Genomic DNA, 72,089 nt, shown 5'->3' with positions numbered 1-72,089 from the left:
GTGGATGGTGTGAGATGGAAGCTGGAGGATGGAGGATAGATGGATAGATTGGAAGATGGAGTTGGATGTCAAGAGATGACCAAAAGCATGAGGGTGATAGGCTAAGCTGGGGATGGCAGGATTACGCATGACGCTTGTTTGCCAAGTTTTCATCATGGTACTTGTCCAAGGCACTTGAATTGCCAAGTTTTCACCAGTGGACGCTTTATTTCTCTTTTCTTTTTTGACTTTTTGACTTTGGACTTAGCTGGAATGATTTTGGCTTTCTTCAGCTATTTTGGCTTTTTTGGGATTTTTCACTAGCTGTTGGAATGTTCAATTTTGTTGCTAGCTGTTGGTACACCGGATGTGTGATTTATGCAATAGATTGGATTAAATGGGATTGATGGTAGGAGATGGAGGGATGAAAAGGTTGGAAAGGAGCATGATATGGGGATGCTTGCAAGAGCAACATTGGCACATGTTGGAACGGGTGTGAAAAGAGCATATGGGGGATAGATGGTAGATGCGGGCGTGATGGAGGATTTTTGGAAGCGTGCTTGGGGATATAGGCACCCAAGATGGAGTTAGGAGATGGGGGACATGAGTCACTAGATGGGGGATTAGCAATGGTGGATGCCATTATGCATTGGGTTTCAACTTTTTTCTTGGGGATCCACATGGTTTTGGATTTTCTTTTCATAGGCTTTTGCATTGTTTTGCATTCTTTGATTGGATTTTTCCTTTTTGGAGTATGTCTTTTAGAATAGACATATGATTGCCTAGGATGTGGATTTTTAGCTTTATGCAGTTTGAAGTTGGCATTCACATTGCTATGGTAAGCTTTGGGAAGATGGTTAGGATAAGATTTGTGAGATCGAGAGGATATGAAAGAGCATGTAGGGGGATGATGATGGATGATGTGCCCTGATATGTGCCTTTGTTGATCTTGCATAGAAATGGATGGAATAGGATTTTTATGATGGCTGATAGGAGGATGGAGGATGGTAGATTTTGGGACATAGGGACCCAAAATGGATTTAGCGGATGAAGGGGGGATATGGTACGTTGTTTTGGGTTGCAAAGATGGTGGAGGGGGGATGACATAAGATTTCTTGAAGGAGTGATGGGAGGTTGGCATGGTGGGCTTGGAGATAGGCTTGGTTTGGGGGTGTGGTCTACCAACACCTTTAGATGGTGAGCCTTTGGATACATATCCAAGACCATGAAATCCTAGATTTTTTTGTGCAATAATAGGCTCTCTGATTCCTTTCTCTTGTGGTCCTAAACCTTGACCTTGATAATGCCATTGATTGAGCATTTGAACAAGCTAAGGAAACTTTTTGCTTGCAAAAAATGGTAGAAGTGATTTATTAGGTGTATTGCAATGGGGAGATATTGTTCTTAATTCTTATGCTGAGAGAGGGCCACCGTGGATGAATGTAAGTGAACCAAGAGGGTAGATTATAGATGGTGGAATAGCTTGGATAGGTGGTAAGATGGAAGCATGGAGCTGGGGAGATGGAAGGATAGGATCTTGATGTAGCTGGTGGGATGACAAGATATCTTGTAGTGGAGGAGATATGGCTTGAGGTTTTGGAGATGGAAGAGATGGTGACTGCACTATGGATGGAAGACATGGTACGATGATATATTCATTTATGCTTTGGGGGATGTCAACATGCTTTTGGGTAGGATCTTGATAGGATTGGTTTGGAGTGGATGGTGCGATAGGAGGTGAAGGGATGGATTCTTCAAAGGCAGCAGATGGATAGATGGGAGATTCAATAGTGGAGATGGGTGAGTAGAAGATGGATGCATAAGGGTCATTACGAGAGATTTAGGAAATGATTGGAGGTGATGTGGATAGGATTTGGAGGGATTTGATAGGTGGTGGGATTTTGATGCTTGCGGGAAGTGGAAGGATTTTAAGCAATTTGATGGATGGTATGGGGATGATAGCTATGGGAGATGGAGGTGATATTATAGATGGGGAAGCTTCATCACTGACTACTTCACATGGTTGGATTAGATGACATGGCTTATCGACTGTTGGAGGCAACTTTTCTTGTATTTCCTCTAGGAGATTCCTTGGAGACACGTGTGTTGAAGGTGGAGGTGGATTGACAGGAATAGCTAGTGTGATGGGGGTGGAAGATTGGAAGCTTGGTTGATGGGGTAATGGAGGGAAAGCTAGAATATCAGATGGCATGACTAGATAGTTTGGAATAACTCTTGGATTTTGGGGGATGCTTGGGGGAATGTTTCTAAGGCTTTCAATATACCCGTCATAGTCAACAAAATTTTCATCATCATTGGAATAGGAGGTGGCGAGAGCAAGGACAATGCGACCAAACACGTCATGATAGGATTGGTACTTCATACTTTGATGATGAGTTTGATGGGGATGGGGTCTTGCATATGGATGAACACAGAAGCTCATGGTTGGATTTGGATTAAGCACCGATTTTGGATTGGCTAATGAAAGATTTCCTAGGGAGAGTCAAAGCTGCATGAAAGACCTAAGGAGGATTGGCTGGAGATTTTTGGCTTTTCTGTGGATGGAAGACTTCAAGGGTATGCTATCAAAAGGTGAGAGTTTTTCTTTCCTATGCGCTGGATTTGGTGGTGGCTGTGTCAACTTGAGGATAGAAAAATGATCCTATGGGCATGACATGAGATTGACCACTTGTGGATCCCAACCTTTAGCTCAAGGTGATGAGGGATGCAAGTGACAAAGCTAGATTACCCTAGACAATGCTTTGTTAGAGGGATAACCTTGGTGAGATTGGTGGATTGGTCGGATTGATTGGATAGCAAATTCTAGCAGAATGACAACAACTCTGTAAAGGCTTGGGTGTGATTTTGGATTGGGTTGCTAGCTAGCTAGGGGGATGATTTGGATGGACTTTGGATTTGGGATTGTTCTAAGGCAAAGAACTAGATAGATTCGGTTGCATCGGGGGAGCTTGGATGATTTTCTGATAAGGCAGTGACTACGCTAAGTATGCCTTGAGTTGGAAGATTTCTGCTTTTCTGGGATTTTGACCAAAATTGGCAAACATTCATTCAAAAGCTATGAACAAACAAGCAGACAAAATTTTTCAGCAAGCACGTCAAACACACCAACATCCTAGAAAGCTTTCTACAAGGATGAAATTTGGTTTAGCTAGGGAGTCCTCGATATACGCAAGGTATGTGAGGCCCAAATTTGTAGATGAAACCAAAAAGATGTCACACAGCCGAGAGGAGCGGTAACCCACTTCTCCTCTTTCACTTCTCAAGGGTATAAAGTTCCTTGAGGCTTAGCCTGAGTGACAAAATTTTGATCCCAAGAGAGGTGTCTTTGGATTCACCTCCTGATCTTTATACTCCGCTGGAACGCTGGAGTTGAGGTCATCCCAAGGGGTGATGAAATCCCCAAGCAAGCCTCCTAAAAAGCTAAGACAAGATTTTGGATCCTAATCTTATGCACCCAATATGGCCTCGAAAGACGAAAAGGGGAGAGAAGACTTGGATGATCTTGGGCTAAAAAACACGCTTGTTCTTTTACCAACTAACGCTTAAGTTTTCTGATCTAGACTTTGCAAGCACTCATGTTTAAGATACAATTTTTATTCCAACTTTGAAGCGTCGACAAAAATAAAATTGATCAAAGAATGCAAACAAGAAGAAGAGTTAGGGTCAACAAGAAGGTAAACCTGTGCGCCCGGAGGCCCTCCACGTCAAGTATCGATTGATTTTTCTTTAAGGCATTCAAGATTGAGTGTGAGTTTATTTTAAGCCCAAAAAAAAGGTGTGTGAGATTCGATTTCAAGCGTGCGCCCGGAGGCCCTCCACGTCAAGATTTGTCCAATTTTTATACCCAAATGAAGTGTGAGCGAGATTAATGCGCATTCAAAAAAATTTCTAACTTAGAAAAACTACTAAAGACCCAAGTGAGTGGAGTTTGATCTTTGTGGACCACTTAACACCCTCTTAGGTAGACCCATCCCCATAGATGGCGCTGAGATTGCAACCAATGGTTAAGTTGATGGGTGATTAAAGAGGGTGAGTCCAACTACAAACTTACTCAAAGCATCTTTATTAGTTTTTATAACTTAGAAGATTTCAAAAATGTGGATTCTTTTTATGCCCCAAAAGATGATTATTTGATCTATGACATTCAAGATTGGATTTGTTGTTTTAATCATGCATTCATAAAAAAAAAAAAAAACTTGATTTTAATCCATGGCACTCAAGAGTGATTTTAGCAACATGCATTCAAAGACAAGTGATTAAACATTCAAGTTTTTTCCTTTGAGCATTCAAGATTAAGATTTTGTGTGTTGTTTTAAGAACTTTGAAGTGCTTTGTTTTAAACCTTAGATCATTCAAGATTGTTTTGGACTCAAAAGTGAAAATGAATCTTTGGACTTTGGTTTTCATTCAAGATTTTGTGTTCTAGTTTGCATATTTTAAGCCCAAAAATGATATTCCTAAATTGTTTTGATGCATGAAAAACCTAAGAAACATTCAAGATTTTGCAACAAGACATTTGTTTGGAACAAATAACAAAGCTTTTAGAACAATTTTTGGCAACCATTTAGGAATCTTAGTTTTCATGATATTTTTAAAAGAACTTTAAAATATTTGCAAATGAGGTTCATTTTATCCTTGATTGATGCTTTGAGTTTGATTTAGATTTTAATGTGCACTTAGTTTTGATTTTGAACCTTTTGAAATGGAAACTTGAAGTTCTTTTTAAATTTCCAAAAATGAAGTGTTCCTAACTTTGCATGAATGCATCTAAAACCTTGATGTTGCAAGGATGCAAATGATTAGATTGGTTTAGTTTTACTTGTTAAAAGATTTTTTTTTTTTGCAAATTTTTAATTTTTTAATGGATTTAAGTATGATTTGGGGGTTCATTTTAAGCACTAAAAATAAGTGTGTATGATTTTGCTTCCTTAAAAAAAAAATGGCCAAGATCTCCCACAAGAAGAAGAAGAAGAAGTAGATGGAATAAGAAGAATATAAACAAGAAGAGGAAGAAGAATTCCAAGTGCTTTGTCCACCTATAAGCTTGAAAAATCTGCAAATACTATGAGATAGACTATGAGTTCCTTTGTCTTCTTCATGCTCATGTGAACCTACAAAACCAATTTATACAATCCTACCAATCACAAAAACAAGCAAAATTAGCCAAAATCAGCAAATGACATACAAAACTTGACTAAAAAAGCTAATGAAGATGACCCATGCGGGGTCCCACTAGGTGTGCCAAAATGTATATGAGCAATGTTAGTATGCTAATAGAAACCAAATTTAAATAAAGCTTCTACAAACTAAACAAAATTCATAAACTTCAAGATAGACTAAGATGAGCTCTCAATTGAGAATATGAGCCATTAATGGGCTCTCTCAATGAGAAGCTCTCTTGTTGAGTAGCTTTGTCTAAATAGATAGGATGTATGCTCAAGCTTTATGCTTCAAATGGAGTTGGAATTTGGGTGTGAGTGTATGGTTTTGATATAAAATGGCTTCTCAAAATGACATTATGACTTTACTTCATGGATTGTGTTATTTTGCAAAGGGGAAGGATCCAATTTATAGGCAAGAGGCTTGAGGGATTGAGGGCTAAGATGCAAGGATGGGAAAAAGCTCATGGAGGGCTTAGATTGCATGAGAGGAGAGCACATGGATTGTGCTTCCTTATAGCCAATCAAAGAGTGACACATGTCACATGGTGAGAGGATGGAGGAAAGGGGAAGGATGAGTCAACAAAAGAGGCTCAAGGGATAAAATCTTCATAAAGACCCTCATAATGACTTGTAAGAGCAATAAAAGGGCTTGGAAGAGTCATTTATGGCCTAGTGGGCTTCATAAAGTTTTATGGTTGAGATATTTTGAGGGTGATGAGAGCAATTTCGACTTGGACTTGATTAGGAAGGTTTTAAGCTTGTTTAGGCTTGTGCAAATGATTAGAGGATGGATTAGGATGGTTTAGGATTAGCTTAGGGATAGGCAAGTGGATGGCATTTAATGAGGGTGGGTGAAGGAGGAGATATTTGTTAACTTTGGCTTGGGTTAGTAATTCTTAACCCATGTTTAGGGAATGTGACAAGGTTAGGAGGGGATTAGGATTAGGGTTAAAGACATCTTCTAGAAGAGTCTAGGCTTTGGATGAGGATAAAGACTTTCTAGAATAGTCTAGAATTTTCTAGGATGAGGATGAAGACTTTCTAGAAGAGTCTAGAACTTCTTAGGATGAGGATAAATTAAATTTTTAGGAAATAAATAAAGTTTAATTTATTTCAAGGGTTTGGGTTGAGGAGATATTTATTAAAACTTTTTTAATAAACATGAGGATTAATATTTAATCTTAATTAAATATTTTGAGTTGGGATTAGGGGTAGGAAATGATGAGATTAGCCTTTAATCGAAATTAAAGAAGGATTAGAAGATTTTGGAAGAGGTTATTGGTTTTAAGGAAATTGGCCAACTTTTGGGAAAAAAATAAATTAATTATTTATTTTGGAATTTTTGGTCAATTTATTAATTAAATAATTAATAAATAAGGAAATAATGTTTAAATAAGATTTAAACATTTTTGGGAGGGATTCCTTAATTAAATATTTTTAATTAAGATAAAGGGATTTAATGGCATAAAAATAAATTAATTAATTAAATAATTAATTAATTAATAAATGATGATGTCATCAAAAAATTTTTAGAAAATAAAAATACTTTATTTTCTAAAGGTTTTTTAGGTGTCTACACCTGATACCTGTAAAATTGATTTTAAAAAAAAAACTTGAGGGCTATTCTCACATTGCATTTTTTGTGTATTTGAGAGCTCCCTCTATTCTAGTATTTGATCTTAGAATGGGTATACGATATCAGTAAGTATTTTCTTAATTTTTAATTTTTTTTGAATGAATCTTATTATAAATTAATTATTTTTAATTGAATTCATTAAAAATTAGGTTGTTTTAATAGAAATTGTTGAAATTTAGGTTGTTTTTAATAAAAATTATGTTTTAAAAATTAATAGGTGGGTAAAAGTACAAAGATGTGTCACCTTTCAGGCTGACTTATCAGAATGACAGAATTTGAGTATTTCTATCCAAAAATCAATTTTGTTAAAACATATGATTTAGATAAATTTATTCTAGCTAATTTATATATGGTCCCACACTTTTGGAATTAGAAATGGCTATTAAATGCATGTTTTATACTAGTTTGTATCCAATTAATAAATAAACAAAATTATTTTAGAAAAGTGGTGTTTCAATAAATCATACTATTTTTTATGATATTTTTTAAAAATACATATAAACACCATTTTATAGAGCTTAGAGTCAAGAATATTCTTATATAGAGTTTATAGTATTTTAATTAGATATAGTATATTGTAATTAAAAAATTCTACAAGCATGTTTTTTAACACTCGAAAAGATGTTAGTTTTGAGAAAGGAAAAATATTAAATCATATCAAAAAAATCTAAAAATTGTATGATGTTCTAGAGGAGAGAGTCTCTTCTAGAATATATAATTTTTCTCTTGGTTAGAATATATTTGTTTTGAAAAATATGGTGGGATATGAAAACTATTGATTTCATGTGAGTTGAAATTTGAATCATTATAAACGAGAAAATATAGGTCTAAGGCTGATTTTATTTTTGATTGTTCTAGCTATATATGTTATCTATAACATAGTCTGAGATCAAAAGGAAATAAATTTATTTCTCTATAGTTTTGTGGTAGGAACTAGACCCCCAATTTTTAACATTTTTCCACAGCTAAAAAATTGTCTTTAAAAATTAAGAAAATATATCAATTCTTATTGCAAATAAATATTAAAAATTATAATCCTAAACTTCATTTATTTTTACAAATTTTATTAGTTTACTTCATTTTCAAAATCAAAATAATAATACCAATTTTATGTCATTGAAGGTGAATAGTTGTACTTTTGTTAGTCTTTTCCTTTACAAAAGGGTGACACATGTTTGTGCTTTCACATAGGTATGGCTGACCGAAATGGTGATAATGAGGCAAGAAATAATATTCTTCATAACCCTCCACCAAATTATCTAGTGCCCCCTCAAAAAAATCCAGCAAATGATCCCCTACCACCTCGAAACCTTCATTGAATCAAAGATTTGATATTTGAAAATCTCACTGAATTAAGAGTTTTTCAAATCACATATAATACTATACCTACATTGATTCCTATTTTATCCACATTAAACACCATAGTTGATAATATTAAAACACTTAACAATGAACAAAATGTTTCTCTTTGTTGGCATGACCAAATGCATGCCACGTTTGATGACGGGTTGGACTATGATGAGGTTACAGCCCTAAATATAAGTAAAGATGATTTGGTTGGTCTTTTTGAGGACCCAAAAATTGGTAAACAAGTTGAACACACAAAGACCAAACTATCAATTAAATAGTGCACAAATGAGGCTATGTGTGCAAATTTTTTGGATCGTTGGTGTATGATTTTTGACATCCCTTCACACAACAATTTAGAGGTGCCATTTTATTTCCTTAAAAAATTGTATGTAGAATTTGTGTTGGGCCTCAAGGTAAACTATTGGAGCATGAAGGCCAACATGGGTGTAGGAGGAACTCCTCAGGATAAACGCTTTTCCCAATAGACGAAAGCTTGCACTTTTTTCGCCCCTACTGATGTCTCCCCCCCTCCTTGAGTGTAGCATCTTGATATCATTGTAGAGATAGCTCTCAAACTATTAGAGCCATCCATAGACTGAGTAGCCTATTGATATCCTAGGCTAGGTTAGTGTTTCCTCTTTGTGTTGATAATGTTGGTGTGAGTTCATCATCAATGAGCTCATTACATGTTTGTGTTCCCCATACTTGCATAATGTGCAAGAATATTTGTCTGGGTCCCATAGGTGATCTTTTTGAGTGTCAGTTTATATTTGATGAGGATATATAGATGCATGTACAGAGGCTACACACCCTAATGTGAGAGAGGATGGGCATGTAGAGGCATGGACTCCTTCTATGTTAGCATGTGTATAACTTTTTTTGTTACAACATATGTGATTTAAAGTTAATCTTTATAATAGAGTAGTTTTAGTTTTTAAAATACTAACTTATACATATATGTGATCTCCATTCATGTTTAGTTAATGACTAAGGAGAAGCTCAGATAGGTTGATAATGTCACACTCTTAGCTATTTCATTTGGCCTTGAGACATCTATAATACATTATGTTGTGTTCTCATTGTTTTTTTCTTTTTGATATTGTAGCATATATGGTTTCTAATCTTTATTTTCTCTTGTAGGTATCACCTATCAATGGGGGACAGAGTGCAGGGGATGAGGTAGGACCCATTTACAAGAGAAAGATAACTAGGTGCTTTCTATTTGATTAATTATTGATGCATTCTTGTAAAAAAAATTTTGGTAATGAAATTTAATTACATTATTTATTATATAGGGCGTGGCTACTAGTGATGAGTCTATGCAGATTCCATGTCATAGATGCTCTAGCATTTCCATTCACACTGAGAGCCCCATCATATGTATAAGTATCATTTCTTTTTTATTTTTCTTATTTTCATAAATAAATTCAAAACTGATTTCTATGATATTAACAATTAGTATTTTGTATCTCATAGGAAACACCTAGTGCATAGGAGGTTGGACAACATAGTTTTGTATCTTTGTTGACATAACCATTATATCCTAAGGAGGAGTCAACATAGGTAAGTTGTAGTTTGAATTCTTGATTATATGTTACAAATTAATCATGCTATGAATTATAATGTTATAGCTTAAGTTGTAGATTCATCTCATAAACATACTTCAACATACATAGGCTACAATCAGTGAGGTTCAATCATTGTTGAGGACATATGAGAGGACTCATGACTGACATAGGAGGTTGATGAGAGAGGTATTTATGATGAAAGTTTAATACTATAAATCTTCATTAAAAAAAAGATCATTATGCATTTGAGTAATTCAATGTTAGATACATAGAATCATATAAATTTAGTAGCCTAACTTTGGGTTTTCCTTTTTTATTTATGTAGGAGGCATCCAATCTACCTAGTGTAGTGAAGATGTTGCACTTTGATCATCCACCAATAGCCTAGGACAATATAGTTTTCATAGAATATGTCATGAAAATTTTTGAGATGGCATATGCCACATTGTTTACAGAAACATTGATATTATACACATTATGGTATGATCAACCACATTTTATATATGGATCTATGTATTTTGATATATATTTGTGTAATTTATCTATGGATACATGTATTTTGATTTTTTTTTGCCATTTATGTGCACAATGATATACATATTAATTTAGTATAGTATTGTTCAATTTATCGTGGATCATGTGTATTGTTCATGTTTATGGAATATCATTCATTTTGATCATGTTTGTTATATTTGATTCAAATGCAATAATTTGTGAATAACATTTTAATAACCTTTATTATCAAATTTTGATGCAATTTTTAATTTGAAATGTTATCATATATGTTTAATTTGAAATAATCTCTTCAATCCACCTCCTTCACCTTGGTACATCAACTTTACAAAGAAAAATGAGAACAAGTGCTATTATGAGACTTTACTACACATTCAGCTTGCTAAACCCACATGACATTTTGGAAATGAAAGAAAAATTCAAGGCTTCCACCAACATTGTGACATTGATATGTATGAGTTTGGATCAACCAATAGCTCTACAATAACTAAAAATGAATATCTCAAACAAATTTCAACTAGATATTATTGTTAGCACATTAAAATCACAGTCATAGCAAGTTCATTTCACACTTGATATAAGTGTTTCCAACCTTGTATGGTCATGTTCAAACCGTTAACTCTTTGTACTCATTTTCAACTTTGCAAGAAAAAGTTGCAAAAGTTGCAAAGTTGCAATTTTGAGCAATTTTTACTATAACTTAAAATTCTTAATTAGATGAGTTCACCAAACTTGGTAAGGGATCTTATTAGGTTTATTTAGACATTCCAAGATGGTTTTTTACCCTAGGTCAACTTTTCTACCACTTTGATCAGCCTAACCCCTATTGAGCAACTTATAGGCATAACAACAACCTAGGAGCAAAAACCCACTTAGCAAATAAGTTAACCTTACCTAAGGACCTAAAGGTCTTATTAAACCACTAGTAATGTGGTTAGCATAACTACAAGAAAAAGTAACAAGAAAGAAGCACTAGGTACAAACTAGACTACCTAGGTGCTCTTGCACAAGGGTGGTTGTGGATGATGGAGGCTCTCCATGGCCAAAACAAGGGTGTCAGTAGGGTTCACGTACCCATCCAAAGCTAATGAAACTAATGATTCAATGCCAAGATCAGTAGTATCAAAGTTACACTGTGATGCACCTATGAACTGAGACACATTTTGAGTTTTGGCATCAAGCAAGATCATTGTGCCGAATCCAAATAGAATGTGATCTTTTGAAAATGAGATAAGTTATTTTAGACCTTTCCATGACTATCTTGTAGCATTTGATGTTTCATTGATAGCCCCCACAAGCTTCGAGTTACGACCCTCAAAATATCGACCTCGACATACACTTAGAGCACCTTGGAGACTCTTTGGTATAGGGTGGCCATGAACGATGGAGGATCTTTGTAGCCAAAAAAAGGATGTCACTAGGGTTCACCTACCCATCTAAAGCTAATGAAACTGATGATTCAATACCAAGATGAGCGGTTTCAAAGTTATGCTATGATGCACCTATCAATTGAGGCACATTGCAAGTTTAGGCATCAAGCGAGATCACTGTGTCAAATCCAATTGGAATGTGATATCTTAAAAATGAGATAGGTTATTTTAGGCCTCAACATGAATATCATTTAGCATTTGATGTTTCATTGATAGCCCTCACAAGCTCTGAGTTACGAACCTTGAAAGATTGACCTCAATGTGCACTTAGAGCACCTTGGAGACTCTTCGGTATGGGGTGGCTATGGACGATGGAGTCTCTTTGTGGCTAGAACAAGTGTGTCAATAGTGTTCACCGATCCATTTGGAGCTAATGGAGCCAGTGATTCGATGCCAAGATTAGTAGTTTCAAAGTTACATTGTCATGCACCTATAAATTGAGGCACGCTACAAATTTTAGCATTTAGCAAGATCGCTATGCCAAATTCAAATGGAATGTGATCTCTCAAAAATGAGATAGTTTATTTTAGGCCTTGCTATGACTATCATTTAGCATTCAAAATTTCATTGAAAGTACTCACGAGTTCCCAGTTACAACCCTTGGAAGATCAACCTCAATACACACTTAGAGCACCTTGGAGACTCTTTGGTATGGGGTGGTCGTGGATAATGGAGGCTCGCTGTGGCTAGAAAAAGGGTGTTACTATGATTTACCCATCTATCTAGAGCTAATGGCACTAATGATTCGATGCCAAGATCAGTGATTTCAAAGTTATACTGTGATACACATATGTACTGAGTGTTAGATTATGGTAACTAATCAAGAAAGTATTGTACATACTTCATAATTAGTGGTGTTTGGGGCATTGCCCTAATTTTATTTTATTTTTGGTACTATTCGTAGATTCACCATTCATAGATTTGCCACTAAAGTTATGGCTAATTTATGGCCGACATGTTATAACCCTAAAGTAATTTAATACTTGTATAAAAGGGCTTAGGGTTAGGGATTGTTTCATTATGTTGTGATGCAAAATTGGTTCTTGTGATGATATTGAGCTGTAAAGGATTATAGATTGTAATTAGGTCATAATCACTAGATTGTAATAAGATTGGACTTGCTATTTAGTGGACATGGCCCATGGATTGGGTGAACCACATTAAATCTTGGTGTCTTGTGTTCATTTATGTGTGATCTATTATTTTTTGTTATTGGTTATATTTGCATGTAGTTTTTATTTCTGTCCATGGTTTTATCCTAACACTGAGGCACACTACGAGTTTTAGCATCAAGAGAGATTTTTGTGCCAAATCAAAATAGAATGTGATCTCTCAAAAATGAGATAGGTTATTTCAGGCCTCAACATGATAATCACATAGTATTTGACATTTTATTGATAGCCCTCATGAGCGCTAAGATACGACCCTCAGAAGATCAAGCTTGACACACACTTAGAGCACCTTACAAACTCTTTGGTACGGGGTGGTTGTAGATGATATAGGCTCTCCATGACTAGAAAAAGGGTGTCACTAGGGTTCACCCACCCATTCAGAGCTAATGGCCCTGATGATTAGATGCCAAGATTAGTGGTTTCAAAGTTACGCTATGATTGACCTATGAACTAAAACACACTAGGAGTTTTGGCATTGAGTGAGATCTCTGTGTCGAATCCAAATGGAATGTGATCTCTCAAAAATGAGATAGGTTATTTTAGGTCTCAACATGACCTTATGTATAATTTTATGTTTCATTGATAGCCCTCACAAGCTTTGAGTTATGACCCTCAGAAGATTGACTTTGACAAGAACTTAGAGCACCTTGGAGACTCTTTGGTATAGGGTGGCTACGAACAATGAAGGCTCTCCATGGCTAGAATAAAGGTGTCAATAGGGTTCACCCACCAATTTGGAGCTAATGGCACTAATGATTCAATGCTAAGATTAGTGGTTTCAAAGTTATACTATGATGCACCTATGAACTAAGGCACACTATGAGTTTTGGCATCGAGGGAGATCATTGTGCCGAATCTGAATAGAATATAATCTCTAAAAAATAAGATAGTTTATTTTATCCTTGGCATGAATCTCATGTAGTATTCAACATTTCATTGATAGCCCTCACAAGCTTTGAGTTACAAGCCTCAAAATATCAACCTCGACACACACTTAGAGCACCTTGGAGACTCTTCAGTATGGGGTGGCCATGAATGATGGAGGCTCTCTACAGATAGAAAAATGGTGTCACCAAGGTTCACCTACCCATCCAAATCTAATGGTGCTGATAATTTGATGCCAACATCAGCAGTTTCAAAGTTACGTTGTGATGCACCTATGAACTGAAGCATACTACAAGTTTTGGCATCGAGCGAGATCATTGTGCCAAATCCAAATGGAATGTGATCTCTTAAAAATGATATAGGTTATTTTAGGCCTCACCATGACCATCTTGTCACATTTGACATTTCATTGATAGCTCCCATGAGCTCCAAGTTAACACCCTCAGAAGATTAACCTCGACATACACTTAGAGCACTTTGGAGACTCTTCGGTACAGGGTGGCTACGGATGATGGAGGCTCTTCATGTCTAGAAAATGGGTGTGACTAGGGTTAGTATTAAGTAAAAATATTATTTTTTTACCTCTCTCAAGTTTTTGGCATTGGGCACAGTGCAATTTTGGTGTTAGTGTGTATTAAAATCATCATTTTTTAGGTCCCTCCACATAAATTGCATTAAGTAAAATCATTTGTGTTTCTTACATTAAATCAACAAGTTTACATTTACAATATCTCAAGTGTTTCATAATTATTACATCAATACACAACTATCAAAAATTGTAGTGTTAATAAAAGTATTGTCAAAAGTTGTACTATCAAAAATAGAATAGATTTTTCTTCATCCTGTTCTTTATTTAGCTTTTTATTTTCATGCATGGCTACTCTTCTTGATGTACCTACATTCCAATATCATAAAAAATGTTAGTAACTTATTGTATTAAACAAGATAATCATTGGTTCACCAAATCATTATGAACAAAATAACATAAGAAGTAAATATACCTAGTTGAGTGTTCCAGTAGGGTCCTCTCTCTATTTTAGGGTCTCTAATAGGGCTTCATGATCAACATTAATAATAGTAAAATTTTTTTTTACTTTTGGTCTTCGTTGATGCTTAAACAACATTACATTTGTTGCTATAATATGATAATAATATATGAGAATTGTTTTATGCTTTTGATAGTCTTTGAATGCAGGAATTCTATTCCTTATAAGCACATATGTCTACAACCATGTTCTAGCAACAACCACTGAACCAATAGGATATGTGAATCCATCACCATCTGTGATCAGTTGTGCAAGATTTTGTTTACCTCTTACACAATGTACTAACCAATAATCTAATTTTTCATAATTTCCCTACGGTGCAACCAATGCAAAGACATGTCCTGGTTGAAGAAGATTTGATAGATGGTTATGATTAAGTGAACTTTCCATGTCATCATTTCTAATAGAGGGTATGATAGACAATGGAGTAAGATAATGTGGAGCCCATGTGTCCACCCACTCACTCAACTCATAGTGATCCCAATCACATTGAAAAAAAACTAGGATAAAAGCAAGTTAGTTGTCATGCCTAAATGGTCCATGTACTAGAATCAAAGCTATGAAATTAATGCATTTTTGATGAGTCTCTCACTGTAACACAATCTGATTTATCACCTATGGACCCTTTTTCAACCAACCAAAAGAAATTTCATACTACTAAATCAAGAGTCCCCTATGTGATAATGCTAAACTACACTAATCAACAATGCTATGAGCATTAAGAATCTCTATTCCTAAAATCTTCAATTGCTCCTTAACTAGAGCTCTCTTCACACATGCCCATTCTCCATCATGTTCCCCTTTCCCATGGACGGACTCAAAAAAACTCAAAATATGAGGCACCCTCCTCTCTACGTGCATCCTACACAACCAATAAAACATGCAAGCATTCTTGAATTGACCTATACAATTATTTGACCAAATGATATGTCTATCCATAACATTTGCATGCTCCTGTAAGAAATCAAAATAATTCTCAAAACAATGTTTCACAAACTTTCGGAAGTGAGATCTATCATCACTCATATAAGAATGGTACTCTCTAATAATCTTTTGATTACCTTCCACACTATCAAGGGCATGTCTATATGTTATGTGGATGAAATAGCAATCTGAATGGAGTTGTAATATTGAGACTGTGTCTCAATTTGAGGCTGCAATGTGTAATTCTCAGGAATGTCAACAACTGATATAATAGTACCAATGGGAAAGTATGCTTACACATTCTAAATTTCTTGATCCAACCACTGAGACTTGTGACTATGTCTTGCATAATTGTAGAAAAGACTTGTCCTAAAATCTAAAATAAAACTAGCCACATTGATTTTTTTTGCAACCAATTAACATCTAGAGCCCTCAACCCCACTCTTCAATGTGTATTTCACCATTTCATATACCATTTTTTTTTACTATTGTCTTCCCAAGATTTTGTTTGCACCCATCATGGAAACATGTGTCAAACTTGGATAAGCCACCACATTCTGAACACTTCTCATGTAATCAAGCATTTCTATAAAAGAAACAACCATAAACTCTACGACATAAAAATTAATCTAGCAAGTCTCTTGATGATTTTGGAAGACCACTAGCACCACATTTCTGTTAACATTTATTTACTATGCAAAGTAGAATGGATGGAGCATAATAGTTCATGTTGCATAGAAAACCATACATGATATTTGCAACATGTATTTCAAATTTTAAGTGGGACACAATAAAATTGTTTGAACAACATAGTTTGACTTACCTCCAAATAATGTTTAGGATGCGGTGTGTGGTCTCTAATGCCAATTCTCAACTTTAACATGTCTTAACATGTCTTTACCATTGGGTGATACCCTTTCTCAAATGATGACTTACCAAAGAGGTTGTAATAATCCTCTGAGCAACTCTCTTATCTTTCCCCTTTTATTTTTCCCAGTGCTATGGAGAGCACTGAAAAGATTTTTCACAATAATAGCATTTCTTTCCAATTTTTTATTGACAAAAATCTTCAATTATAAAAGCATAGGTCTCAACTTTTGCATCTTTAATAAGTGCATAAAAAGTTGGCATTGGTCCACCACTATCTTGTTGTCAAAAAACATCTTATATAGTCTTGAAGCCCATAACTGAATGGTTCTTTCTAATTTTTTTCCTTCCAATTTGGTAATAATTATTTCATCAATTTCAATTATCCATTTTGATGTTCTAGAACCTTCATGTCAATTATAATAAGGAGATATGTAATGTTCCTATACATTCTCATTTTCGACATGGTCAATAATGCAATTTACATTATGACCTGGTAGCATTTCATTCTCCAAATTTTTATTCTCTAAATTCTCAATCCCAACATTATCATTATCAATTGGTACATTTTCATTCCCCAACAACACATATTCATTATCTAACTCTATGATTTCACCTTTGATCAATACATCATCAACTTGACTCACATTTAACATACCTTGTCTCTTCCTTCAGTGATTTAGCTTGTCCCTTTCCCAATATGTTGCAGTGTCTTCATTTGATACCTTCCTTTTGCATTTAGCCTTTCGATGACTACTACTCCCAATTTAGAAAACAATATTGGACACCTAATCATATATTATAGAACCTTTTTTGATCATATGGGCCCCAAAAAGTCAGTTTTCTCCAAATCCATGAAAATGGCCCACAAATCACGTGATTCTCAGGTCTGCAGTGATAGGGAATATGTTGGAAAAAGCATGCCAGTATTTTACGTACCCGATCTCATATCAAGTATCCAATATCAAATTGGATACCCGATATGACATCGGGCACTTGAAATCAATTTCCAAATTTTGGAGGGAATTGAACAAATTTGATTATTATATATGATTATAATTACAAATAATTATTATATATCATCATTATTATGATTATTACATTAGATTATTATCATTTTTCTATTATTATTAAATATAATATAGTAATGTTTGTTATTATTGTTATTATTATTAACATTATGACCTATAAACATAATATAATAATATATATGATTATAATATTATATTATTATGATTTTTATTATAATTATTAAATATAGTATAGTAATATATATTATTATTGTTGTTGTTATTATTATTATTATGACCTATGATCCATTTGGTTGGTTTGAATGCGTCGAAAGGGGTCATAGGTTAACCTATGATCCCTCTCGATGCATTTCATGACAACATATGTCCCTAGAGGCCCTAGGACCCCTAGGGATGCATTTGGTTGGTTCCAATGCATTGAGAGGGGTCATAGGTTAAACTATGACCCCATTCAATGCATTTCATGATAACACATGTCCTTAGGTGCCCTACAACTTCTAGAACTTGATGCATTTCATGATAACATATGTCCCTAGGGGTCTTATGACCCCTAGGGATCCACTAGTTGGTTCAAATTTGTTGAAAGATGCATTTCATGACAAAATATGTCCCTAGAGGCCCTAGGACCCTTAGGGATGCATTTGGTTGGTTTGAATGTGTCGAACCTATGACCCCTTTCAACGCATTTCATGACAACATATGTCCCTAGGGTCCCTACGACTTCTATGGACCTATTTGGTTGATTCGAATATGTCAACCTCTTGATGTATTTCATGACAACATATGTCCCGAGGGGCCCTATGTTGCTTAGGGACCCATTTGGTTGGTCTAAATGTGTCGAAAGGGGTCAGAGGCTCATGTATGACCCCTCTCAATGCATTTCATGATAACATATGTCCCTTGGGGACCTAGGACCCCTAGGGACCAATTTGGTTGGTCCGAATGCATCGAAAAGAATCATAGGTTAATCTATGACCCCTCTCGACACATTTCATGACAACAAATGTCCCTAGGGATCCATTTGGTTGGTTCCAATGTATTTAAAGGTTTGATGCATTTTAGTGGCCCTAAGACCCCTAGAGATCCATTTCGTTGGTTTGAATACATCAAAAGGGGTCATGGTTAACTATGACCACTCTGAACGCATTTCATGATAACATGTCCCTAGGGGCCCTATGACCCCTAGGGACCAATTTAGTTGGTTCCAATGTGTGGAAAGACCCCTCTCAATGCATTTCATTACAACATATGTCCCTAGGGCCCCTAGGGACCCATGTGGTTGGTTCCAATTCGTCAAAAGGGGTCATAGGTTAACTTATGACCCCTATTGATTCATTTCATGACAACATATGCCCCTAGGGGCCCTATGACCCCTAAGGACCCATTTGGTTAGTTAAAATGCATTGAAATGGGTCATAGATTAACCTATGACCCCTTTCAATGTATTTCATGACAACATATGTCCATAGGAGCCCTACAACCCTTGGCAAACTATTTGTTTTGTTCAAATGTGTCGAAAGGGGTCATAGGATAACCTATGACCCCTTTCGATGCATTTCATGACAAAATATGTCCCTAGGGGCCCTACAACCCCTATGGATCCATTTGATTGGTTAAAATGTGTCGGAAGGTGTCATAGGTTAACCTATGAGCCTTGTCGACACATTTAATGACAACATATGTTCCTAGGGGCCCTACAACCCCTATGGACTGATTTGTTTGGTTCCAGTGCATTGAAAGGAGTCACAGGCTAACCAATGACCCCTTTTGATGCATTTCATGACAACATATGTCCCTAGGGACCTTAGGACCCATAAAGACAGATTTGGTTGGTTCCAATGTGTTAACAGGGGTCATAAATTAACCTATGACCCCTCTCGATTCATTTTATGACAACATATGTCCCTAGGGGCTTTCAGACCCATAGGGACACATTTGGTTGGTTTAATTGGGTTGAAAGGGGTCATTAAGTTAAGCTATGACCCCTTTCAACACATTTCATGCCAACATATGTCCCTATGGGCCCTACGTCCCCTAGGGACCCATTTGATTAATTCAAATACATTGGAAGTGGTCATAGATTAACCTAGGACCTCTCTTGATGTATTTCATGATGACATATGTCCCTAGAAGCCTTAGGACACCTAGGGACCCATTTGGGTGGTTCTAATGCATCCAAAGGGGTCATAGGTTAACCTATGACCACTCTCGATGCATTTCATGACAACATATGTCACTAGGGGCCCTATGACCCCTAGGGACACATTTGGTTATTTTGAATGTGTCGAAAGGGGTCCTAGGTTAACCTAAGATCCATCTCAGTGTATTTAATGATAACACATGTCCATAGGGTCCCTATGACCTCTAGGGACTGATTTGGTTGGTTTGAATGAGTCAAAAGCGGTCATATGTTAACCTATGACCCCTTTCAACACATTTCATGACAAAATATGTTCCTAATTGACCTATGACCCCTAAGGAACCATTTGGTTAGCTTGAATGCATTGAAAGGGGTCATAGGTTAACCTATGACCCCTCTTAAGGAATTTCATTACAACATATGTCCCTAGGGGCCGTAGGACTTATATGAATTGTTTTGGTTGGTTCCAATGAGTTGAAGGGGTTCATAGGTTAACCTATGACCCCTCTTAACATATTTCATGACAACATATGTCCTTAGGGGCCGTAGGACCCCTAGGGATGCATTTGATTGGTTTGAATACATCGAAAGGGGTCATAGGTTAACCTATGGCCCCTTTCAATGCATTTCATGACAACATATTTCCTAGGGGTCATCATTTGAGTAGTTCAATTGCATCAAAAGGGGTCATAGGTTAACCTATGACCCCTCTCAAAATATTTCATGACAACATATGTCCCTAGGGTCCCTAGGACCCCTAGCAGCCCATTTGGTTGGTTCCAATATGTCAAATGGTGTCATAGGTTGACCTATGACCCCTCTCGATGCATTTCATGACAACATATATCCCTAGGGCCCCTACAACACCTAGGGACCAATTTGGTTGGTTTGAATTCATCAAAAAGAGTCATAGGTTAATCTATGACCCATTTTGATGCATTTCATGACAACATATGTCCCTCGGGGCCATAGGATCCCTAGGGACAGATTTGGTTGGTTTCAATGTGTCAAAAGGGATCATAGGTTAACCTATGACCCCTCTCAGTGCATTTCATGATAACATATCTCCCTAGCAGCCCTAGGGCCCCTAGAGACCCATTTGGTTGGTTCCAATAAATCCAAAGAGGCCATAGGTTAACAAATGACCCCTTTGACACATTTTATGACAACATATGTCCCTAGGGGCCCTATGATCCCTAAGGACCCAATTGGTTGGTTGGAATGCATCAAAAAGGGTCATAGGTTAACTTGTTACCCTTCTTGACACATTTCATGACAACATATGTCCCTTGGCATCTTAAGAACCCTAGCAACCAATTCAGTTGGTTCCAATGCATTGAAAGGGGTCATAGTTTAACCTACGAGCCCTCTTAACACATTTCATACAACATATGTCCCTAGGGGCCCTAGGAACCCTAGGGACACATTTGGTTGGTACAAATGCATCGAAAGGGATTATAGGTTAACCAATGACCCCTTTGGATACATTTCATGACAACATATGTCCCTAGGGGCCCTACAACCCCTAGGGATCCATTTGGTTGGTTTGAATGCATTGAAAGGGTTCTTAGGATAACCTATGACCCCTCTCAATGCATCTCATAACAACATATTTCCCTATGGGCCTTATGACCTCTAGGGACCCATTTGGTTGGTTCTAATACATCGAAAGGGGTCATAGATTGAGTTATGACCCCTCTCAATGCATTTCATGACAACATATGTCCCTAATGGCCATAAAACCTATAAGGACCCATTTGGTTGGTTTGAATGCATAAGTTACCTCTCAACACATTTCATAACAAAATATGTCCTTAGGGGCCCTACTGTCTCTAGGAACTGATTTTCTTAGTTCCAATGCATTGAAAGGGGTCATTGGTTAACTTATGACCTCTCTCAATGCATTTCATGACAATATATGTGCCTAGGGGCTGGGCCTCTAGGGACCCATTTGATTGGTTCCAATCCATCAAAAAGGGTCATAGGTTAACCTATAACCCCTCTCAACACATTTGATGACAACATATGTCCCTAGGGGCCCTACAACCCTTAGGGACCCATTTGGTTAGTTCTAATGCATTGAAAGGGGTCATAGGTTAACCTATCAATGCTTTTCATGACAACATATGTCCCTGGTGGCCCTATGACCCCTAGGGACCCATTTGGTTTGTCTCAATGCATTGAAAGGGGTCATAGGTTAACTTATGACCCCTCTTAATGCATTTCATGACAACATATGTCTTTAAGGGCCCATGGGTCCCTAGGGACCCATTTGGTTGGTTTTAATGAGTCAAAAGGGGTCATAGGTTAACCTATGACCCTTCTCAATGCATTTCATGACAACATATGTCCCTAGTGTCCCTAGGACCCCTACGGACCCATTTGGTTGGTTTGAATGCATCGAAAGGGGTCATTAGTTGACCTATGACCCCTCTCGATGTATTTCATGACAACATATGTCCCTATGGGCCCTACAACCCCTATGGACCCATTTGGTTGGTTGCAATGCATTGTTAGGGGTCAAAGGTTAACTTATAACCCATCTCAACACATTTCAAGATAATATATGTTCTTATGGGCCCTGGGACCCCTAGGGATCTATTTGGTTAGTTCTGATGCATCAAAAGGGGTCGTAGGTTAACCTATGACCTCTTTCGATGCATTTTATGACAACATATGTTCTTAGGGGCCCTAGGGTGACTAGAGACCCATTTGGTTGGTTCTAATGTGTCAAAAGGGGTCATAGGTTAACCTATTACCCCTCTCGATGCATTTGATGACAACATATGTCCGTAGAGGACCTAGGGACCCATTTGGTTGGTTCAAATACATCAAAATGTGTCATAGGTTGACCTATGACCCTTCTTGATGCATTTCATGACAACATATATCCCTAGGGGCCCTAGGACACCTAGGGACCCATTTGGTTGGTTCCAATGCATCGAAAGCGTTCATAGGGTAACCTATGATCCCTTTCAATGTATTTCATGACAATGAATCATAGGTTAACCTATGACCCCTTTCGATGCATTTCATGACAATATTGTATTTAACAATAATAATATAATATTGTATATTTTAAAATAATAATAGTATAATACTATATATTTTAATATAATAATAATATATTACTAGATTATATAGCAATAATAATCATATATATTTCTATATTATATTTAATAATAATAGCCATTTATTACTATATAATAATAGTAATCATATAATATTACTATATATATATTTAATAGTAATAATTATCATATATATTACTATATTATATTTAGTTATATTAATAATTATATATAACTATATTATATTTAATAATAATAATCATAATAATAATACATATTACTATATATAATAATAATAATATAATATTATTATATATAATAATAATTATTAGGGTCAGTGCAAGAAGTTGGGTCTCACTTTTGGCCAAAAAGTGGAAGTGTTTTTCCTATTTTTGAAATATTTTGTCAATTGATGCCAAAATTTGAATCATTTAGAGATTAAAAATTAAAAAACTTTTAGAAATAAAAATTGTAGTGTCTTAGATCTTCTTTTTGAATATGTAATTTATTTGTATACCCATATGACATATTTTTTTTGGTATAGATCTTTAAAAACCACTTTTTCAAAATGCCTATTTCAAGACCATACCACACTCATATACAGGCTCCATAATTTGACATAACTAAATTAATTTTTGTAAATCCTTTTAAATGGAGTTACCCGACACACCAAAGATTGATGAGAATATTTTTTTTGAATTTTTTAGTGAATTTTTTTTGTTATTAATTTTTAATTGGCTATAAAAGTAAATTTTAAAACCTCTCATGTATGGACACCATAATTTGATCAAAATTTCACTTTTTTCAATTTTTTTTAAAACTTCAAAAGAATTGAATTTAGATTCATGACATATAAATTAATTTAAGAAAAATTATAAACTAAAAAAGTTATTAAAGTTTTAGTGAGCATTGCTATTTTACATTTAGGTACCACCTTTGATTAGAAAATAATACAAAAGTAGTAAATAAAATCATAACATTAGAAAATTTATATTTTTGAAATGAGGACAATGAGAGCTCTAATGAGTTTTTGTTTCGTAAAAAAATTTGATCAGGAAGAACCTTTAAAAATTATGGCAAAGCATGAATTTGTTAGTTCAATGCCTTAGCCAAATCTTGAGAGGCCAAGGCATAGGTTTGGTCTCACCAAGCCTATTACAAACCAAAATTTGAGGCAGGAAAAAAATTTCCGCTTCATGTTGTAAGAAACGGGCACTCGTTATTTGAATTTTAAAAAATTGGTACCTATTTTGAAAAACTAAAAGAGGCATGTAAAATCCCCTTTTAAGAAACGAGTACCCATTTTTTACTTTTAAAAAATGGGTACTCGACTTTTTAAAAAATGGGTGCCTATTTTTTAAATTTAGGGTTGGGTAACTGAGCCAAAAATAGGTGCCTATTTTTTAAAATCGGGTACCCATTTCTAAGAGGTCTCATTCGATGGATTTGACTTCCGCAGAATTGCAACCCAACTTTGTGCATTCACCTATTATTATTATCATATATAATAATAATAGTTAATAATGATAAGCATAATCATATGTAATAATAATAAACATAATCATAATCATATATAATAATAATAGTTAATAATAATAATAATGATCATATACATGTAATAATAATAATTCCCACACTTCCCAATTTTTTCCCCCTCTAATATGGGTCATTTTCCTCCAAAATTTCCAGTGTGGGTGGTTTCCCTCCAATGTTTTGGAAATTGAAAAATTGAGACTTTTTGGGTACCTGATTTCAGATTGGGTATTTGATGTATAATCCGATACCTGATTAGGCTTGGTATTTACCAAACTTTTTTGGTGAACTCAAAAAACATGTTTGAGAAGGGTTTCACTGACATTTAGACTTTGAGTAGCCATTTGACAATATTATTTTCATCAAAATTCAATGAAACAAAAAGATTTTTTTTATAACACTCTTAAGATTCCATCAATATAATTATTGTCAAATTTTGAGTTTGATAAGTATTTATTCCAAACTAAAATATGGCATAATTTGACATCTCTTGCTCTCTCTTCCTGATGATGGATCACGTAGTGTGATTCGAAATGTTGATGAAAAATCTCTACACAATCTATTCCAGAAAATAAACATTATAAATCATGGATTGTGGAAATCTGATTGCATTAAGTATTTATTAGTTAATTTTTAATGAAGATGATTGTAAAGTGTTGATTGACATACTGATTGAAAAATACTTATAACTTTCAAATGATATAATATTTTTGAAATCTAAAAGTTGCGTCACATTCTATGCTTCACTTAGTATAAGGAAAACAAATTAATTTGGTAAAGTTTTCAATTAGTTAAGGTGGTCAGACATGGGAGTTTTTTTATTCTAAAAAAAGTTATAGTAGAAAATTCATATTTAATTATTTAATTGGAATAAAAATACCCAAAAAAATGCATCACATCCCGACATGAGTCTACTTTTTATATCTATAATTATATTAAAAAATATTATCATTTGATTTTGATTAAGGTGGTCAGACATACACTTAGTTTTCTTTACGCCCTGAAATTTTTAGAGTACTACATTAAAATCCAAATTTTTGACCAATCAAATATTTTTTTCTCTAGATAAGGCCTAGTAGTTTAGAAACTACATTCAATTTTCTATAGATTATTTTCTTAATTTTTTTTGATATAAAATGCATAACCACTTTAAAATTGTGTGTCAAGTTGACATAACCCTGACTTGCTAGTTTTTCACTACCACTTAAGGCCGTAGTTTGGTTGAACATGATCCTGCACATACCCATTTACAAAAAATTCAATGTAAGAATACAAATTTCCTCTATTTGGTTGCACATTGTGGAATTGGAATACTAGCCAAAATAATTGTATGAGTGAAAAAGTGAATGAGCATACATAGCTGCAATACTAATTGGTGAAGTTCTGATATTATTAAAAGTTGTGAATCACTCTAGTAGTGATGGTGATGGTATTAATAATGCTATATATATAAATATAATTTTTCCATTGAATGGAAAGAAGGACATGCACAATTATATAAAGTGAAAGAAGTTCAAGCATTGATTCAATATACAATTGCAAGAGTAAAATAACTATCACCATTCAAACTTTGTGCTAAATCTATAATGAGTAGTGAAAATTTTATCATAAGCCTACACTGATACACGTCTAGTTAAGTTGAGTCCCTTATATTGTCTTGACAAGCATTTCTCGCAGTTGTGGGGAGACAAATCTCTTGAGCACACCACATAAGTGTCCAACTTTTGTCATGTAGAAACAAAGTAATAAACTGATCCAACAAAAATTCCATTATAATTTCCCTTAGAAGAAGCCAATGTAGAATAATTGACCAAAAGCATCCCCAAGTGAAGGAGTAGCACAATAGAAATAGTGACTATCAATTATGTTAAAAAAAAACCAAGCCATGATGGAGTCAGGAGTTGAAATAGATGGGTAAAACATTGAAAGTCATGGCAGAAATCCATGTCTTTATAGACCTCATCAAATTGTTGACAAAGCCCAATGAAACATAAGCACCAACAGATTCAACAGATGGGAATTAAGAAATATTAGAAATATTATGACAAATAAAATGCAAATATGTATTAGGTATCTTTGTTGGAAACAGCTGGTCAAAAAAATACAAACAACAAAAGATATGTGGATATATATATATATATATATATATATATATATATGAAGGCAATGATCTTTGTGAGCAACTCCAAACATGAAAAACATAAGAGCAAGTAATAGCGAAAAATTTTCCCCCCATTCAAAAAAAAAAAATTTAAAAATTGTGCAAAAATAGGTGCCTCCAAATAGACTTTTATTATTTAATCATTTCATGCATACTTAAAGAAGTTTTTAAATAAAATATTTTTCTTTTTCTTTTTCTCCACTTTATTAATTAGTGTAAGCACTATTTAAAGTGTAGTTTATAATTTAAATTAATAATAATAATTAAAGCTCATTATTTAAATGCAACTCTAATTTAGCTATTATTAATTAAATATTTATAATAAATCAAAATTAAATCTTTAATCTTTTAATATTTTAGTTCTATTTTTATCCAACTTCTTAAGTTATACTTCTAAATTAAGTCTTTTAAATTAAAACACATATTTAATTAGTTTTAATTAATTAAATATTCTCATATTTTAATATTTTCTTTTTAATCAATTAATATTTAGTAATTCTCAAATATTGTAATTAAGTCATTTACCCTATAAATCACATGGTCAAATCCACATAAAAGAAACATTACCAAAATTAACAAAAAATTAGAAGTAAAAAACACATGAAAAGATAAACTCATGAGTTTAAAAGGGGTGAAAAATCATTTATGTGTCCTCCTTAGAACAAGTAATTAGGCTACGGTTAGGACTAGACCTTACCATTATCTCCTCATTCTTACCATTGAGTTATTGCAATAAGGCACACTCATCATATCAATTTAGGGAAGTCGATGCCCTGTGCCTACAAATCTGTATAAAATACAACCATATACATGTGCATATATATCTAAGCTAAAAAAAAAATAGTGAGGAGTGGTAGATCATCTAAATCTTGATTATCAAGTGGCTATGACTCCCTCCCTCAACCATATCAGACACATCAAACATAAATCTAAAATAGAAACACACACACATGCGAGCGCACGCGCACGCATGCATGCATGCACACACAGACACATGCAAGTATGGGGTAAGTATAATAGTAAATCCTAAATATAAATAACATCATATTCTAATATGAATGTGTCATCAACATTTGGACATACTAAACATCTTTCCAAGACATGCCATATGACATCATCATAAAAGTAATTTCATTAACTAACTAAGAGAAATTAAATTATCATCACTACCAGTAGGGAATTATTACAACTTGACATAATCAATTACTCAACATATCAAAGTGTTGCATTTCAAATATAAAAGGGCTAACACATCTATAGAAGAGTCATATAGAACTTTAAAAATTAAGTCTATAATGATAGCAAAGGAGGGGCATTACAATTGATCTATATAAATAGGATGGGTGGGTTTCTAGGCCTAATCTAGATCATATTTCTCTATTAGGTCATCATGTTTCTTGCTGGAACTTCCTCTCCTTAGACCTTATCCATTAAATTGGATGAAATTTGGGATCTCTAAAATCAAACATTTCTAGTATATTTATAGATTCACAAAAAAAAACATCACTATAGAAATTCAAATTAAAAGGATATGCATTCATGAAAATATGTACTCTATGTTATCCATATAGCAAGAGTATCGATCATACATTATTTCATTTCTCTCATGCTTTAAAAGTGTTTACTATGATTATACTCTTTATTCTAATGGATTGCATTTTTCTCACTTATCTACTTCACTTTATTGATTTATCGTATTTTTGTTACTTCAAACATTATAATATCAGAAATATTTGGGGACAAATTTATCCAATGTGAACTTGGGGTTTGAGGGGTTAATGTAATACATAATTTTTAGGAATTACTTTAAGCCAAGTACAAAGGTTTTAATGCTTGTACAATATCAAATAACAAAGATCATTAATATTTTTTCTTTAGTTCAAAGAGATTCTTAACTTATAGGAATTAAGAGAAAGAAATCTAGTACTTTACCCAAAATAAAACTTAGGTTAATTGGTCCATATACAATGAACACAAAGTATATCTCCTACAAATAAGAGTGTATAAAATATAAATTTGATCACTTTTGGAAAGGAAACTGATTTCAAGTTGAAGCTTTGTATAATTTTGAGAGAGCATAAAATAATGATAATTGAATGTATGTCTATTATTTTGGGAGTTAAATACACCAAAGATAGGATAGGAGTGGGAAAAGATGCATGATTATTGAAGTTTGACATAGTTAACATTCCTTGTCTATATGGAAGGATTACCACACCACATAGAGCTAGTAGGGGAATAGGCTCCAAAGAGACTAATAGGGAAAATCTAGAATTGAATTAAGTGATGATAGTTCCGTATATGTATTCTAGGCTCCTACATTACATATGATACACTTAATTTTTTCTCAATTATTTATACTTGATTACATTATAACCATTTATTATCATTTTATACAATGTACCATTTGCATTATTCTTGCTTCTTTGGATGTTTTTTGGAGTATGGTTTGTGTTAACTCCTTCTTTGGATATTTTCTTGAGTGGGAGTGACTCTATTACCATTGAGATCTGATATTCATGTTTCATGTACTTAGTTGATCCTTGTTTCTTCTTTTGCTCTCTTGTTCATTTCTTGGAGACTTACTTATTGACATCACAAGATGTATATCTTGAACTCTAGTATGTATTAATTTGACATCCATTCAGAAGATGTATATGTACTTGATTGCATTTATGACTTGATTTATTATTGTGATCCCCATGATATATGAAGTGGAAGTTTTATGTGTGTCAAGATGTATCCTTGTATCCCATTACATGTATTGTATCTTATATTGATGAAATGAATCTATTGTATTTAATTTAGATTGTAATGTATATGATAGTTTATGATCATATTCTTTTCCTTATGGCTAAGTAAAAAACTAGTTCATGCTTCAATTTGTGTTTTAACATAAATGTAAGATATATCATTTTATTATGTTATGGATTATTATTTTTATATTAATTATAAGTAACATCTTGGAACCCTTGGGATTGTTAACTGATTCTATGAACATTAGTACAATGTACTATCACTATTTAATATTGGTAGTTTTAGTTATGTTGTTCTTTCTTCCACATCTATATTGTTGAATGTGTATTTAACTTTAAGAAAAAAATTATTGCAATGACATAGATTAAATTTAGGTTAATTTATCATGGGTTCCCTAGTGGGGCATTACATCTACTAATGCCATTACAATATGGAAATGGATATATTTAGCTAAGTTTATTTGGCCTCAACAAGATTGATGTTAAGGGTGAATCCAAATTGATTATTGATATCCTTGAAGAGGATATCAAAGAGTGGTTACATATAAAAATACTTATGGATGATTGCATAAACTCTCTAATGTGCTTTTTCCAAATCAAAATCTAAAATATCTATAAGAAATGGAGCATAATAGAGAATTTTATAGAAAATAAGGGCATCTATATTCAAAGTTGGTGTCATTCAAAAAAAAAAGGTATCATCCCACAAAGTATTAAACAAATAAATTAAAATGACGTCAAGATAGTTTGATTCTAATTAGATGAATATGATGGAAGGTTTAATAGAATGAAGAGAATGGCATGGAATTCTGATAGGCATGACTAGATGAGGAGATGGATCTTAAAGGAAATATGGATTGTGTATAACATTTTTCTTTGTATTGATATGGCTTCCATAATCAATTTTATTTCATCATGCTCTACTTATTTTGTTAAAGCCTATCATAAAATCCTTATAAATCAATTTTCATATAAGATTTATAGGTGATAGAAATATGAAAAATTGAAACAACACTATAGCATGCCAAATTTAGAAATATGAAAGATTGAAACAATAAGTATAGCATGACAAATTTAAAAATGCTAGATCAAAATGCTACAAAGGGTAAATTAAATTCCCAAAAAATGATATTATTGCTATTAATTATGAAGAAAAAACTTTACTTACCTAAGACTTTCTTCCTCAAATAATTTGAGCCTCTTTATTATGAAGCATTGAGAAATAATGCTGAGATATGTAATTTGTTTGTGGTTATTGAGTATAACATTACCTTTACCTCTAATTCACTAACTACTGGTCTAGAGGAAGGGTTAAAATAGGTAGTTTAGAATTTATAGTCTAAGCCTTGAATGATTTTGCATGCAATAGGTCTCAAGATCAGATGGATGAGAGTTTCTAGGAAAAGGTCAAGGAACTATTATAGCTTCATCAATAAACTTATTAGAGACATGGAATAGCTAAAGAGGTTTCAAAATGTATATGATAGGTTAAGTCTTCCTCCCATATATGTCTTTATTAATTTAAACATTATATCGTATTCTAATCTAGAGAATAGATACATGCTTGCATGCACAATTACTACTTTTATTTTCTTAATCATGTTAGACACTCAAAAAAGATTAATATTCACTATTTTTGTATTCGCATTCTTTTAACAAAGAGTTGAGGGATGATCTCCCCCCACTTCACCAAGGCCTTACCATGCGATGACCTTGAAATGGAACTACATGGTAATCCTATACTTCTTGAGTATTAAGTTTCTCCTCCCTCCTTCTCCCTCACAAGTCTTAAATTTTATGCCTAAAAGACTCACCATGACATATTCCTTTTCTAATAATCACAAGTCCCTTAATTCATAGGATAAGAAAAAGAAGAATAATTGTAGAACCCTCCCCTCAATCAATTAATAAAATTCTCATGGTCCCTCTTTAATAAGGAAAACCTTGGTTGATCTTGTTCTCCCCTCAAGGAATAAGTCTAATAAGATTATTACCAATATAGCAGTCACTATCACCACCTTGGAATATGTTCAAGACAATAAGAAGGGAAAATATAATAATTTAAAGATGAAAGAGGTTGATTTTTGGTCAAGACAATGTAGGTCAGCTAGGTTTTCCAAATTTGTTGTTTAACTTCTCTCATGAGGAAGAGTAATGCTATAGAAAAAGAGGAAGTCATTTCTTCTCAAGGAAACTTAGAAGAATGGGACTATAAAAGAGAAAAATGTTATGAGGGAGAAGAAGAAGATGACGAGTAGGAAATGATTTGATTAAATTATTTGAAGGATTTGGGTGTTTTGGAGGACATATGTGCTCTTGTGGACTCAAATAGATAGGCAATTAAAATATTTCTCAATGCGAGGGTTGTTGAGTAGAATCTATACGATTTCAAAGAAGAGAATAGCAACTAGGAGGACCCTTTCTTGTGTATTATGGAGAGACTCAACAATCTATAATAAAAATGGTTAATGATAATTGTTTGGATAGAGAAAATACGCTCAACTCTCAAATCTTCATCATAAATAACATTATGATTTAGGATATGATGAGAACCACCATGGGGAAATCCAAGATAATTTGGACACTTGGACTGACACTAAATGAGTTGGAAAAAGGACTAAATTCTTACTGATGATCATTTTAATTCTAATTAATGGTCGTGCTCAATTTTTTTTTTGATCTTGTTTTATGTTATATTAGTGTTAATAGATACTATTTCTTTAATGACATATTACATTAGTTAGATTAATTTTGTTAGATGCTAGTACTATGTGCACTTAAATTATTATTCTTGATTGTTAGGTTAAGTTAGTTATTCAATTTTTGTAGTTTATTTTTAATGTTTCTTATTTGATAGGTAATATTTGAATTGTACTGATTAAGAGAGTACATTATGGTGATATGGCTAAGAGCATTACATTTTAAACTACCCATACCCTACCTATATAGGTGCCATTAGATAAACAAGAAAAAAAATATAAACACTCTAAAAGAAAAAACCACTCACCCATATATTAAACTAATGAACAAAGACAAAAAGAGCTAACACCACCCCATTTTCAACTACTTCTTGAAACAATTTGCTCCTCCCTCACGAGCAAAAGTTGGTGTTGAGTGGTTACCCATCACCGAGATCACCTGGCTCACCTTGTGGCACTTTCCACTGCCCTTTCCCTCATCATCAAGTAGAAAGGCATCAACCCAAACTCCCTGATGCAATGTGCAAGGAAGGAGAATCCAAAAAGGAGATGTCCTAGCCCTGAGCTATATATCCACATAGCAGAAGCACAATAGCAAGAAGCAACAATGCAAGATCTAATACTAGATTACAATAATTTATTCACAAAATATAATCGATTACATGCAATATGCTTGATTGTAAGGCCTTTTGGGTAAGGGACAAATACAAATAGAAATTACAAAATTATTTCTACAAGATCCCTCAAGATCTAACTAAAATACTATCCCAGCTAGCCTAGATCTATAACATAATAGCAATCTGGAAGAAACCACCAAGGAAATCTCAACTTGTGCTAGCAAGGCCACCAAGTAATCTCCTTGTTTTCCAACTGCAACCCTAACTCTACTCCAAATTATTTAAGATCCAAGTGTAAACTACCTCACATTCAGTGCTGTGTCCACACACTCACAACTCTATCACAATCCATCTATAAACTACCTCACATTTGGCACTCTATCCACAGACTCAAGAAAAACTCACTCTTTAGCTACTCTCCACACTCCAAGATGGATTATTAATGACTAAAGACTTCATCACAACCCATAATTATTCTAATCTAAGCCACAAGTTGGCCTAGAATGCAAAAAAAAACATTAAATACTTGAATAGCCACAAGTCAGCCTCCAATAGCAATTAACTATCTAGAAATTGATACCCAAGAAAAATCATGATATCTCCTAGCTCCTATTGTATTAGAACTCATGCTTCAAACTAAGAGTATAACATTAGGTTCTCTACAACCCCTTAAGTGCACAAAGGCTGATTCACTAAGGATAAGTGCACATCCATCTTAGAAGTCAAGCATAGAAAACTATCGCACAAAACTACCAAAAATTGATACTCCAAGATAATTTCCATATCTTCCAACTTATTAGGAATTATAACTGACACCTTTGATAAAAGAAATAAATCTAGGCCCTTTTCAATCCTTAAAAATATAATCCTCTCATTCATTATGCAAAATTAGTTATATAGCCTATAACAAGAACCTAGAAACCAAAAAAAAACACCATTCTAGTAGCAAGGTAAACATAACTCAAGCTTCAACTCGATCCATCCAATGTCTGTCCAATCATGAGGAAAGGTTCTCAAATGTGTCTCCAAAAAATCCCTAGCCATGAAAAGCATAAATCCATCAAAATCCAAGCTTGATGATCCTACATCATTCCCTCTATTGTGGATGCAGCCTCATGCAAGTGAGATTTCTTCACAATCTAATGGCTTGTTGTTTAGGGGCTAGCATGCTCTTCCTTGACATGGCCTTCATAAAACCTCATTCATGCTCCTTCATCACCCAAATTGTTCATAGTTAGGAATTCCATAATTTTCAACCCTATTCTACTTTGGGGATATGAGTGCCTTGTAGATTTTAAGAAGGCCAAACCTCCAGTGGTTGAATGAAAGATTCCCCTCCACTAATTAGCCTCCAAGGTTTAGTACCCATCTCAATTCCAACACCTAGAACAAATCTCTCAATAATGTCATCCAGTCCCAAAAGCCATTGCCTGTCCACACTTGCAGCCATGACCCAACAAACCTCTTCTTTTGATCCCCCCACCATCAACCTGAGCACAACAAACAGTGATTCCACATCCAAATTTGATCTCCTCTTCTAGAATTCCTCCTAATACTTGGGCCCTAAAATCTATTAGAAACCCTTCAGAAAGCTTGGGTTATAAAAAACAAAGATATCTTTTAGACGTCATGTAGATATCTAGCCTTCATAGGTTTGTGTATGAGAATCTGAGCTGAGAGAAAAATTCACCTCCATTTATGTCTCAAAGAAAGAAAGTGAACTTTACCTGCCTTCAGCTTGAATAAAACTACCTCAGAACTCTCTAAAACAAAGCACCAAAGAAAACCAAATCCTATAGATTTTACAATTCAAAATTGCCAAACTCATTGCTAGGAATTTTAGGCATAATAAAATTAAAACTCCAGCTTAACTACTGGGAAATACTTGTAATCTATCATATTACATTAAAACTTTAAATTTTCATGATTATAACTCAATAAAGAAAAAACTCAAGCCTAAAAGGTTTCATAAATTTTGAGCGAACTCAAGTTTAAACTACTAGAAACAATTAGATGTCTGAATTGGTTTTATCTTGCAAAATGCATGCACATACCTATATAGAAGAACCTTGCAAATTAAAAAAATGACCATTCTTAGAAGAATCAAACCCTATATATTGACCATTTTGAAGAAAATGAGATTCAATATTTTCCTTTCTTTCTCTTTTTCTTCCCTATTTTGTAGCTCTTCCAAAGAATTAAAACATTGAAAGAATCTACATGAACACAAAATTGTAAAGAATGCGAAAAAAATTCTAAGAAATATTGGTAGAAACTATTAACTATGACATTTACTTCACTATAGGAAGCAAACTTCATCAACTCCAGGAAGACTTCATGATTCTTATTTTTATTCTTAATTTGGTTTTCTACTTGTTGGAATTGATTTATTTCTTCCTTCATTTCCATCATAATCCCAAAAAATGACATTATTGCTATTAATTATGAAGCAGACCTTTTACCTACCTAAGTCTTTTTTCATCACAAATTATTTGAGCCTCTTTATTATGAAGAATTGAGAAATAATGTCAAGATATGTAATTTTTTTGTGGCTCTTGAGTATAAAATTACCCTTACCTCTAAATTCACTAACTATTGGTCTAGAGGAAGGGTTAAAGTGGGTAGTTTAGAATTTATAGTCTAAGTCTTGATTGATTTTGTATGCAATAGGTCTCAAGATCACATGGATGAGATTTTCTAGGAAAATATTGAGGAACTATCATAGCTTCATAAATAAATTCATTGAAGACATGGAATAGCTAAAGAGGTTTTAAAATGGATATGATAGGTTAAGTCTTCCTCCTATATATGTCCTGATTAATTTAAACATTATATCATGTTCTACTCTAGAGAATAGATATATGGTTGTATGCACAACTACTACTTTTATTTTCTTAATCATGTTAGAAACTCAAAAAAACTAATATTCACTATTTTTGTATTCACATTCTTTTAACAAAGAGTTGAGGGATGATCTCCCTCCACTTCACTAAGGCCTTACCATGGCCCTAAATTGAAGTATGACATTGAAATGGAACTACATGGTAATCCTATACTTCTTGAGCATTAAGTTTCTCCTCCTTCCCCCTCACAAGTCCTAAATTGTATGCCTAGAAGACTCACCATGACAAATTACTTTTGAAATAATCATAGTTCCCTTAATTCATAGGATAAGAAAAAGAAGAATAATTGTAGAACCCACCCCTCAACCAATCAATAAACTTCTCATGGTCCCTCTTTAATAAGGAAAATCTTGGTTGATCTTGTTCTCCCCTCAAGGAATAAGCCTAATAAGATTACTACGAATATAGTGGTCACTATCACCTCCTTGGAAGATGTTCAAGACAATAAGGAGGAAAAATATAATAATTTAAATACCAAAGAAGTTGACTTTGGGTAAAGACAATGTAGGTCAGCTAGGTTTTCCAAATTTGTTGCTTAACTTCTCTCACAAGGAAGAGTATTGCTATAGAAGAAGAGGAAGTCCTTTATTCTCAAGAAAAATTGGAAGAATGGGATTATAAAAGAGACAAATGCTATGAGGGAGAAGAAGAAGATGATGAGTAGGAAATGATTTGATTTAATTATTTGAAGGATTTGGGTGTTTTAGAAGACATATGTGCTCTTGTAGATTCAAATAGATAGGAAATTAAAATATTTCTCAATGGGAGGGTTGTTGAGTAGAATCTTTAGTGTTTCAGAGAAGGGAATGCTAACTAGGAGGACCCTTTCTTGGGTATTATGGAGAGATTCAATGATCTATAATAAAAATGGTTAATGAAAATTGTTTGGATAGAGAAAATACACCCAACTCTCAAATCTTCATCACAAATAACATTATGATTAAGGATATGATGAGAATCACCATGAAAAAATCCAAGATAAGTTTGACACTTGGACTGACACTAAATGAGTTGCAAAAAGGACTAAAGCCTTATTGATGCTCTTTTTAATTCTAATTAATGGTCTTGCTCAATTTATTTTTGGATCTTGTTCTATGTTAGATTAATGTTAGTAGATGCTATTTCTTTAATAACTTATATTACATTAGTTAGATTAGTTTTGGTAGATGCTAGTACTATGCACACTTAAATTATTATTATTGATTGTTAGGTTAAGTTAGTAATTCTATTTTTGTAGTTCCTTTTTAATGGTTTTTATTTTGATAGGTAATATTTGTATTGTATTGATAAAGAGAGTACATTATGGTTATATGGCTAAGAGCCTTGTAGTTTAAACTACCCTTACCTGAAGGATTTGATCAACACAAATCCATAAAGCCTTCGAATACTTGCATGCAAAAACCTATCACAAAAGAAAAAGACAAGAGGAGGCAAAGGGTTTTGCTCTGAAAAATGTGCTAATGTATTTTCAGAAATGAAAAAGATAACCAAATACAGAGGAGATCAATCATTATAAAAGGAGATCAAAACCCAAAAAAGGGTAACCTAAAAGGGAAAAGCTATTTAATAACTACTAATTAATTATTAAATAGAGATGCAAAAGGTGCATAAAGTAAAATATTAAGAAGGGAGTAAAGTGAATTTAATAAATGAAATTAAATCAACACTTTACTCTAACACCCCCCTTAAGATGAGAAACAATGCAGCTACAATCAATGCAGAAAGAGAAAGGAAACTACAATGCAAAGCTTACAGCAAACTTGGTTCCTAGCAACAAGGCCTGATGAGGTACCCAATAACAACTAAATCTTTATGAAACAGAGAAATAAAGAAAATCCAATGGGAAAGACTCTACTTCAAAAAGAGATAGCGGTAAAAAGAAGGAAGGAAGGACTCGTCACTGAGACCTCCAAGGACAAATTCCTTCACTCCAAGCATAGAACACAATTGAAGATATTGCGGGGATGCAAAAGGTTTAGTGAAGGTGTCTGCAACCTGCTCAGTAGTAGGAATGTACTACAAGCTCAAAGCACCATCTTGAATGAGATGCCTGATGAAGTGCATGTGAAGCTCAACATGCTTGGTCCATTGATGCTCAATAGGGTTGCATGAAATGTGTATAGTACTCAGACTATCACACCATAGAAAGGTGGGACTATTAGGAGGAGATCCAAACTCTGTCATCAACTGTCAAAGCCACAAAACCTCCTAACTAGCTAATACAGTTGCCCTGTATTCTGCCTCTGTAGATGATAATATTTGAGCATGCTGCTTTTTGCAAGACCATGTGATAGAACCATAACCAAGACAAAATACAAAACTAGAAGTAGAATTGCGATCATCAATGTCACCAGCCTAGTTTGAATCTGTGAAACCAACAATGTGAGGATCCCCTGATGTGTAGTGAATACCATAACATGTTGTACCTCTAATATACCTTAAGATACGTTTGGATGCTTACCAATGACTGTCACGAGGATCATGGGATAATCAAGAGACAAGTCCAACTGCAAAGGAAATATCAGGACGTGTGTGTGTCAGGTACAACAAAATACCCACAAGCTATCTGTATAGAGTGGAATCCACTATTGGAGTAGATCAAGTGGTAGATAAAATAACACCTGACTGAAAAGGTGTGGGGTAAGGATTGCAATCAAGCATGCAGAATCTCTGAATCTTTGAAGCATATCATGAGCATACTTCTACTAGAGTATGGCTATCCCGTCTAAAGACTGAACAACTTGTAGGCTCAAAAAATAGTGCAGAAGGCCAAGATCTATCATCTCAAACTACTCTCTCAATGCTTGTTGAACACCTTGTATCATGGAGACTGAGCTTCCTGTGATGATGAGGTCATCAACATAAAGCACAAGTATCAATAAGTTAGCCCCATGACGCTGAATGTAAACTGTAGGATTAGAATGACACCATGTGAAGTGGGAAACAAGCAAGAAGGAATCCATCTTCTCATACCAAGCCCTAGGGGCCTATTTGAGACCATATAAAGACCTCTTAAGCTGGCATACCAATGAAGAGTCCTGCACAAAACCATGAGGCTGCTCCATATAGATCTCCTCATGTAGGTCTCCATGCAAAAAGCCACTCTTCACATCCATCTTAAAAAATGTCCATCCCTGTGAAGCTGCTAGAGAGAGTACAAGGTGAATAGAGTTCATCTTGGCAACAAGGGCAAAGGTTTCAGAGTAATCAATACCCTCAACCTGTGTGAAACCCTTTGCAACAAGATGTACCTTGTACCTATCAATAGAACCATCTATAGCATACTTGGTATGGTACACCCAACGACACCGAACCAACTTTCTTCCTTTCGAAAGAGCACATAGATCCCATGTGTGGTTCTTCATCAAAGAAAAGTACTCCTCATCCATAGCCCTATCCCACTTTGCGTATCTTGTCGCTTGTGAAAATTTTTGAGGATCATCAGAAATGGCATGACTCAAAAGGCCACTAACTGTAGTCTGAGAATGAGTACGATGAACATCTATAGGATCACCTGCCAGAGGTCTAGCTGCATCAACAGTATCACAAGCCCACTTGGGCACTTGTGGAACATCTGGCAGAGGAGGCAAAGGGGGATCAATCTCAAGATCTTCCTCAAAGGAGGCATAATCCTGTAGAGAATTAGATGAAGAATTGGGTAGTGAAGAAGAAGCTAAAGATGGAGGATCCATAGAAGGATAATGCTCATCAAACTGAACATCTCATCAAAAAAAGACATCTCTTGAATCAGGATCAAAAAACTTGTACGCTTTCACATCCTCACAGTAGCCAACAAAATGAGTGGTCGACTCTTCTTCTCCATGGCTTTCCATTAAGCATCTAGAATAAATGCCCAAGCCTCACTACCAAAAATGTGGAAAGTAGAAACATCAGGCTTGACATGAGTCCAAGCCTCCTCAAGAGTCATGTGTTGCAATGCCTTATGAGGCATCCAATTCTGAATATAGTTGGCACAATTGATAGCCTTAGCCCAAAATGAAGAACTCATAGCATGAGATTGTATCATACAATTGGCCATCTCCCATAATGTCCTATTCTTTCTCTCAGCAACCCCATTCTATTGAGGTGTATGGGGAATAGAGAACTAATGCTATAAACCATGCTCAGTGAAAAAATATCTAAAAGACTGATTCACATATTCCCCCCCGTTGTCAGTGTGGATATGCCTAACTGAAAGACCAGACTACTTCTCCACAAAGGTCTTAAAGCTTTGAAATGAATCAAAGACATTAGACTTCTACTTCAAAAAGTACACCCATGTGCATCTAGAGAAGTCATCAATGAAGGTGATTACATATCGAGCACTTGAAAAAGATGGAGTGGGAAATGAAATAAGATCACTATGTATCAACTCCAATGGTGCCTTAGCACATGTGGATCGACCTGCTGGAAAAGGATCTTTGTGATGTTTGCCAAGTGAACAACTGTGACACACATCGTCAGTACAAGAGATCTAAGGTAGCCCAATCACTAGCTCCTGTGTACTCATCTACTATAAGTATCTGTAGTTGACATGGCCAAAATGCTCATGCCAAAGTTTTCTCATTGTGTCTGCATGAGCAATGAGAGAAACACCTGTAGAATCAGAGCTCTCAAAGCCATCGAACTGATATAACTGAGACTAAAGATCAACACTCCCTATAGCAATAACCAAATTAGGATCATGGAGGTCTCAAATAACCACATCATGTGGTGAGAACTCAACTATTTTTCTAGAGCCTGAATGACAAATCTAAAAGATAGACAGGAGGTTCATAGAAATGGCTGGAACCAAGAGAACATCCTATTGCGAACCACTCTCTAAAGAGATAGTTCCTGAACCTATGACTGAAAGCTGAGAAGAGTCACCAACTACAATCTATGTAGTAACACTCTAAGCAAGTGAGGTAACCAAATTAGGTAAGTGTGTCATATGATGGGAAGCTCCAGAATCAAGAATCCAAGAAGTTGGAGAAGACAATGTGCATGCGGAAAGAGCATGTCATTTCCCTGTAGGTGGAGGTGGAGGCTTCAGAGAAGCAATACTATACTGCTGCATAGCCTCGTCTAATGCCTCAAGACATTTCCAACACTTGGAAACTGGATGTCCTTCCTTGCCACAAAAATTGCAAGGTTCAACTGTATACTTCTTAGTCTTGGAGGAAGACTCACCAGACTTAGAAGAATTACCCTTCTGAGAGGGTTCCTGAGCATCTGATTTGGGAGGAGGCTTGGAGGAACTCTCACTGCTTGCTAAATCTATCTTATGCTTTGGTTTCAGCTTCAACTTTCTTGTAGATTTTTGAGCTACCAATGCCTTTGTCTTAGAACCAGTCATAGTATCCAACTGTGTTAGTTTTGATTGCTCTCTAGTCAAGCGATCACAAAAGACCTCAAAAGAAGGCATAACAAATCGATTCCCCAAAGCATCTTTGGTGGAATAGAATGTGGAAGAAAATATTTGAAAATTCCCTTGAAGCTTTGAGAGAATTAAGTAGATGCACTCAGTATCAGTCTTCATCTTTCCACAACTCTACAGCAAGGATCTTTGTTGAGTAAACTTCATCAAGAAGTCATCAATAGTCGGAAAGGAATCCAGTGCAAGTGATGTAATTTTTATCTCTATCTGAAGTGCCCTAAACTCATTTACAGTACCAAACAAGCCTTGAAGCTTGGTCAACATAGCCAGAGGAGTATTACACCCGTCCAGATGAAACTATAAACTATATGATACCTGTAATGCAATCAATTTGATTGCCTCACCCATTTTGTTTCGATGTTGCATAATCTCAAAAGGCCTCTGAAAAATAGGCTAAACTGCATCTAAACATGACCACAACCCTTTTGACCAGAGAAGTCGAGTCATTGAGGTCTTCCAGGTGTGATAATTATGAGGGGTCAGAAGTTCTAGAGAAGAAGTGGTATTGGCCATTGTTTTAGAAAGGGCATTTTTTGTTTTTTGATATATTGATATAATAATAGAAAATAATATAAAAATGCCCCCCACAATGCAATAAACTGAACCCCAACTTACAAATAGATTGCGTAAATGAAATAAGAGTAAAAAAGCTTCAGATATGAATAAAAAATACCTGGTGTTAAATACTGGTGAAAAGAATAAGAATTTGGAAAGTGCTCGAAAAGAGCTTTTTGGTTCTTTTTTCAGATCGAAAAAAAAAGCTCTAATGAAGAAGTTATGCCCCCCGGAAGATAGAAGTCATCAACAGACTACAAACACCAAAACAAGTATCAATCTAGAAAAAAAATCCAAAAATTCCTTCTCCATCATCTTCGTCTTAGAATCAGCTTTTCGATGCTTCTTTTAGAATTGAAACAGACCCCCGTATGCGAGAGTTATCGCAAAAAAAGGCAGGACTTCCCATAAGAAAATAAAAAATTATTTATTTAAAAAAAAAAATAATAATTAAAAATAATAATGTGCCAACACTAGCGGGGGTGGAACTCAGCCCTGAGCTGAGTGAAGGTGGTGGAGAGCAGTGGTTGGCGATGTCGGTTGCTAGAAAAATAAAGAATGACGCCAAAAATATGATGCCGCCTGTTACCACGCCGAGAAAGGTCGCCTACGCTGAGAAATAGGTCGCCGCACTGGGAAACAACTTGCCCTTGCCAAAAACAAGTCCACGGGCCGAAAAATAGCCTGCAGCCATTTTTTTAGTTTAAAAAAAAAATTGCCTCGAATTGTGTGCAGAAGGCCGTCCGGCCTTGCTGGCCAAATTTTTTTTGCCTCCCGGAGCAATGTTGTCCAAATCGGACAAACTTCATATGGAAACAGGGGTTTTTACACCTTTTGGATCCATCTGCGACGTTCATTTGGGCTCAACCTGCTCCAAAAATTAGTGACCCCCGTGTTTTCTCAAAAAATACCCAAAAAAATTTAGATCTATTCTGCCAAACCCTCGTTCTCTTTTTTCTCCAAATAACGAACAAGCTACAACAGATCTGACTCTATTACCATGAAGGATTTGCTCAACACAAATCCACAAAGCCTTCAAATACCTGCATGCAAAAACCTATCACAAAAGAAAAAGACAAGAGGAGGCAAAGGGTTTTGCTTTGAAAAATGTGCTAATGTATTTTTAGAAATGAAAAATATAACCAAATACAAAAGAGATCAATCCTTATAAAAGGAGATCAAAACCCGAAAAAGGGTAACCTAAAAGGGAAAAGCTATTTAATAATTACTAATTAATTATTAAATAGAGATGCAAAAGGTGCATAAAGTAAAATCTTAAGAAGGGAGTAAAGCGAATTTAATAAATGAAATTAAATCAATGCTTTACTCCAACATTACCTACCCATATAGATGCCATTAGATAAACAAAAAAAAAAAGTATTGAACCAATTCGTCACTTTTTCATGAGTGAAAGGTGGAGTTGAGCATTCATCCATCACTGAGATTCCCTAGCTTACTCTGTGGTGCTTTCCACTACCCTTCCCCTTGTCAGCAAGCAGAGAGGCATCAACTCAAACTCCATCTATTGTGGACGCGCCCTCATGCAAGTGAGATTTCTTCACAATCTAATGGAAAATTTGCTTTCTAGGGGCTAGCATGCTCTTCCTCAACATGACCTTCATAAAGCCTCATTCATGCTCCTTCATCATCCAAATTGTGCTCAGTCAAGAATTCCATTATCATTTTCCAACCTTATTTTTCTTTAGGGATATGAGCACCTTGTGGATTTGAAGAAGATCACACCACCAATGGTTGAATAGAAGAGTCCCCTCTGCCAATTAGTCTCCAAGGCTTAGTACCCATCCCAATTCCAACACCTAGAACAACTCTCTCAATAATGTCATCAAGTTCCAGAAGCCATTGCTTGTTCGCACTTGCAACCATGACCCAATGAACCTCTTCTTTCAATCTCCCCACCATCAACGTGAGTGCAACAAATAGCAATGCCACATCCAAATTTGATCTCCTCTTCTAGAATGCCTCCATATACTCTAGCCCTAAAATCTGTTGAACACCCTTCAAAAACCCTGAGTCATCAAAAACAAAGATATCTTTCAAATTCTGCATAGATATTTGGCCTTCATGGGTCTTTATTTGAGAATCCAAGTTGAGAGAAAAATCCACCTCCATTTTTGTCTCAGAGAAAGAAAATAAACTTTACCTACCTTTAGCCTGAATGTAACTACCTTGGAACTCTCTAGAACAAAGTACCAAAGGAAACCAAACACTCCTTTTGACATGCATGAGAGATTCATTGATAGCATGGAGATCCCTACTTACCATGGAATGATTAATGTCATCATAAGTTGAACTTATGACACTTTTCCCTTTAGACTCCAAATTGAAGTACCATGAGTGAATTATTAATTCTAATGGCCGGACAAATTTTCTCTCTTTAATTAACACCAAGGTGACGAAAGTCCTCAAAATTTTGCCAAGCCTCAATATTTCCTCTCTTAATGCCATTTATAATGATCTCCGAGTCTCCTTCTAGATGTATACATTTGCATCCAATTTTTGCTCCTAATCCCAAAGCCTCCCTGATAGCAAAATATTCTGCAATATTATTTGTACCATCCTACAAGACGCAAGTATGTTGACCTTATGGTCTCTTGCCATGCATCTACACCCTGATACACCTAGGTTTCCCTTGTCACCCTGTCAAAATTAATTTTTAACTATCCCTCCTCTGGAGGTATCCATCACATCATCTCCCTTTTCAAAATGGATTAGCCCCAATAAGCCCATGAACGGGCCTCTTTTTAATGTTGTTTTATTCATTGTAAGGATGTAATCCTTTTTTAATGTTGCTTTATTCTTTGTCAGGGATCATGGTCTCTCCCTTATTATCTAATTAAAAGCAACTATTTCAGCACAACACCTTATATGAAAGCCTACATTTTGAAGAGTTATAATTTTTTTTTTTTGCAAACATAAACAATTATCTTCAAAGCTATAACTTTTAAATAAAGAATGTACTTTTGTTAAAACGATTGATTCTTTTTTAAATGATACATCTTTGTAACTATTTGACAAACTTTTATATTATCAATAAACTTTGATAAATTAATATTTAAAAAGTTAAAAGTAAATTCAAAAACATAAGGTTCAATTTTATATCTTTTTTAAAACTATTATTAAATTTCTTTTAATCTTTTTTATTTATTTAGCCACAGAGCTTAATCATCACACACTATGACTTAATTTTAATACTAAAAATATAAAATAGTAATTAATTTTCTTAAAATAGTCAAGCTAATCTGATTTTTATTCAAAAGTATAAAATAGTCAAAATTGTTGTACTTGTCAAATTTGAAATTTGATTTTTCTCTTAAAAATGGTCGACATAGAATTTTCTTTCATAAAACCAACCTGGCGTTCCTTGTGAAAGGTTACCAACCCTTCAAATTAATAGTTTGGCTCATATAAAAACTATATATGATTGGGATCAAAAGATCGATTGAAAAGCAAATTAATAAACATTTTCATAAGTGGTCTTTAGATCAGAAGTGCGAGGCAAACAATGGAAGCAGAGGCTGCGCAATCCGTTCAAGCAGTTTCATCTCAAAACAGAACTCTGTGGATCGGAGATTTAAAAGAGTGGATGAATGAGAAGTATATTAGGCACTGTTATCCACTCAATAGAGATTTCGTATCTATTAAAGTTATGCGGAACAAGAAGGGAAAATCGAAAGGATATGGATTTGTGGAGTTCAGAAGCCATGCTGCAGCTGCCAAATTTCTCGAAGCTCACATTATTGTGAGCCAATTTGACAGGACAGAAAAACTTTTTAGGTTTAACTGGGGGGCTTTGGGTAACAAATACATGAGATCAACATATGATGTTTTTGTTGGAGGTTTGTCACCTTTAATTACATCTAACATTCTGAAACAGATATTTTCTGTGAAGTATGAATCTGTTCAAGAAACAGAAGTGGTTATTGATAGAATTACAGGTTGGTCAAGAGGGTTTGGGTTTGTAAGGTTTGCAAATGAGATGGACAAAGTTAGGGCTCTCAAAGAAATGCATTGTGTAGTGTGTTATGGTAGAGTCATACACGTAGGTCCGGCCTCGGCAAAAACCAAGAAATTCAAGGCTGCAAATAGTGTTGGATGAAATATCACTCAAATGATTGTGCCTAGTTTATGACTGAAACATGTTATATTTTTTAGGGCAACGATGGGAATTTTTCAAATGTTTCATTCAAATGATTGTACACACCTGATATGACTTGATATGACATTTTTCACCTCTTTTTTCTTCTTTTCTTTTTTTTTAAAGGTATATTTGCGATGCATTTTTAATGGGAATCATAATAATCTGATTTTAGGGTTCTTTGACTAGAGTTTTGATGTAGGGATTTCCTCAAAGAGCTCATTTTTTATTTTCGCTATCAAGTTCTTTATACATTTAGGTTATCAAAATGTTTTGCATTTTGTTTGAATGAATGAATGCGATCATTTCCATATTATTTGCAGTATCGCATTATCTTTATTTATACTGTTTAATAGTATGTTCTCCCTGTAATATATAAATTGTGCGGTTTGATGCTTCATTCTTGAAAATCTGATTCTTTTCGGTTGAAATCATAGATATGTAAGGTTGCAACTGTTGTTTTATTGGAAATTCTTATCTGTATGAAAAGTTTTGATTTTGTTTTCCTAAATTATAAATAGCTGCTTTCAGATTGAACAATTTTTCATGGAGACCCTATCTTTATACAAGAATGTGAAAGATTAGGTCAATCTGCAGTCTCAAAATATATTGTGTAATAAGTAGTATATACAAGACATTCTGTAAATAAAATCTTTTGAAAAACACATTTAAATATAAGTGATAAACAATTTGTTTTAATAACAAAGTCTATCTTGGAATTATAAATAGTTTTTCCTCCTACTTATGGAATAATCTAGTTGAATTACTAAAGAAACTCTATTTGTACAAAACTTTTTTTTTTTTTGTAGAAACTTGTTCCCATGTACAATTAGCCACGTATATAAGGAGTCCCAGCTGTCAAAATCATCCCAAGTTAAACCTCATCCAAATAGGCTCTTATCTCCTTTCTTTGTTGGGATTATAATTAATTCCCCTCCCCCTTTTATGGGATAACCTATTATATGACACCTATTGAATTAATGAAAAAGGGTTGTCCTCTTTAAATCATCATCCAAATAGACTTTTATCTCCTTTCTTTATTGGGATTATAAATAATGCCCTGGGCCCTTTTAAGAAATAACCTATTATATGACACATATTGAATTAATGAAAAAGGGTTTTCAAACCTTGATTTCTGTAAATAACCTTGATTATAGGACAAACAAAATGCACCCATAAATTAAAGTATTGTGGAGTCTTTAAGAGTGGTACATTTTGGTCACACCCTAGAAGCCAGGGCTCTATTAATACACCCATAGGATCAACAAATTATTGACACCATTGAGCTCATCAGATCAATTGGCCAGCAGATTGACAGCTTTTCTTAGTGTACAGTACAAGAAAACTATGGAAGGGCGGGCTGAACAATCTCAAAACAGAACTCTTTGGATTGGAGATCTAGAGGACTGGGTGGATGAGAAGTTTATTCGGTGTTATTATGCGTTTAACAATGACTTTGTGTCCATACAAGTCATTCGCAACAAAAAGGGACAATCCAAGGGTTTTGGGTTCATGGAATTTTATAGCCATGATGCAGCAGCCAGAGTTCTGGAAGCTCACAATGAAGTCGCCATGTTTCCAGATACAGGAAAGCTTTTCAAACTCAATTGGTCAGCTTCAGGTAACAAAGATTTGGAATCCATCTTTTATCCGCGCAACTGGAAAGGTATTGATAACAGAAATGGGGGACGAACCTTCGACATTTTTGTTGGAGGTTTGCCATCTGCTGTCACCTCGCACATTTTGAAAGAAGCATTCTCTGCTAAATATGAATCTGTTAAAGCAGCAGAAGTCGTAATGGATAAAGATACAGGTATGTCAAGAGGATTTGGCTTTGTTAGGTTTACAGACGAATTGGATCAACTTCTGGCCATTGATGATATGAATGGCATTAGATGCTTTGGTAGACCCATTAGGGTAGGTCCAGCCACAGCTAAAAAGAAGAGATTTGAGGCTCCCCGACGATTCAGAACATCGAATAACTGACTAGTGTATGGTTGGATATGGAATTTTTGTTTTTGGCAAGTTTATTATCACAAGTTGTTGCTGAAATATTCAACTCGAACAAGAGGGCATAATATGTGCTTCAAAGATGGCGATGCAGTTTTTTGATGGAAGTTTTAATCTTTTGATCTTGTGAGTTTCGATGTTGCGTAATTGACAGCTTTTGTTTTGATTTAGATATTTCCTCACGGATGTCGTCTTGGTTGTTATCAAATTCTTTATAGTTTTAGGTAGTGAAAACAGAATTAACTGTTCGTATTTCGGCTGCAGCTTTGGTAGTCTATTTGAATGCGATCATTTCAATATTGTTAAGCTGCTGTATTGTTTGAATGAATTTAATCATTTCAATGTTGTTCATCGTACTGCAATTTATCTTTCTATAAGATTTGATAGCCTGTTCTCCCTGTGTAGAAAAAATAAACTGTACTTGTTTTTAAATAAATGTGTGTCTGTTTTATGTTTTATAGGGTTTTTGGATATCATTTTTTTAGAGAACATATTTTGAATGTTTGGCTATCTGCATGTAAAGTTAAGTGCTAGTAGTAACTCTGAATTAACCGCGATTTCTGCTCTATATATTTGCTTATCCCTGCTGCATATTGAAACACTGAGGTAATGCACATAAAGACATTACTACTCTAGTTGGAGAGCTCTGAACCACAATGTTTCCTCCAAGGTTAATGTTACTTGCTTGCAACCCCATTTGCTATGAATCCTCATAGCAATATCACAAATTTGATTTTTTGTAGAAAATATCTCTTACTTATTAATAGATGGTTGCTGAAAATAGGTCAATCCATTGCATATAGTGAAGATTTTGGGACATAAAAGATATACTTTGATGTTTCCTCCAAGTTTAATCCTGCTCTCCTTGCAACACTATTTGCTAGTAGTAACTCTGAATTAACCGCGATTTCTGCTCTATATATTTGCTTATCCCTGCTGCATATTGAAACACTGAGGTAATGCACATAAAGACATTACTACTCTAGTTGGAGAGCTCTGAACCACAATGTTTCCTCCAAGGTTAATGTTGCTTGCAACCCCATTTGCTATGAATCCTCATAGCAATATCACAAATTTGATTTTTTGTAGAAAATATCTCTTACTTATTAATAGATGGTTGCTGAAAATAGGTCAATCCATTGCATATAGTGAAGATTTTGGGACATAAAAGATATACTTTGATGTTTCCTCCAAGTTTAATCGTGCTCTCCTTGCAACACTATTTGTTGTGAACCTTGATAGCAATACCACAATTTTGACTTATTGTGGAAAATAACTCTTAATAATAGATGGTTGTTGAAAATAGGTCAATCCAATGCATATCGTGAAGATTGTGAGATTTCAAAGGAATACTTTGATGTTATTTAATGTATCCTCTAAGTTTAAGCCTACTTTGCTTGCAACATAATTTGTTGTGAATCTTGTCAAATAGTATTTGGATGGTTGTAGAGTGAGGGTAGACACAAACATATAGTACAAGTTATGACAATTGAATTAATATATGTTTTGTGATATTACTATCAGAATTCAACTTACTAGTCATGACAGTTGAATTAATATATGTTTTGCAATATTGCTATCATAATTCAACCTGTGTAGTGTATAAGTTAAATTCATAATTATGTAGTTATAAGTTAAATTCATCAACCTATCATGAGAATTGGTTTAGAAGAACCTATATCTCATTAGACATGAATGAAACTCTTAGTATTCATTGAGCCTAGGTAATGCACATAGAGAAACTACTACTCTAGTTGGAGAGCTCTTAACCACTAAATGTTTCCTCCAAGGTTAATCTTACTTGCTTACAATCCCATTTGCTATGAACCTTGATAGCAATATCACAAATTTGACTTTTTGTGGAAAATATCTTCCACTTATTAATAGATGGTTGTTGAAAATAGGTCGATCCATTGCATATTGTGAAGATTGTGGGATTTGAAAGGAGTTATTTGATGTTTCATCCAAGGTTAATTCTACTTTCATCCAACCCCATACGCTATGAATCCTAATAGAAAAATCACAAATTTGGCCTATTGCTGAAAATATCTCCTACTCATTAATAGATGGTTGTTTAAAATAGGTCAATCAACTGCTCATCGTGAAGATTGTGGGATTTGAAAGGAATTCTTTTATGTTATTTTATGTTTCCTCCAAGTTTAAGTCACTGTCCTTGCAACCCTATTTGTTGTGAACCTTGATAGCAATATCATAAATTTGACTTATTGTGGAAAATGCCTCTTAATAATATATGGTTTTTGAAATAGGTCAATCTTTTACATAACATGAAGATTGTGAGATTTCAAAGGAATAATTTGATGTTATTTGATGTTTCCTCCAAGGTTAAGCCTACTCTACTTGCAACATTATTTGTTGCAAATTCTGATAGTAATATTTTTAATTTGACTTACTTGGAAAATATCTTCTAGTTATTAATAGATGGTTGTTGAAAGTACGTCAATTCCTTGCATATGATTAGGGCTTTGGGATTAGAAAGAATACTTTAATGTTATTTGATGTTTCCTCCAAAGTTATACCTACTCTACTGGCAAGCCCATTTGTTGTGAATCGTGATAGCAATATCACAAATTTGACTTACTCTGGAAAATATCTCCTACTTATTGATAGATGGTTGTTCATAAGAATACTTTTATGTAGTCTAGAGTTTATGGTCACTTGGAAATCATTTATGTTGATTTTATTTGATCCTTAAGGTTAAGCCTACTCTACTTTCAACCTACTTTGTTGTGAATCTTGATAGTAATATCCCAAATTTGACTTACTATGAAAAATATCTTCTACTTATTAATAAGAATAGTTTAATGTAGTCTAGATTTTATGATCACTTAGAAATCATTTGTGTAAATGTTTTGTGATCTAGAAACCCATTGAGAAGTCTAGCCACAAAGTCTTGAGATGATTATGAATATAAATACCCCTCAAGTAGTTTCCATTATATGTAGCCACTACACATTCTCTCTAGACTGTCTAACTTGTCAAAATGTTAGCATTATTTCAACTATCTAACATTAATGATGCAGTTAACTCCTCTCTACAATTCATTAAAAATTATGATGCTCTCTACAAATATAATGTCAAGAGCCTAAGCACGTTTTAGATATTACAGTCAAATAACTTTGTGAGTTGCAAAACCCTAGCCTTATCTATTGATTTTCCTTTTCCATGACAGTGAATGTTCTGATTGTTCTGATTGACAATCTGATAGGAGTATTATGTTTTCGTTTTAAGCTCATCTTCTTGTTTTTGTGTTCCTTGCAATATAGCAGGAGAAAGTATATTGCTTTATTATAATGCTAAGTTTCCAGGATGCTGATCATAGATCCTTGCTGTTATTCTAAATATGTATTTTCACAGTTTCCTTTTGTCAACATGAAGTGCTGTTGTTGCGGAGCCACTAATACCTAATAATTTCAGACTTTCTCTAGAATACCATGATCCTTAATGTTTTTATATTTGATCTTTCATATTCCTTCTTATGTGATCATTGTCTTTTTTAAATCTGTGGTACCTGCTCCATGTATACAGTTTTTTGTTATCTGTGTATAGTTGCAACAAATATTTTTGCATGTGGATTAAATTTTTATTGATCATTAAGTATAAAAAGAGGCATATTTATTATTGGTGACTCTTATACGAAAGATAAACGATATCTGTTCTGCAGTTTTGAAAAATCTTGAAGATTCGTCCTCAGAACAGATGGGTGTTTATATTCTTCACAACAAATTGAAGCCAGTCTTTATCAGGATATTTTTGTTTTTACAAATATAACTGACCAAAAATAATTGAGTTCTCTTTCCCCGTCTTTGGTACCTGCATGAAATAATCAAGTTACACAGAAATGAATAACTAACACGTGGGTTTCTAGGACTGATGCACATTGCACCAAAAAAAAGGTCATACATAAATCAAGAATGCTTACGTTATTCTTGGCTTTGTGAACTTACTGATTTGTAAACTTAAAACTAATCCATCGTAAAATATATGTCTTTAGGGTTTGATGTGTAGATTGCATCATATATTCTTCCAGCTCTAGTAAACTAGCTGCGAAGAAGAAAAATATTAGATTTTGTTTTAAAGGAGGTACGAGGCATGGAAACTAGTGCAAGAAACTTTTAAGCATATAAAAGCCTGGCCTGGCAGAAGATGCTAATTCGGTGTGCAACACTTATAGCTTTTAGCTGATGCTTAATTGGTTCTGGAAAGCTTTCTTTCTGTGTATGCAAGGATACTGAGTTATTCCGTTTGCAGGCTAGCATGACTACTCGTGCCACCGGCTACACTAATTGGGCCATTGAGATTTCCTGGCTCCATTGTTTTCCATATACCTAAATCTACTAGAGATTGTTTCTACAGCTAAGATTTGTCATTCTTAGTATTTGTATGTCTTTGGTATCTGAAGCACGGTAAAATCATTGGTTAAGCAGTTGAAACTCCATACTGCTAGCAAGTCCCATTTGAAACCTGAGTTATTATTTACTTTTACAGGGGTATTGTCCATTTAATTGTCATGAAATGCAAGATCTCATTCGTTGAGTGATTTGAACTTTGAATCTTCTCATTATAAACTCTTAACCAGACAAATGTCTTAGAGTTTACAAGAGCTTAATTTGTTGGGGAGTATTTTTGTAAAATAATGTACAGAGAAGATTCAATAGTTGAGTAGTTTAATTTTGTGCTTCTCCAAATCTTGTATGAAAGTTTCAAATCATTCTCCATTTGTCCCCTCCTTATAACTAATGTTTTAGAGTTATTATCAAACATGATGCTATACCAGCATACTTTTTGCCAAAGTGCCGAAAACAACTGAAAGAAACCAATGATTCTACAAAAAGAAGGCTCAGTCATTTTAAGCACCCTCAATTGCTTCATTTGGCATAAGGTAATCAAGTGATGAAGTAATCAAGTGCATAAGCAAGTGAGATCAAGCAAACATGTACATATTTCATGTGGACATCCCAATCTAACAGAATCTAGCACTGCACTTGCAAGGTAGAAGCAAAAAGGCTTGAAAACATCCATTGAAGCACAAGTTCTTCATTTCTCCATTTCATTCTATCATTCAAACATTAAAGATTCAAACATGGAGTAGAAAATATGGATTATGAGAATGGCTTGGAGTATTTTGGCCTAATGGTTTGGAATGCTTTCTTGGTTATCTTGAAATCCATGCATTGTTGCTTCCTCATCATTCATATCAATCCTCATGTTAGAGTTTGGATCTAAGGATGTAGATCTTGGCATTGCACATTGAAAGCTCATACAAAAACATTAGATACTTTTGAGACTATCCACAAAGGTGAGAACAACCAAGATGAATGGTTGAGTAAGGATGTGTTGGAATAGACAAAGTCATTGGAATAGACCAAGTCCACATCATTCTCCTATTGCAACTAAAACTGCAGTTAACTCCACCATGTGTGTGTATGATTGAACATGTCTTCAAGTACATGGAAAGGTTGTTAAATGTTAGTGTTGTCACATTACACCATCCACATGTACGCTCTAGACTCTTCATTTGTAGCTGGAAGTCCTCTATTTATAGAGGTTATCTAATCTATATTATTGTGTTAGCCACATCAATATAATATATTTTTGGTGACATAGATTTACTCTTTTGAGTTTTTACTTTGTTGAGTTTCATTTCTTAACATGGTATCAGAGAAAATTTTAATTCATGGGTTGTGATATGCATGAGAACAAAATTAGTATGCGATGTTTCATGGAGTATAGATAATTTGAATTCACTAGTAGAAAAGTGTTGAATATTGTAGTCACATATATTTATCAATAAAATTAGTTCAATTTTTTAGAAGAGTTTGTGGTAAGCTAAAACCACTTGTTTGGGTGTGAAACCTAAAAGTTTTTTTGAAAGATTTGTGGTAAGCCAAAACCACTTTTTGGGTGATTGGTTGGTTGGAGGATGTGGAGAAGCGTTGGCTACCGGCTGGGCTAGGGTTTTTCCCCTAGCCTGTTCTTGGTGTTTGATCTTTACTATTTTTCTGTTCTGTTTGGATTGCTAGCTACTGGACATAATTTGCGTCGGTGTTTTTGGAGATCTTCTATAGTCAATTTTGGATTGGGGTTTTATTGTTTGCATGGCAGGGCCTGGGATTTCTTCTCCGTTGCTGAGAATAGATGGTTCTTCTCCAACTATGCATGCAATGTAATCTGAATCATTTTATTCAGGGGAAAGCTCCAAGCTGAAAAAAGTTAATGGTTGTTTTCCGCGTAGCCATGATCGCCCTGTTCTGGTTATTCCTCCAACGACTGTAGTGGAGGACATTGATTATTGGACCAAGCATGCTTTGATATGCAAATTTCTTGGAATTTAAATTTCCCTATCCGCTCTTGAGGCATGGATCCGCCGCTCTTGGTAGGTGGAAGGCGATATGGAGATTATGTTGGCAGGGAATAGTTTTTTTTTTGTTGTATTCTCTTGCATGTCTGATCATGATCGTGTTTTTGAAGGAGGCCCTTATTTCTACAACCATGTGGGGTTATTTGTCAAACCTTGGCATTCAGGTTTTAATTCTGCTGAGGATCTCCCTTCAACAGTGCCAGTTTGGGTTTGCTTGCCTCGTCTTCCCTTGGAATTTTGGCGTGAAGACATCCTTCGACAAATTGCTGCTTTGTTGGGGAAGCTGGCTGCGATCGCACATCAATCCCTCGATAAAAAGGTTATTTCTTATGCTAGAATTTGTGTTGAAATTAATTTGAATAACCCATTACTAGATTCTTTGGAAATTTGTCTGGGGGATTCTTCTTGGGTGCAACAGTTAGACTATGAATCCCTCCCTTTTCGTTGCCGAATTTGTCATGAGTATGGTCATTTACTGCGGTAGTGCCCCCGTAACTTGAGTTTCAAAGGAGTGGATTGTTCTACAGCTAGCAATGCTGGTGGTTTGGCAGATACTACAGGGAAAGGACAATCTCAAATGGTTAATACTACCAAGGGGATGAATCCACAAGATGCTACAAGTAAGGGTAAGGCTCAAATGCAGGATAAGGATGGATTTACCCCTATTTGCCCTCGAGCTAAGGGACATGGTCAAAAGAGGCCTTTGAAAGAAAGATTATTTGATTCAGGTTTTAACCGCTTTGAGGTGCTGGATAGTATGGTTCTAGAGGAGGGTATTCCTCCTCCTATCTCTTTTGATCCAGTTTGCCCAGATGAGAGATCTGTTCCTAATGATGCTTGTGGGGTATCTCAAGTTGTAGTATATCAGAACTGTGAGGTTCCTGTAGCTCCTGTGACAGAGGCTCTGGTGACTCCTGCAATGTTGGAAGATAATGATGTTGTTTTGGCTGACTTGGTTAAGGATGTGCTACCATCAGGTAAGGGCAAGGGATCTCCTCTCTCCTTGGGGTTGCTGCCTCGACCCTTTAAGTGGGCTTCTTCTACTCCCCCTCTAAGGAGTGGGCGCAAAAAAGACCAAGAGAAGATTAAACTCACAGGAGATATATTGATTGAGTCTGGTTCAGTGAAACCTTTGGATTCTCATTTTCCCAATTCTACCCAATGATGATTATTCTCTCATGGAATGTAAGGGGGTTGAATAGCATCCCTAGACAAAAGGCTATTCATAACTTGGTGGTTGATCATAGTCCTGATGTTTTTTGTATCCAAGAGACTAAGCTCTCTGTGGAGTCTATGGTCCAACATGCCTCTAGTATTTGGTCTCGTGGCCAATGCCAGTGTGTTGGGGCAACAGGCAGTGCTGGTGGTTTAGCTATATTTTGGGATCCTCAAAAAATTTCTCCTCTTGGTTGGATGTCTTCTCACTCAGCTCTCTCTATGGTAGCTTTTGCTCTAGACTCAGGAGAGGTAATCATGGTTACTAATGCGTATGCACCTGTTGATCTTGTGGAAAAGGAGGAACTTTGTGAACATATTCAATATGTTAGAAATTGTCATCCTTATCATCCTTGGGTGTTAGCAGGGGACTTCAATTCAGTTTTAAGTCTAGAAGAGAAGCATGGTGGTTTAGCTAGATTGGGGCCTTCTTCTGCTCTTCTTCGGCAACACATATCTCTTTTGCATCTCTCTGATGTTAAGCCTTCTAATGGCCTCTATACCTAGAATAATCGTAGGACTGGTGTTGCTGCTATCTCAGAACGTCTAGATAGATTTCTTGTTTCTTGCTTCTGGCTTAGTGGCACCCTTACTATTTCTTCAGAAATCCTTGATTGGAGGGGTTCAGATCATTGGCCAATCAAATTTTTTGCTATAGGGGCTTATGTTCCGAAGCATCCTCCTTTTAAGTTCCAGTTGATGTGGCTTCGTGACTCCTCTCTTCATGATTTTGTTTTTTGTTGGTGGAAAGATGGTGCTCCTGCATATGGTACTGCAATGTTCTCATTTTCTAAAAGGCTTCAATATGTTAAAAGGCAGCTCAAGATATGGAATAGGGAATACTTTGGGAACCTTCACTTTATGAAGAGGCTTGCTCAAGAAAATCTTGATTTCATCACAAGGGAGATTAGAGATCAAGGTTTCTCAGAGGATCTTGGCCAGGCTGAATCCCTTGCTTCTAGAGCTCTAGAAGAATGGGAACGTCGAGAGAAAATTTTTTGGGAGCAAAAGGCTCGAGTTGATTGGCTCCAGGAAGGTGATCGAAACACTGCCTTTTTCCATAAAACAGTGCAATCTAACCGGAATCAGAGCACTATCTCTTCTTTGGTTAATTCTCAAGGTATCCAACTGAATTCCTTTCCAGCTTTGTTCTAGGAGGCTATTTCGTACTTCTCTACCCTCTTCTCTGAGGACTCTCCTCCTGCTGATAATGAAGAAAATATTATTTTGTCCTGTATTCCTTCCCTTATCACTCAGGAAATGAATGATTATCTCATGCGTCCTATCTCTTTGAAAGAGCTGGAGGAGGTGGTCTTTGGCATGCCTAAGGGGAAGGCTCCTGGTCTTGATGTCTTTCTAGTTGAATTCTTTCAGGAATTTTGGGACATCATTAATCATGATTTGTTGGAGATGGTTAAAGAATCCTATGCTAGGAAGCAGATGCTTCTAGCTTTGAACTCTACATTCTTGACTCTTATTCCTAAGAGAGAGGGTGCTAATCAATTTGAGTTTTTTAGACCAATTGCCTTATGTAATGTCATTTACAAAGTTATTACTAAGCTGATTGCTGAGAGACTGAAAAGGTGGCTTCCCATTATTATCTCAGAAGAACAAGGTGGTTTTGTTGCTGGCAAACAAATTTTGGATGGGGTGGTTATTGCTACTGAGGCTATTCACTCTATGGCTACTTCAAGGGAGAGAGCCATGTTTGTTAAGCTGGATATGGCTAAGGCCTATGATAGAGTTAAATGGAGCTTCCTAAGGAGTATTCTTCTTTATTTTGGATTTAGCTCTGACTGGGTGAGTTGGATTATGAGTTGTGTTACTTCTGCCTCTTTTTTTGTTCTTATTAATGGTCAACCTTCACAACTATTTGGTGCTTCTAGAGGCCTCCACCAGGGTGACCCTCTCTCCCCATATCTATTCATCATCATGGCTAAAGGCTTGGGCAGATTCATTAAGCATCAAGTGTCCCAGAATTCTATTCAAGGCTAGCGGTGGGGTAATGGCTTACCTTCTCTTTCCCATCTTCAATTTGTTGATGATTCTGCTCTTGCCGATCTTGCTAGGATCAAGGAAGCTGAAGCCTTTCGACATGCTTTGGACGTTTATTTGGCAGCTTCAGGCCAGAAAGTTAATGAGCACAAATCTTTCATTTACTTTTTTAACACTCCTGATTCTATTCAGCACAGGATTGTTGGTATCCTACGGTTTCAGATAGGTTCACTTCCTTTGACTTATCTTGGCATTCCTATTGCTGTTTCCAGGAAGCCATGTCTCTTCTGGCAAAATTTGATTACCAAGCTTCAGGATAAGGTAAATCATTGGACTCATAGATGGCTTTCTATTGCTACTCAGGTTACTCTTCTTCAAGCTGTTATCCAAGCTCTTCCTACTTATAGAAGCATGGTTCATGCTGCACCTATTTACTTTCTCAAGGAGTTTGATGCTCTTTCTTGACAATTCCTTTGGAGTGGTAATTTGTGTAGTACTAAATGGAGCTTGGTTAATTGGGCAACTATTTGTAGGCCTAAAAAGGAGGGTGGTCTTGGTCTTCAATCTGCTCTATTGAGTAGTCAAGCTTTGGCTGCTAAACTTTATTGGCGATGGTGCTCTGGACAACATCAACTTTGGGCTCGTATTATCACTCATAAATATTTTCATGGTGCTGATCCTTGCTCTATTTTTGCACTTCCTCTTGAATTTCGTGGCTTAATGGTTTGGCATACTTTGAAGACAGGTGCGATGTTGGTGAAGAGGGGTCTGTTCTAGATATGTAAAGGAGGTTCTCAGGCTTTGTTTTGGTCTGGTGCTTGGGATGGATTCCCTTCCATTTTATCCATATACCCTCATCTTCAGCCTCTTTGTGACTCTTTTCTTGCCACTGGATGGGATAAAGTGGCTCATTACAAGACTCCTTATCAATTGAGACCTGTTGTTGGTTACAGATGGAAGCATTCCTCTGATTGGCCTCCTGGAGGTACACACATGGATCGTCAGGAGCTTTCTCAAATTTTGGCCTCTAGAGAGTGTTCTTCTTTGCTTGGTCCAGATGTTTTCACTTGGGGCGGTACCTTGTCTGGTAAATATCATGTCTCTGTTGGGTATCAGGAGATAACTAGACAATTATTTGGGGATGCTGAGGTCCCTTGGTGGAAGCAAGTTTGGAATAAAGTTTCTTGGTCCAAGTGCAATTTTTTCATGTGGCTAGTGGCTCACAGCCGTTGTCTTACCTGGGATAATCTTTGTAAACGTGGATTTCAGGGCCCCTCTTATTGTGTTTTGTGTGGTAATGGCGAGGAGTCTGTCTCCCATCTGTTCTTCCATTGCTCCTATTCTACTCAGATATGGCACCTTTGGTGGAGCACTTGGGGTTGCTCTTGTCGACATGCTTCCTCTTTGCCTAAGTTCTGGGCCCGCTTGGGTAGTGTTCCCTCCAAGTCTTCTTCTCTCCATGCTGCTTGGATTGCTGGCCCATCTTTCATGCTTTGGCATATCTGGTTGGAGAGGAATCGTCGCATATTCCAAGATGTTCGGCTTGGTGTTTTGAATCTTTGGTGGAAAATATCACATTCTCTTAAGGAAACTATTCTTGTGAAGTGTGAGCTTGATGGGGGTATGGATCCGGTTGATCTTGCTATCTATAATCGCCTCAATTTTCATTTGCAAGATGGGGTTGCAGCTCATAGGTTTCCTTCTATGTCCAGGTAGCTTCACCATCAGAGGAAGGGTCAGGTTAACCAGGATGGGCACTGGACTCCTCCTCCCTATGGAGTTCTAAAAATTAACACTGATGGTTCTTCCCGTGGGAATCCTAGTCCGACTGGTATTGGCGGAGTGGCTCGTTGTAGTTCTGGGGATGTTAAGTTTTTCTTCTCAATTCATAAGGGTGATTATACTAACAATCTCATGGAAGCTCATGCTATTTTATAAGCTATGGAATAGTGTTGCTTGCAGGGATGGAGTAAGATTATTTGTAAGTCGGATTCCCAGGTGGTGGTAAACATGCTTTCTTTGCAAGAGCTTGAGGATGTTAGTTGGCAGCTGGCCACTGTTGTTAAGCAGATTCTTTTCTTCTCTTCCTCTTTTCAATTTATTAGGTTCATGTATATTCCTCGTGAATGGAATAGAACTGCTAATTGTTTAGCCAAATGGGCTTCTAGTCATGATCCGAGTTGGAATATTAGGGATAGGGGGCAACTGTCCTTTGAGATGGTGCAAGAATTTGATAATCTTGTTGCTCAGGATCGAGTTCCTTGTTGAGCTCTCCTTGTTGTATTCCTTTCTGTCTTAATAAATTTTTACCCCTCTTTTTGCAAAACCACTTTTTGGGTGAGAAATACAAAAGGAAAATCAATTGCATTAGTTGGGGCAAATCTCAAATGGTTATGGATCAATTGGTTAAAAACCCATATCATAATGACACAAGAAACAAACTAATAATGAGAAGGAGAACCAAATTTTTTATGTTGTAAAATAGGTACCTAATACAGCTCAATACTGAGACCTATTCTATTGGAATTTCTTATCATAACTTCTTCCACATAAAGAGTCTTTAGTGGTAGAAATTAAGGGAAGGTTTTGGAATAGACAATGTCATTGAAATGGACAAAGTCCACATTGTTCTCCTATTGCAACTGAAACTGCAGTAAACTCAACCATGTGTGTGCATGATTAATATGTCTTCAAACACATGGCAAGGTTGTTAAGTGTTAGTGTTGTCACATTACACCATCCACATGTATTCTCTAGACTCTTCATTTGGAGCTAGAAGTCCTCTATTAATAGAGACTATATAATATTATTGTGGCAACTAGATCAATATAATATATTTTTGGTGACATAGATTTACTCTTTTGAGTTTCTACTTTGTTGAGTTTCATTTCTTAACAAGACACCTACATAGGCACCAAAAATGCCCCATTTTTAGAAATCAACAAATCTGGGGAGAGAAAATAAAGTATAGATTTAGATACCCTTTTGGTAGAGCTTCAAAGGAATAGAAGCTATTTTGTGATTGGACATTGTTGATTAGGGACATAGTGCGATCTACTAGATGAACTTGCTAGTCTAGGTCAACCTTGCCAATCTAGGTAAACCCTAATATAGAGCCAAAAGGTTTCTAGTTTTCATAGAATTGATAGAACCAGATCTATTTTTCAATTAGAGTAGCACAACAGACATAAATCTAGATGTCATTTGTCTTCTCTCAAGGCAAGTGCCTTATTTTCTTTTGTCAATTTAGTAATTTATATTTAAGATTTATTGTTCTATACTAGTTCTTAGATTTAGAACTAATTTAATTTCATACCTACTCAGATCTCAAGGACTAGGACATTCTTTCATTTATCTCCATAACCATTTAGAGCTTGACTTGTGTTAGTGCTCCACTATCACTTGGATTGCATTGAATTACTTAGTAACTTTGGGGTTTGATTATAAAGAATTATTCTCTTTCAACCCATCCTCTTGAAGTGTTGGGCTACGTGATGAATTTAGGTCTATTCCCTTGCTTCACATTTCATTCTACACACTTATATGAAGATGATTTTGCAAGTTTCAATCGTTAAATACACAACTTATGTGAAAACTATTTATTGCAAAGGGATACCTTGGTTGTGGATTATCTATATCTACTAGGTTTGATTTAAATTAGAATTTTAGTCTGCCTTCATTAGTTGGACTTGTCTATGGTCATTAGTGCATTGGTATATATTTTGAGATGTGAGGATGGGTGATGTTTATCATGATTTCATCGTAGATTTATATCCATTAGTTAGACTTCTCAATAGAATCTTTCAAGATTGATGTGTTGGTATTAGTAAGTACTATTGTGATACATTTTGAATTTTATGCTTTAACTAGTGATTAATTTTTTTAATTTTTAAGATTTAAAATTAATCACTTTTAAATTTTCTTATAAACTAATATGTTTAATTTTTAGGATTTAAAATTAATCACTTTTAAATTTTCTTATAAACTAATACGTTGTGCATAGATGCAAATTTTTTAACTTTTTTGGGTGAATTCATTTAGCTCTGCCAAATTTGATAATTGTAAAACTAATACTTTTTAAAAGCTCTTTTTATTAATGTTTAATATATTTTTATGTATGAATTCATTTAGCTCTTATATGCACCAAATAAACTAATACTTTTTAAACTTTTTTTTAATTAAATTATTTATTTATTTTTAATTTTTATTTTATTATTTTTTATAATATATTTTTATTGTTCAATTAAAAATGATATTAATTATATTACATTATCATTTAAGAATGTAATAGAACATATAGATGAATAATTATATTTATAAATAAAATTTAAATTTAAATTTAAAGTAATATTATTATAGAAAATTATAACTATATAATTTTTTTTTATTAAAATATTTTATATACTATAGTAAATTTATTAAATTAAAATTATATTTATATTAAAACTAAAGACAAGTACTAAGCCACTATGTGGCACTTGTTAGAAAATCGTTATCATGGTTTACTAGGAGCTTTTGTTAGCACTTGATCTATGGATTCACCATTATATGTTGGATGATTTTCTTTAGCGTTGTATTTTGTTTTTATTTTCAGATTTTTCATTAACAATAGTGCACTAGGATTTCTGGGATACACACACATAATTCATTTACATGTTTTGATAGATGAAACTAGATTGTGTCTACCAGATTGATATTATTTTATGAGTTTATAAATAATATTGTTTATTCTTAGGAGGTATGGATGGTTGGATTTATTGGCATATGTTGTATATCTCATTTTTTATAATGTGGGTTCTTACCTTATGACAATTCACAATCTATTTTAGTAACTATCTCCATGAATTGACACATCTACACCTTGGCTTAATTCTATACTTCTTTAGGTGGCATGGTTGAGGATGTGATGAATTCTTTCTTGACATGTTGGTCACTTGGTCTTATCATAGGTATCTTGATGGAGAACAAGAGCATGTTAGTCATAAATGTAATTATATGAGTGGCTACTATTATTTATTTATTGGCTGACCTTTGAAATGGTCGAAGAATGTTGGCAAAAGGTTTTGTACACCTTGCATAATATTTCTAATGTAATATTTTAATATTATTCATATTGTACCTAGATAAATGTGCACCATGTTGATTATCTGTCAAAATGGGCTACTTTATGAGTTGTATTGTGATGGAATTATATTTAATGAGAGAATCTCATTAAAATTCACCACTCCAAAATTTTGGAAGGTTGGTTCATAGCCCCATTAGAAAGGGCAATATGAACAATGTGAAAGTTCACAATGAGGGCTTTATTGGTTTCGAGGTGAAGTAAATTGATTTAAAAAAATTGAACTACCCTTTCACTAAGAAATTCTAAAGTTTTTATATTTCAAGATTATGTACAATGATAAAAATTTGAAAATGGAAAGTATTAATTTCATTGCTAATAAAACACTATTCTAACCACTTTTTGAAAGAAATTACAAGACTTAAGGACCCAAACATTTGAATGTAAATTAAATTAAACCAATACAAGTAATATTTATACAAGCATACATCATTTTTGTTATATATGAATATATAGATTAAATAAAAAAATCATGAATATACAATCTAAAATCTTGCAATTCATATTTAACATGATACAATTGGCTAGGAAAATTGGATAACAAGGAATATCTCAAAGTTCATTAACATCACAAGGTCATTAGCCATGCAAACATTGAGCTAAATCCTTTCTCAAAGAATAAGTAGAAATGATCCATTAAAGTTATCAAGCACAATAAAATTTAACTTTTATTCCAAATTCAAAAATTTTATAATATACACATAATAAAATCTCCATAAAACCTATCATTCATGTATGATTAAATAATATTGAACCCTTATTATGAAAAAAACAATAATTTACATAGGTTGTAAAGTAAAAAAATGTCAAACTTGTAGCTTGGGTTTTGAACTATTATTTGAGCTTGAAATAAAATTAGAATTTCGCAACTAAACTATTTATAACTACTTTGAAAATAAGAACTAATGATTAAATAACTCTTAATTATGTTTATTATATGTTACCTGGTATTTTAATCATCGAAACATGCCCTAAGATTTTGTGAATCACTTGTTATTATTTGGGTAATGGAATTACAACTAGACTAATTTTTTTTCAAAGTTCTTTAAGGTTATCACCATCAACAAACTAAAGTTTTGTATTACATTGACTATTGGAAACTTGTCCAACTTTATAACCATTAATCTAACATACATTTAACTCTTCAAAATTAACAAAAAGTTACTACATTTCTTTTTTTTGGAAACTAAAAGAATCATCAAAATTTCTACAAACTTTCTCAACACTATATTTCCCTTGTTTACAAGTTGGCATCAAGATATGAGGATCTAAATACAATAGCCATTTTATTTTCTTTAGTTGTCCTCATGTATTTAATTTTAGCTATATTCTTTGATACATTTTATATAGAGGGTGTCTTGAAATTCTTATACAATTCTTTGAATGTCCCTGATTTGGATTTTTAACTCCCAAAAACAACATGAAATATCTAAAAAAAATCCTTGGGTAATGGCACACTGAAATGTTATGAACTTATTTCTTTCAAGAACTTTGTATTTCATTTTCTTATATTGTTTGATGATTGATTTTTTTCCTCTTAACTATTTAGTTAAGAAATTCTCACACCTTTTGGCCAAAAATGGTTTCTTTAAGAAATCCCTTGAGATTTGTGTTCTTTATCATCTTTGTAATTGAGAGGTAGTCATCCTAAATGTAAATTATTTTTTCAACAATAGTCCTATATTTTATTCTATAATATAGCTTTAAAAACTTTTTTTGTTGAGCCATGAGTTAGTTTATATTCAAGGGTATGTGCATAATTATGGTGACGAATCATCCAAATGTTGAGCTAAACATGCACACATGGATTTTCAATTTAGAAATAAGGAATGTGTTATGGGACAGAAAACACAATCCAAAATGCTTATGCTTTAGTTGAATTGAAACTTGTATGTATGATTTGACATGACTTGATATATGTACATATTATTCTAAATAAGAAAAACACATATGAATATTGGTAAATAATAAGAAAGTAAATTATATGTGTTTCTTTAAATAAAAGTTAAATGAAATATCTATCTTAGATAAAAATTTGTAGTTTGAGCAATTTAAATATATACTTATTTTGAATGCTAATATGTTTGTCCTTCTCAAGGTTTTTTCTTATCAAGATGTATACATAAATTATAATATTTAAGTATAAAAAGGTTAAAATACAAAGAGAAAATCTAACTTGTACTTTAAGTTACCTTTATATATATATATATATATATATATATATATATATATATATATATATATATATATATATATATATATATATATATATATATATATATATATATATATAATGTTTGATAGTGGTTTTTTATTTTTAGGATTCATAATGAAGATTCTTTATTTTAGGAGATAATATAAATTTTTAGAACTAGTTAAATTTTAGTGATCAATAGGTTCCTATCACAATTTTCTTTCTATCTCTCTAGTAGACCCTAAAAATTCCTATGCAAAATGTACCATGATTTTTTTGTTTCTCTTTGGTATAACAATTAAGAAAGCATGGTTTTGCCATATAGAAAGAAGAAGGCAAAGGCACAAGAGAAATAGCGAAAAGCTCCTATTATGGGGAAGACAAAGAAGGTACCTTGCTAGATAGAAATTTTTCCTATTTCAAATAGATTAAGGTGAGGGGCTTGCAAAATAGTGATTTTTTGTGAAACTACATGTACTAGACAAAGGTGACTATGAAGTGGCAATTTTCACTATCTTACAAACATTACTAAATAAGTAGTGTGAAGTGGTGATTTTTTGTTGTTTTGAAAGGGGTAGTTGAATTACCCAAGAAAAATACAAAAATACAAAAAATGACTTATGAGCATCCTAAAATGTGAAAGACACCATTTTAAGTGCACCAAAGTACAAGACATAAATTGCAAGAATGTTTAAGATGATGGGTGTTCGAAGTAGAGTACTTTTCACATGTGCCAAATCTTTGAAGCTGTGAATGTGAATTAAATGAGAAATGGAGACAACAAATTATTAATGGAATAAAATTATTTAATGCATAATATCACTTGAAGTTGAGGAAGCATTTGGGGAGCAAGAAAATGAGTTGTATGTGGCTTCTGTAGATTCCAAAAATGTATGTTTAATTCTCTACCCAAACATGAGCTTCTTTTGCAAATGACACTTAAGAAGGAAATCAATGCTAATAAATAAGTGACTATTAGAAAGGATAAGGAAGAAAATATAGAAAATGCTACTCAAAAAAAACTTTTAGAATTGTTTGTTGATTCCTTTATTTGTGGAACTATGCTAATATTTTTTGATGAGTATAATGGGTGTAAGGGTGCTTTCTATGAAACACAAATGATAAGGAACCTATTAATAACCCTTGGAAACTAGACCTAGCCAAAGTCATTTTACCAAATGTGTTAATAAATGTCAATCTCATGAACATTTTATCTGAATAGTATGAGCCAACAATAAAAACGGTTAGGAAATTAGACAAAATGCCCTGGCTATTTATTACTAGGTCATGCATTGAAGAATGTTCTAGTTTGAGCACTCAAGCATTGACTAAAATTGATAGATACAAGTTTAGGATTGATTATGGAAGTATGATGAAGTTAAAATTTTAAAAAAAATCTCATTTCATGACGAGAGGTCAAAATAATAGGTTAATCTCAGTTGAGCATATGGGCCCTCATATTATGGATAGGTTTATGGTTTTTTCAAAAAAACTTATTATGGTTAGGCTTAGTTATTTGGAGAAGATTCAAAAGATAACATTCCTCTTGATAACATGTATATATGTTTGAGGATTCAAAACCCTCATTCTTACTGAGAATTTACTCCTATTTAGAACATTTATGAGTACAAGAACTTCTTGAAACTCACTGCAACCAATGACAAAGGTAACCCATTACCTATTCAAATATGGTGTAGAGCCTGGGGTAAGCATGACAAAGATGGAGACTAAAAAATATTTGAGGATGTGCTTGTTGTATGAATCACTAGGTTTATCAAAGGATCAAATACAAGAATACACAAGAAGATAAAATACATGTTGAGACCCAAAGAGTACTTTCCTAACAAAAGGTATGAATTCAAATCTGGGGATTGGGTATGTAAGCCTGACTTTACATTAATTAGGTTATATGGGTGTAGCCAACCTCATAGATTACCTCAATTTGTATCTAGGAGGGTAGGAATATTGAATTCATATGACAACTATTATGGATAGAGAGGGAAATTGTAAACTTTGGGAAAAAGCATAATCATATGCTTCATTTCCTTAAATTTGATAGTTTTGTAATAGGGTATTCAAATATAAAAAAGAGTTGTATGAGTATATCATGAATAACATTGGATTTTAGAATGACAAAGGAAGGCACATGATCACTAGTTCAACACGGAAGATGATATTGTCCAGAATTGTGATGATATTCTTGAAATAATGTAGAGAGTGAATAAATGGAGAACCTTGTTGAATATATAAAATCAAAGGCCAAGTAAGGGACTCCTTGATTTCTATGATGAAATAGAGTTCCAAAAGAAATAGACTTGAAAAATGCATCCAAGACTTTGAAAAGTTGTATTAGGATCATTTGGAGCAGAATAAGGGAAAGTAAATTGAATAACCACAACCCACACTAGCTAAAAAGAAAAGGAGGTTGACAACAAGTGATTCAGGTTCTTTTTCCCCCAAAAAATAGGTTGATGCACCCAAAGGAAGTTGTACTCTCTTGGTTACAGATAATGATTCTGATGAAGGATAAGGGTTTGAAGAAGAGGCTAATATCTTTAAAAGCTTAAAGGACAACACTACAACCAAGGAGTTGCAACCAACCCTACTGTTCCAAGAATAAGTGTATTATTATCATGTATTGAAAATGGAGAATGATTTCCCAATTGAAACAAAGGATGAGAGAGAGGCTATTTCTCAAATATTTATTGAACAAGATGACTTCACTAAGACACATAAGTTTAAGGACTTGTGGATTAAATATAAAATTAAGGATTTTGATGAAGGCATGATGGGAAGGTTAGAAAGAGTACATGAATAGCATAATGCTTCCATAGTACACTAAATGATTGATGAGTTTTACTTGGATAACATCTCTTGAATAGAAGAAGAAGCTAGAGAGATTGTGTAAAAAGTGACATCCTTATTGTGCCTAGGCTAACATTCAAAGAATTATTCTTACTAGAACAAGTGAGAAAACAAGATCTTACATTTACCTCTAAGATTGAGACACATGAAAATATAGAAGGGTCTTAGTTTGACCCTAAAATAGAGATTCTAGTGACTTGGATAGCATTCAAAGGAGACAAGCCCAAATTTAATGATATCTCTAGGAGAACACAAGGAATGGTAGTGGTTTAGGTAATTGACAACAACAATCCTTTAGTCTCTTCTATTGAGCTAATGCATAGGGAAATATTCAATAGAGGCTAAATGAAACACATGAAAGAAAGGATTGAAGAGCTACACATAAGCTTGAGATAGATATGGAACTAATAATAAACAAAATGTAGACAAAGTCTAAGATCTTGAAAAGTGAACTCAATAGTTTGAAAGCACTCACTACACCAAGTGCTCTTTTTGTTCACCAAGAAGCCCCTTAATAAATAAATAATTAGTAATTTTCTACTTTAGTATTTTTGAAATAAAAAGACTCTCATGTCTAGCCACCTTAACTAATTCAAACGTATGCAAAATTTATTTTTATATATTTTTCCATTATACTAGAAAAGCATAGAATGTAATGCATCTTTTGGATTTCAAAAGTGTTGTACCTTTGAAAGTTGTAGTTATTTTTCAAGCAATGTGTCAATGAACACTTTATATGTAACTCCATTAGAAAATAAATAATAATTACTTACTAAGCTTATAAGTTGACAAACCTTACTTTAGTGAAAAGCTAAGAATATTCTTAAGAAACCCTTTTCATTTCATCAAACTTTGGTGAATAAAAAGTTGCCATGACCAGCTACATGTTTAAAGCAAAAAATACACAAGAGCAGGCCAAAAACACATTTTTAGGATATTTTAAAAGTTTACCATATAGGGTTGGTATTGAAAGATATAGTATGCTTTATAAATATATTAATTATTTTTGTTTAGTATTAGGATGGATGGGCAAAAAGTTGGAATAGATTTTGAAATGCTTTGAGGCATTTTAGAACTACATTTTTTTTAGATCGCCACTTTTGGCACACCATGATCCTGCACATACCCTTTAATAAAATAATTTTGAAGTAAATTTTATGCATATTTAATTGGATAGTTAGTTATGAATAGTTGAATTTTGAAGGAATTCTTTACTTGATTGCTTCCACTACATTAAGTCATTTTTCATCATTTCTAGTTATCTTTTACATCTACCATAAACATCTAATCCTTATGTCTCCTTGATAATTACTTACAATCTAAAGAGTACTAATTAAGACATCTATAAAATTTAGTTTTGAATCTATTTGAAGGTATACTTTCCTAGGTTTCCAAATCCTAAAGAGAGGATGATTTGGTTATCAAGTATACATCCAATTCATTGGACAAATTGTGGTGAACTAACCAACATTGATTAGGAAAGGCTTGTAGGATTTTGACCAATGATTTGAGAAATGAATACTCTCCATCTCATGCTTTGTGTCTCCACTAGTATATTGATCTTTAAATTTCTATATCACTCTTATTCTCCTTCTTCTATACCTATGATCATTGAACCCAATCTCAAGATCTTTTAATTGCTTTGAATATTTCAAAATTCAATAATTATTGATATGCTACTCTCTCTCTCTCTCTCTCTCTCTCTCTCTCTCTCTCTCTCTCTCTCTCTCTCTCTCTCTCTCTCTCTCTCTCTCTCTCTCTCTCTCTCTCTCTCTCTCTCTGTATTTTACTCTCTCTATATCCCTTGAAATATAGCCATATATTTATTCCTATCATTAATCCTCTACCCACTCTCTTTATATTAATCTCTCCTCTATTTCAAATATCTAAACCTATCTATTTCACCTTTCACTCTTCTCTATATATTTTCTCTTTTCTATACCTATCCTCTATATTTTTCTCTCCCTCCCAACATCTCTATACTCATATCTATCTCATCACTCCCTCTCCTTACATATCTCCCCTCACTCCTTCCCCACTTGTGGTGAACTTTACATACCTACCCTTATCTCTCATGATTTTTCTATATCATATCCTACCATGCTTTATTTCCACTTATTTCTCTTTCTCTCAACTTTTCACTCAATACTTATATATCCCAATCTTCTGCTCTCTTAAAACCTTCAACTTCATTCATGCCTACCCCTATTATAGGCACATAAACATCCCTCCCTACCTTTATATCAGTTTCTTAGTCCTTCATTTCCTCTCATTCACTTTGTATCAAATGAGATTTATACCTTTTCATTTCCCTAAAAATCCCCCTTCTCCCTTATTTATCCACTCTTCTCTATTTTATTCCTCTCTTCAAATATCTATACCTATCTTTATACCTATCTCTTATTGAGAGAATGTCTCATGTACACTTTGTTTATATACTAATTTTTATATTGTAATACTTTATTTGAATATGTAAAAGTTATATCTAGATGGACATGCAACATGTAGATATTACCATGGAATATTCTTGATGATTTGCATTAGCACATTGTGATAATATTTGATCTATTTGTTTAATATTGAGGAAATGAATTAAGAACCCAATATTGGATGTGTGGTCAAAGGAGTTAGGTAGAACATGAGTTTAGCACACAATTTTATGTAAACCTCTTGGTGGTTTTGAGAGATTTGGTTTCTATCAAAGAAACCACAAGGGTAGTTGTTGAGGTTGTAATGGTTATCTGGGGAAGCATTTGTGAAGTTTGGAAACATGAAATGGAATGTGTGGAATCATTCTTGTTCACTTGGAGTGTTTTACTGAGGCTAGGGATTTGAAAGTTTCTATGATTGTATTCCAATGATGTTTTGATGAACAATGCATGGTGATGGATACATTTGGAGTTTGATATTTTTCCCTAATGAGGAATTTTCCAATATATATATATATATATATCTTGTATAACATTTTGTGGATATGTTGTGTATTCTCTTGTATGTTAATTCCAAGTGTTTATTTTCATAAGATCTATTACATGGACTATGTGAAAATTATCATTTTGTTAGCTGCAAGTTTGTTACAAGTGGAATTAGAGATATAATTTTACTGATCTAATCTTAGATTGAATCCATGAGAATAAATAAAAGAATGAAAGATATGGAAATTATATATGGATTTCATATTTTTTTAATTAAAGACATAAGGATTTTTGGGTCCGTTGTTATGATGGATTGTTGGCACTTTTTGGGTACGAGAAATTATTGCGCAAAGGTTTCCTAAATGTTTAATTTGAACAAGGGTTTTTGGGAGGATTTTGCATAAATTTCCCCTTGGGTAAAAATGGATCTTACCATTGGATTTGGATCATTGTGATGATATTTTTTGATATAAAACTTGCCCATGTTTGGTGAAAGTTGGATCAAAAGCAAAAAGCATTTTAACTACAAGTTGTTGCAACCAACAATTTTATTGCGTTAGAATTTTGTACCTGCAATTATTTTTTTTAAAATTAAAGAAAATTTATTGGGCATAGTGTGGGTTTTTGGATGGGGGAGGTGGTTTATTATTCAAAAATTAAAAATTGAGGGGGTATGGGGTCACATCCCTTGACCCCTCCTATACATGCTACTATACATGTACCATAGACTATGGCTTATAGTTTTATAGGTACTAGAAGTTGTGGGGTCCATTGTCTTGCAGTGGCCCCCTCCCACCCCTCCTAGGGTTTAAAAAACCAATATTTTATTTTATCTTTATTTAATATGAAACTTTACAAAAATAAAAAATTCTACCAGAAGATCTTTTTAATAAATAAATAAATAAAACTTTGAAATATTACAATCCATGTTATATACTAATTATTTTTTATGTTGTTGATCATTATATATGTATGGTGAGAGATGTATTGGAAAATAAAATATTTTCCTCAAGATATGTACGTGTTGGTAATGAAAAATTTAAGTTATTTTTAGATTTATGCCTTTTAAATTCACAATCCAACCATGATGAAATACCTTCACTACTAGAGACTTTATTAAAACACACTATGTTTTCACTACATGAGAATGCAATGCTTGAAACCTCATCACTAATGTAGGAGCATCCAGTGGTGTAAGCATAATCTTGTATCACTGAGAAATATGCTTAGTGTTAGTTTTTGTTTAGTGTGTTTTTATTTCTAGATACCCATTTGGGTCAAATAGAGATTCCAACTCTCATAGATCCACTATTGGTTTTTTGGGTTAGTGTTTTTTAGTACCTTGGGATATGTGCTAATATAAAAAATAAGTTTTTTTTAATTAACCCATAATTATGATGAATTAGAGGCTATAAGTTGGGGGGATGATTATAATTGTAATTTAAAGCACTCCAAAAAAAGAATTAGGTCAAAAGGATTTATGGTTTGAAAGTTATTGTAGTTTTAAATTGCCCAGAGACCCCCTACGAGCACTTCAAAGTTAGTTTTGAAGCACTGAATGGCCTTGTATAGGCCCAAAAAATGGGGGACAAAAAAAGATGGTCTTTAGGTTTATAGAGCACTTGGAGATCTTTCTAAAAATATAAATAGTTAATCAATCAGAGTCCTAGATCAAAAGTTACACCTCTTGAAAATTGGACTACCATTTCTAGATTTTTCTAATTTTGCACCAACTTTTGACATGTTTTCTAGAACCTTCTATTTTGGTGGTGGATGCCAAATGGAATATTCTAAAATTTA

The 72,089-nt window shown here is 34.3% G+C and overlaps 2 pseudogenes; both read left to right on the top strand.

The window, feature by feature from the left end:
- Nucleotides 1–44,961: 44,961 nt before the first annotated feature.
- LOC149537494 (polyadenylate-binding protein RBP45B pseudogene) lies at nucleotides 44,962–45,555 on the top strand (annotated as a pseudogene).
- Nucleotides 45,556–46,941: 1,386 nt separating this feature from the next.
- Nucleotides 46,942–47,580, top strand: LOC149537493 (polyadenylate-binding protein RBP45B pseudogene; annotated as a pseudogene).
- The last annotated feature ends 24,509 nt before the right edge of the window (nucleotides 47,581–72,089 follow it).

This window comes from Cupressus sempervirens, chromosome 9, assembly GCF_028749045.1.
Source record: "Cupressus sempervirens isolate cs-2001-9-10 chromosome 9, ASM2874904v1, whole genome shotgun sequence".
Lineage (NCBI taxonomy): Eukaryota > Viridiplantae > Streptophyta > Pinopsida > Cupressales > Cupressaceae > Cupressus > Cupressus sempervirens.
This window is presented reverse-complemented; position numbering and strand designations above follow the sequence as displayed.